General features: G+C 45.4%; 1 protein-coding gene across 1 annotated transcript; it reads right to left on the bottom strand.

Annotated features, from left to right (window-relative positions):
* Positions 1–46,574: 46,574 nt before the first annotated feature.
* On the bottom strand, positions 46,575–60,542 carry LOC141100601 (uncharacterized). The gene is made up of 3 exons (XM_073589179.1): positions 60,410–60,542; positions 59,252–60,301; positions 46,575–46,590 (listed from the first exon to the last, which is right to left on the bottom strand). The coding sequence occupies exons 2-3, from the start codon at positions 60,064–60,066 to the stop codon at positions 46,575–46,577; spliced, it is 831 nt and encodes a 276-aa protein (XP_073445280.1). The 5' UTR covers positions 60,067–60,301; positions 60,410–60,542.
* Between the last annotated feature and the right edge of the window lie 11,547 nt (positions 60,543–72,089).

Raw genomic sequence — 72,089 nt, 5'->3', positions numbered from 1 at the left:
TCATTCAACTTCACAATTGTGTCCCACTTGTTGTTGATTCTTCACCAAAAATTTAGATTTGGTATCTTTATGTTTGAAGCATGATATGTGGGAAAAGGTTGAAAAGTTCAAGGGGGCTGAATACTTTTGCAAGGCACTGTATCTCTATATCTATCTATCTATCTCTATATCTATCTATATATATCTGTCTATCTATTTCTATCTCTATCTCTATATCTATCTATCTATCTATCTATTTATCCATTATCTATCTATCTATCTATCTATCTATCTATCTATCTATCCATCTCTATATCTATCTATTTATCCATTATCATCTATCTATCTATCTGTCTATCCATAGATCTATCTATCTATCTATCTATCTATCTATCTCTAAATCTATCTATCTATCTCTAAATCTATCTATCTATCTATTTATCTCTATCTCTAAATCAATCTATCTAGCTATCTATTTATCTATCTCTAAATCTATCAATCTATCTTTATCTATCTCTAAATCTATCTATCTATCTATCTATCTCTAAATCTATGTGTCTATCTATTTATCCATTATCTATCTTCTATCTATCCCTATATCTATCTATTTATCCATTATCTATCTTTATATCTATCTACCATATAGCTATCTATTTATCCATTATCTATCTTCTATCTATCTATTATCTATCTCTAAATCTATCTATCTATCTATCTATCTCTAAATCTATCTATCTCTATCTATCTATCTATCTATCTATCTCTAGCTATCTCTAAATCTATGTGTCTATCTATCTATTTATCAATTATCTATCTTCTATCTATCTCTATATCTATCTATTTATCCATTATCTATCTTTATATCTATCTACCATATAGCTATCTATTTATCCATTATCTATCTTCTATCTATCTATCTATCTATCTATCTCTAAATCTATCTATATCTATCTATCTATCTCTAAATCTATCTATCTATCTATCTCTAAATCTATGTGTCTATCTATCTATTTATCCATTATCTATCTTTATATCTATCTACCATATAGCTATCTATTTATCCATTATCTATCTTCTATCTATCTCTAAATCTATCTATCTATCTATCTATCTATCTATCTCTAAATCTATGTGTCTATCTATCTATTTATCCATTATCTATCTTTATATCTATCTACCATATAGCTATCTATTTATCCATTATCTATCTTCTATCTATCTCTAAATCTATCTATCTATCTATCTATCTATCTATCTATCTATCTATCTATCTCTAAATCTATCTATTCATCTATCTATCTCTAAATCTATCTATCTATCTATCTATCTATCTCTAAATCTGTGTCTATCTATCTATTTATCCATTATCTATCTTCTATCTATCTCTATATCTATCTATTTATCCATTATCTATCTTATATCTATCTACCATATAGCTATCTATTTATCCATTATCTATCTTCTATCTATCTATCTATCTATCTATCTATCTATCTCTAAATCTATCTATCTATGCATCTATCTATCTCTAAATCTATCTATCTATCTCTAAATCTATGTATCTATCTATTTATCCATTATCTATCTTCTATCTATCTCTATATCTATCTATTTATCCATTATCTATCTTATATCTATCTACCATATAGCTATCTATTTATCCATTATCTATCTTCTATCTATCTATCTATCTATCTATCTATCTATCTATCTATCTATCTATCTGTCTCTATATCTATCTCTTTATTCATTACCTTCTATCTATCTATCTATCTATCTATCTATCTATCTATCTATCTATCTATCTATCCATCTATCTATCTATCCATAGATCTATCTATCTATCTATCTATCTATCTATCTTTCTAGCATTATACCCTATGAGGGGGGGCAGCATTATACCTTATGAGGAGGCAGCATTATACCCTCTGAGGGGGCAACATAATACCCTATGAGGGGGGCAGCATTATATGCTATGAGGGGGGCAGCATTATACCCTATAAGGGGGGCAACATTATATTCTATGACGGGGCTATATTCTATGAGATGGCTGCATTATATTCTATGAGGGGGCTGCATTGTATTCTATGGGGGGGGCTACATTATATTCTATGAGGGGGCTGCATTATACTCTATGGAGGGGGCTGCTTTATATTCTATGAGGGAGGCTACCCCAACTCCTGCTACATAATTAAGATTTGTACTACCTTATATTAAACCCGGATATTAGCGTGTTTTAAAGCACAATTGGTGGTCTTGTATTTATTTCTATGTAGCTACATAGTGGGCCCCAAGAATGATTTTTTTCTGGTGGGCCCAAGGTGTTCCAGTCTGACGCTGCATGGAGGCGATCATGGAAGCCCAGGTTGTTTTGCTGGCAGCCTTCAGCTTGTCTGCATTGTTGAGTCTGGTGTCTCTCATCTTCATCTTTGCAATATCCCATAGATTCTCTATGGGGTTAAGGTCAGATGAGTTTGCTGGACAATCAAGCACAGTGATACTGTTGTTTTTAAACCAGGTATTGGTACTTTTGGCAGTGTGGACAGGTGCCAAGTCCTGCTGGAGAATGAAATTTCCATCTCCAATAAGCTTGTCGGCAGAGGGAAGTGGGTCACCCTCCCAGGGCTGTGGGGTACTCGGTACCGGGCCGGTGTCAGGGGGATGTGTCACAGCAATGGTGACCCGGTCCGTGGCCCTGGGCGCCCAAGTAATGGGGGAATGTAGTTAATGGAATGGAATAGTTCATGACACCTCCTATGGTGTTTGGCAAGCAAGATGTTAAGCCAACGCTGCGTGCAGATCCTCTGGGGCTGATGGTGTGTTGCAGCATAGATGGTGTAGCTCCCCACAGGTGAAGCTGTAACGCCAGGGCAGTGTATAGGCGCAAGCGGTTTGAGAAATGTTGGTACCCAGATGTAGCGGTGCTGACGGAGTTGGCGCACAAATGAATGGAAGACACCAGGGCTTGCAGTTCCAAAGCTTTACTCACAGTTCGTGGTACACACTGGTGCCTGCCTCCGTGCCGTGTCCTCCGGGGTAGAGACTCAATCAACCTCCCGGGCAAGTCAGGATTCTCCTCTCCAACACTCCGCCAACATGTACCTTTCCTGAACGATTCCTCTATTGCGCCTTTTAGTGTCAAGAGCTCCAGTACCGTGGTACTCTGAAGTTCCTCCTGTCAGATGTTCCTAACAACTCTACTTGTATGACAGACAGCTGTAGCCTCTGTCGGGGACTCCCTTCTCCAGAGTCCTGGCTCTCTATTCAGTTGCTGTTGTGCCCCAAGTCTTGGATGGGAGTAGTGCATTTACAGCCAACTACTCCACCAGTGTCTGCTGCAGAACCATAAGGCAGGGTTCCTCTTCCAACCCACAACTCCTCTCTGTTCTCCTACTCCTTCGTTCCGCGCTGTTCCTTCTCTCTCTTATGGAAGCTTAGGTTGCAGTTCTACGTCTTTCTCCTTCTGTTCCTTTCCCGTGCCAGCTGGCTCAGGTCACTGAGGCAGCTGCAGCACTCCTTCTTCTCTCCCTCTCTAGGGATCTCCTTCCTCTCGGACCCGTCCTTAGACTCTCCTGACTGACTGTCCAGACTCACTCCCATGCTGACCTCCTGTCAGACTGACCTCGATTTCTAAACTTTCCCACTCTTTTATATCTAACTCCACCCACCTCCCAGCACATCTCGTGTTACGAAGCAAGGACCCACGAAAGGAGCTCTGCTACCCTCTAAGCATGGAGCCGCAATCTGGTCCATTGCTGAAGTATCCTGTGTGTGGGTGCAGGTATTTGAGTGCGGAAAGGAGTTCCCAACTTACCTAGGTGGTGGGGCACTACACCTTAGGAGAAGGTGCAGTACCTCTGTGGCGCCTGAGCCTCAGGGGCGCCACAGAAGCATGAAGTGCTCTAAAATTTACTGGTAGATGGCTGCACTGACTTAGGTCTCGATTAGTGATGAGCGAGTATACTCATTGCTCGGGTTTTCCCGAGCATGCTCTGGTGTCCTCCGAGTATTCTGGCGTGCGCGGAGATTTAGTTTGTGTCAACAAAGCTGCATGATCTGTGGTTGCAGGACAGCCTGAATACATATGAGGAATGCCTGTTTGTTAGGGAACCACACATGTATTCTGGCTGTCTAGCAGCCGTAAATCATACAGCTGCATTGAAAAAAACTAAATCTCCGAGCACGGCAGAATACTAAGAGGACACCAGAGCATGCTCAGGAAAACCCAAGCAACAAGTATACTCGCTCATCACTAGTCTCGATAAAACACAGTGGACCTACACCAGCAGATGACATGACTCTCCAAACAATCACTGATTGTGGAAACTTCACACTAGACCTCAAGCAGCTTGGATTGTCTGTCTGTCCACTATTCCTCCAGACTCTGGGACCTTGATTTCCCCCTTTGCGCATCAACACTGTGTGTCTCCTATGCTGTAGACCGCTAAAGGCATGCAGCTTATGATAAGTTAGAATATAGACACAGAAGGCATTAGTACTTTCTAGGTAGCACAGCGCGGACATTATTTGTTTTAAATGGGGACATTTTGACTGTTGCACTCAGGAGGTATTACTTTTTAGCGAGGCATAGTGTGAGGCAGTGACCGGTGTCACATGAAGGCAGGGCCGGCGTTAGCGGCAGGCAGACCAGGCAGCTGCCTGGGGCCCCTGCTCCCCCAAGGGCCCCCAGCCACCTACCGCCAGCACCGATTCCCCCCCGTTGCATTGAACTATACCGGCGTCATAGACGCCGGTACAGTTCAATGCAATGATGGAAGAGAGAGCATCACATGACGCTCCCTTTCCCATCATTCCCCTCTGCCTCTGACACTGCAGGTGTGTGATGACGTCATATCATCGCGCACCCGCTGTGTGCCGGGCAGACTGCAGCCACTGAGACAGGAACTGGGAGCAGTGCGGTGCTCGAGGAGAGTGTTGTGAATTCGCTTTCTGGCCTCCCTCTGGTTATTACTGAAGGTGGTGGAGCTGGTCAGATTGACAGAGGGGTTGCGAGTTCTCTTTCTGGGCTCCCTCTGGTGGTTGCACCAGCGATCCCGACAACGTTACGACCCGGTCAGGATCGCTGGTGCATCGCTAAGTGGTCGCTAGTGAGCTACCAACAGGCAGATCTCACTAGCGATGTAGCGACGCAGCAGCGGTCATTACTTACCTGTCAGACGTGGCAATGAAGACGTCCTCCCGCCCGCTTCGACGCGTCGCAGGAAGCCCAGCAGGAAGCGGCCAATGAGAAACAGTCCAGGATGTTCTTGCGCGATCAGCGATAACCAGCGGGGGAGCCGGTCGGAGGTAAGTATCACACATAGCAATATATGCCAAGCAATATCGCTGCTGCGCCACAAAATCGGTGACGCTTTAGCGTTATTGCTAGCGATATCGCTTAGTGTGACGGGGCCTTAAGACAGCTGACTCCCTCTATCCCTGCTGGTGATTTTCTTCTTGCCTCCTGAGATCTGATGTTTCCAGCTCAGTCCCTGCATGTTCAGCTAAGTGTTCATTTGCTATTCTGTTTGCATTTGATCTGGTTTTGTCTATCTCTGTTTTGTGTGGGTCAGCCAGGTCCGGCTGGGGATGTGCTGAATCACCGTCCATATGTTACTGCTTGTGCCAGTTTGTTTTTGTCCCTTATTAGATTGGCCTCGTTTTGCTCTGCTTTCAGAATATACCAGAGTGCTGATATGGCGGGCGAAGTCGTGCGACTTCAGTGCTTTTTGCATCAGACGTGTTGGACTTTTTGCAGGGTTTTTTGCGTGATTGCAGACAGCGTCTTTCCTTTCCTGTCCTGTCTAGTCAGTGTGGGCCCCATCATTTTCTCAGTCTATTTTCCTGCCTGCGTTTGTGTTTTCATCTTGCCACGCCGACAATATACAGTATGTTCGGGGGCTATCTATTTCTTTGGGGTCTGCTCTGGGGCAGTTTAGATTTCCCCTTTCTTGCTTTAGGCTTAGTTAGCTCTCCGGCTGTGCCGAGGCATCTAGGATCATCGTAGGTACGCTCCACGGCTACTGCTAGTTGTGTGGATAGGATCAGGGTCTGCAATCCGCTTAGTTACCAACCTCTCTGGTTTTCTGTGGCTTAGCTTGGGCTTGCTCCCCTCCTCGGTGACCCAATCATAACAGAATCACCATCCTAACTGTAGACTCTAGGGTACTCTAAAGTAGGAAAGAATTTAGGAAAAAAAAATAGAAAAAAAAAGTGTCAGAATTTTTTTTTTCTTGTATATTTTTTCTTCTTTTTTGGGGGGGGGGCTGCAGGAGGAGATTTTTATTTTTTTTCTTCTTTTTCTAAATGGAGACTAAGCAATTGTCTGATCGTGTTGAGCAGCTTGCTGCTGAAGTGTGGGGAATTTCGGCCTATCTCGCTCAATCATCTGCTGTTGAACCAAAAATCCATACTCCTGTTGTGTTTTCTGGGGATCGGTCTAAATTTTTGAATTTTTAGAATAATTGTAAACTATTTTTTGCTTTGAAACCTAACTCATCGGGGAGCTCTGTACAACCAGACTTTGGAGTCCTATTTGAGATGTTTCATATCTGCTGATCAGGATGACTGGGTCTCATTTTTGCCCTTGGCCGAATTCGTGCTAAACAATAGAGCTAGTTCTGCCACTTTGATGTCGCCCTTTTTCTGTAACTTTGGGTTTCATCCGCAATTTTCTTCGGGGCAGGTGGAATCTTCGACCTGCCCAAGTGTGGACACTGTGGTAGAGAGAATGCAGCAGATTTGGGACCAAGTGGTGGATAAGTTGTCCCACTCTCAGAAAAAAGCCCAACGGTTTTCCACCGGCATAGGACCATTGGTCCCCGGTTTAAAGTGGGTGATATGGTTTGGTTGTCTTCATAGAATATTCCTATGAAGGTTGCGTCTCCAAAATTCAAGCCAAGATTCATTGGACCTTATAAGATTTTGGAGATCCTTAATCCCGTTTCTTTCCGATTGGCTCTTCCAGTTACGTTTAAGATCCATAGCGTGTTTCATATATCTTTGTTGAAGAGGTTTGTGGAGCCTGTAGTTCCTATGGCGGCGCCTCCTGACCCTGTATTGGTTAAAGGCAATTTGGAATATGAGATAGAGAAAATATTGGATTCTCATTTGGCTAGATGGAGACTCTAGCACTTGGTCAAATGGAAGGTTTATGGCCAGGAGGATAATTCTTGGGTCTCTGCCTCTGACATTCATGCTGAAAGATTGGTTCGTGCTTTCACCGGGCCTATTCTGATCGGTCTGGTGGCGTGGATGAGGGTTCGGTGACCCCTCCGCAAGGGGGGGTACTGTTGTGAATTTGCTTTCTGGCCTCCCTCTGGTTATTACTGAAGGTGGTGGAGCTGGTCAGATTGACAGAGGGGTTGCGAGTTCTCTTTCTGGGCTCCCTCTGGTGGTTACTGGAGGTAATGGAGCTGATCTGATTAACAGAGGTTTGCCACCTGATAATGAGGATAACGATTGGAGATCTGGGGTTTCAGATTGGTATTTAAGACAGCTGACTCCCTCTATCCCTGCTGGTGATTTTCTTCATTTGCTATTCTGTTTGCATTTGATCTGGTTTTGTCTATCTCAGATTTGTGTTGGTCAGCCAGCTCCGGCTGGGGCTGCGCTGAATCACCATCCATATGTCACTGCTTGTGCCAGTTTGTATTTGTCCCTTATTAGATTGGCCTCATTTTGCTCTGCTTTCAGAATATACCAGAGTGCTGATATAGTGGGCGAATTCGTGCGACTTCAGTGTTTTTTGCATCAGACGTGTTGGACTTTTTACAGGGTTTTTTGCGTGATTGCAGACAGCGTCTTTCCTTTCCTGTCCTGTCTAGTCAGTGTGGTCCCCATCATTTGCTCAGTCTATTTTCCTGCCTGCGTTTGTGTTTTCATCTTGTCTCACCAACTATATATGTTCGGGGGGCTATCTATTCCTTTGGGGTCTGCTCTGGGGCAGTTTAGATTTCCCCTTTCTTGCTTTAGGCTTAGTTAGCTCTCCGGCTGTGCCGAGGCATCTCGGATCATCGTAGGTACTCTCCACAGCTACTGCTAGTTGTGTTGATAGGATCAGGGGTCTGCAATCCGCTTAGTTACCAACCTCTCTGGTTTTCTGTGTCTTAGCTTGGGCTTGCTCTCCTCCTCGGTGACCCAATCATAACAGGAGAGGTGCGGATTATGTTTTGTTTTTTTTTTAACATGTATCAGTGACTACTGGGGAAGGGGACGCATATTATATTCTATGGGAAGGTGGGCCATATTATATTTTATGGGGCTACATTATATTCTATGGGGTGCTGGGGGCGCGTATTATATTCTATGGGGAGGTGGGCCATATTATATTTTATGGGGCTACATTATATTCTATGGGGGGCTGGGGGCACGTATTATATTCTATGGGGAGGTGGGCAATATTATATTGTATGGGGCTACATTACAGTATATTCTATGGGGGGTGGGGGCGCGTATTATATTCTATGGGGAGGTGGGCCATATTATATTCTTTGGGGCTACATTATATTCTGTTAGGAATGGCAGAACGCACTAAATAAAAAATATAAATAAAGTGCGTTCGCCGCTCGGGGTCCACCGTGCGGTAGATGGTATAACCGCTGCTAGCTGGTGGCAGAGCAATATGGCGGAGGTGCGCATGGGGTTAACCTTCACCCAGGTGCGCAGAGCAGTCACTGTTTAGTCACAGAGATGCTACAGAACATAAAGTGCTGAGCCTGTTAGGGTCACAGGAACTCAGAGAAATAACACTCACGGTAAATGGTCACAGGAGTAGCCCAAGATGGCGGCACTAAGTCCTTCTAGACCTACCGTGTGTGTCCGTATGTATAGCGTCGCAGCCGCGAATGCTCAAGAGGGCTGCTACTGCAGCGTGGCTTGGATACTGCCGCTCAACGACACCGCTATGGCGCAAGCGCAATGTCGGACGCTAGCAGCTATGGCTATGGAGCAATAGCGCGCTGGTGCTGGTACTGGCAATAACTCAATCCCTCACACAAGCGTATTATCAAAGGGTAGGGGTTTCAAATGAGTCATTCACCAGATCATGCATCATCCTCATTCACACAGCAGCAAGTATGACTATACTAGCGCATGGCAGAACAGCCATGAGCACCTTTTATAGCAGCCGGAACCTTCCGGGAGCTTCCAGACCTCCGAGATGGACCAATGAGATCTGGAGCGGGACCTAAGCACATGACTCCCGATCTCCAATGGGAGATCGTCTCATGAGGATGCTCAGAAGGCAGATGGAAGAACTTAGCCTCTGGAGAGATTTGCTGCAAGGCAATCTCCTCTGCAATCTCTTCTGCAGTAGATAAAGCACAGGAGACTGCAGAATGTGAGGGTCTGGATTCCTGCATAGTAACCACAGAAATCTGACTCCTAACATTACCCCCCCTCCTAGTGCCCCCCTCCCTGAGCCCTCCGATCCACCAACTTGTGCCCATTAGAGGTACAGGCTTCAGACTTGTCCGAAGGCAAGTCTGATGTTCCAGTAGGTGACAGAGAAAACCGGGACACGTGGAAGGCATCAGAGGTGGCAAGATCACCAGGTTTAAGAAGGGACACATGGGAGACAACAGGAGTGGGAGTTAAACTGGAATGCCGCCGTGTGTCGACGGTCGTCGCCACTCTCCGTTTAAGGAGGCTATCCCGTGAACAAAAGGCACAGGCCCGAATATATTTTTTTACATCCCGAGCCTTGTGCGGCCACCAATAAGACCTTGCCAGGAGTTTTGTGGTCTGCATATAGCCGCAGTGACCACCCCTCCTGGAGGCGTGTGCCCACTCAAGAACCCTCGGCCGAAGGTGCTGAGGGACAAAGGTCTTACCCGGCGGCACAGAGTTTGGCCATTGCGGGACGGTTGCCCGGAGCAACAGCATGTTGACAACGGTAGTCGCAAATGGAGTCTTGTGCCGGACACGCCTCGAGAATGGCGCGAGACACCTCCATGGGCTCAGGGGGTGGAATCTCTGGCTCGGGTGGTTCCAGAGGCTCAAAAAAGTTGGGAGCTGAGGTAACCTTCCGCTTGGATTGAGCACGCTCCATACCGCGCTCCGAAAAACGGAGGTCAATGCGGATGGAAATGGCAATCAGCTCCCCCAAAGTTGTGGGTACATCTATGGTAGACAGAGCATCTTTGAAGTGCTCCGCCAAACTTCTCCAAAACACAGGGATAAGGGCTTTGTCACACCACTCCAGCTTGGAAGCCAGTGTCCGAAAACGAACGGCATACTGACTAACCGAGGGGATCCCTGGGTCAAAGCCAGAAGCTGAAGAGAGGTGTCGTGCATGACCCGCGGACCGAGGAAGACCTGCTTAATAGCTGTTAAAAACTGAGCAGCAGTCCGAACCTCTGGGTCACCACGCTCCCATAGTGGTGTAGCCCACTCCAACGCCTTGCCCGACAGAAGGGAGACAATAAACCCCACCTTGGCCCGCTCCGTAGGGAATCGCGCAGCCAGTAGATCCAGCTGGATAGAGCACTGACTGATGAAACCCCTACAGGAGACGCCATCGCCAGAAAATTTATCGGGCAACGGGAGGCGGGTAACTGTCGGCGCGTGGGAGGACGTGGACATACGCGTAATCGCGTCAGTGATTGCTTGTACAGCAGCTTCGGTGGATTGCGCAGCTGAGAGAGCCCTCTCAAGAGTGGCCAACCGGCCCTCAAGCTGCCGAATGCACTGCAAGAGTTGCTGCTGTTCTGCCATCAATAGCCAGACCCTGGCGCTAGTATAATGTTAGAAACTGCGGAACGCACTAAATAAAAATATAAATAAAATGTGTTTGCCGCTCGGGGTCCACCGTGCGGTAGATGGTATAACCGCTGCTAGCTGGTGGCAGAGCAATATGGCGGAGGTGCGCACGGGGTTAACCTTCACCCAGGTGCGCAGAGATGCTACAGAACATAAAGTGCTGAGCCTGTTAGGGTCACAGGAACTCAGAGAAATAACACTCACTGTAAATGGTCACAGGAATAGTCCAAGATGGAGGAGTAGTCCTTCTAGACCTACCGTGTGTGTCTGTATGTATAGCGTCGCAGCCGCGAACACTCAAGAGGGCTGCTACTGCAGCGAGGCATAGATACTGTCGCTCAACGACACCGCTATGGCGCAAGCGCAATGTCGGACGCTAGCAGCTGTGGCTCTGGAGCAATAGCGCGCTGGCGCTGGTACTGGCAATAACTCAATCCCTCACATAAGCGTATTATCAAAGGGTAGGGGCTTCAAATGAGTCATTCACCAGATCATGCATCCATCCTCATTCACACAGCAGCAAGTATGACTATACTAGCGCATGGCAGAACAGCCATGCGCACCTTTTATAGCAGCCGGAACCTTCCGGGAGCTTCCAGACCTCCGAGATGGACCAATGAGATCTGGAGCGGGACCTAAGCACATGACTCCCGATCTCCAATGGGAGATCGTCTCATGAGGATGCTCAGAAGGCAGATGGAAGAACTTAGCCTCTGGAGAGATTTGCTGCAAGGCAATCTCCTCTGCAATCTCTTCTGCAGTAGATAAAGCGCAGGAGACTGCAGAATGTGAGGGTCTGGATTCCTGCATAGTAACCGCAGAAATCTGACTCCTAACAATATTCTATGGGGGGCTGTATTATATTTTATGAGGGAGGATTGTATCATACTCTTACAGGGCTACATTATATTCTATAGGGGCTGTATTAAATTTATTATATTCTATGAGGGGTGATTGCATCATACTCTATGAGGGGACTACATTATACTATATGAGGGGGCTACATTGAATTCTATGGGGGCTACATTAGATTCTATGGAGGCTAGAATATATTGTATGGGGAGCTTCAATATACTCTATGAGGGGGCCGCATTATATTCTATGGGGGCTGCATTATACTATATGAGGAGGGCTACATTATATTCTATGGGGGGCTGTATTATACTGTGAGGAAGCTACCATATATTCTATGGAGGGGCTGCATAATATTATATGGGGGTTACATTATATTGTATGGCGGGGCTGCATTATACTCAGGGGGCTACATTATATTCTGTGGGGTGGCAACATTATACTATATATGGGCTGCATTATACTGTATCGAGGACTGAGCAGTGTATTTTAATCTATGGAGGACTATGAGGAGTGCATTATACTATGTGGAGGACTATAGGGAGTGTATTATATTATATGGTGGACTATAGGGAGTGTATTATACTATATGGAGGTCTATGAGGAGTGTATTATAAAAGATGGAGGACTATGGGGAGTGTATTGTACTATATGGAGGACTACGGGGAGTGTATTATACTATATGGAGGACTGAGCAGTGTATTTTAATATATGGAGGGCTATGAGAAGTGTATTATACGATATGGAGGACTATGAGGAGTGTATTATACTATATGGAGGACTGAGGAGTGTATTATACTATATGGAGGACTATGGGGCACATTATATTATATGGAGGACTATGGGGTGTGCATTATACCATATGGAGGACTGTGGTGCACATTATAATATATGGAAGACTATGGAGTGTATTATACAAGCAAAATGCTGCCTATTCATCAAGTGATTGCATTGTTTATGCCGGAACACAGCAGCACATCTCCCGATGTAAACTGTAGATGTGCTCCTGATAATATGATGCTGTATGGGAACAGATTGATCCATTAGTGATTGTTCTGTCCCCATCATTCATTCTCAGTTGGTGTAAAGAGGTCGGGAAACAAGCGTCGAACGACTTCAATATTGTCGATCACACTCGTTTAGCGGCCTGAACTCAGCACACGTAAATACAATCGAAATGCTTCTGTCTAAAGTGCAATATGTGATGGGACAAGGGGGCATCCTCTACGTCTGGAGGAAAGAAGGTTTAAGCATACTCACAGACGCGGATTCTTTACTGTAAGAGCAATGAGACTATGGAACTCTCTGCCATATGATGTTGTAATGAGTGATTCCCTACTAAAATTTAAGAAGGGCCTGGATGCCTTTCTTGAAAAGTATAATATTACAGGGTATATACACTAGTTTCCTTGATCCAGGGAGCTAGTATGATTGCCGTATGTGGAGTCGGGAAGGAATTTTTTTCCCCAATGTGAAGCTTACTGTTTGCCACATGGGTTTTTTTTGCCTTCCTCTGGATCAACATGTTAGGGCAAGTTAGGGTAGGATATGGGTTGAACTAGATGGACTTAAAGTCTTCCTTCAACCTTAATAACTATGTTACTATGTTATATGTTAAAAAAAGGGGGGAGACAGAAGCGCACAATAGGGTCTTATCCAATGATATAAACGTTTCACAGATATGGATCCACTCACCTGGTTCAGTTGTGTGGAACACAACAACCATAAGCACAAATGGGTAGGATCCGATGAACTGCAGCAATCAGCCGGTCACTAGAATTGCATATATAGGAAGGAGAGAAGTCCAGCTTTCAGCATCGCGCTGTTCCAGTCCAAAGTTCACAAGGAGTTAATCCAAGGACCAAGCAGTGATTATAACTTTCTTTTTATTCCATAAACTCTACGCGTTTCGTGTACACACTGTACACTTCCTCAGGAGCAAAGTTACACTGGCATCACATTCCATTCTCCTTATATACTAACTCCCCCAGGAAGTGAGGTAGGTGCTCATTGCACTTAAAAAAATTCACACATAACTATCAACATAATGTAAAATCACAAAAATCACTAAAATTCATCTATAAAACACACTTCTATAAAAACACACATATGTAAAACTTCACACTAGAAAAAATGTAAAACATTATAATAAAATTATGATTATACTCAATAAAAATCTAAAATTCTTGGTACATCATATCAATTAGCAGAACAACATTCACAAATCTCTTATATAACTGCACTTATATTTTCCTTTCAGTAATAACCCTTCATTCAACATATTATACTTTTACTTTCCTTATATTTCAGGCAGATGATCATATATTAATTAATGTATGTACTCATATGCGGATTCGATCCTGCACAGCAGACCCATGCTCTGCTCTCAAGAAACTTTTCTGTACTCTCAGCCAAAGGCTCCACATCTCCAGGAACTGACAGCTCTGGAGATGTGGAGCCTTTGGCTGAGAGAACAGAAAAGTTTCTTTAGTGCAGAGCATGGGTCTGCTGTGCAGGATCGAATCCGCATAGGAGTACATACATTAATTAATATATGATCATCTGCCTGAAATATAAGGAAAGTAAAAGTATAATATGTTGAATGAAGGGTTAATACTGAAAGGAAAATATAAGTGCAGTTATATAAGAGATTTGTGAATGTTGTTCTGCTAATTGATATGATGTACCAAGAATTTTAGATTTTTATTGAGTATAATCATAATTTTATTATAATGCTTTACATTTTTTCTAGTGTGAAGTTTTACATATGTGTGTTTTTATAGAAGTGTGTTTTATAGATGAATTTTAGTGATTTTTGTGATTTTACATTATGTTGATAGTTATGTGTGAATTTTTTTAAGTGCAATGAGCACCTACCTCACTTCCTGGGGGAGTTAGTATATAAGGAGAATGGAATGTGATGCCAGTGTAACTTTGCTCCTGAGGAAGTGTACAGTGTGTACACGAAACGCGTAGAGTTTATGGAATAAAAAGAAAGTTATAATCACTGCTTGGTCCTTGGATTAACTCCTTGTGAACTTTGGACTGGAACAGCGCGATCCTGAAAGCCGGACTTCTCTCCTTCCTATATATGTTATATGTTAGCATTTGGGGCCCCATTTTAAACTTTTGCATAGGGCCCCACTTTGTCTAAAACCGGCCCTGCATGTAGGGGTCATTGTGTGTTCCTCCCAGGATGCGCACGGAGGCGTATTGAGGCCATGAGAGTGCATTGCAGTCACAGGCGTAGCCGTGGTTGCAATGCAGACTAAAAGTGAGTATAGGTCTTGTGCCTCTATATAATCTGAAGCTTTGAGACAGCTCACCATTTGCTTTGATTTAGCTGTACGGGAGGAGTATAGCAACTGCACCCATGATATAAACGTCGGTCTGAACCCCATTTTCTTCAACACCTCCCAGAGAAAGCTCCACTCTGTGCTATCGAAAGCCTTTGCTGCATCCAACAACAGCACCACTCTGTGTCCAATGTTATCCGCTGGGAGCTGTGCAAAATAGCGACACGGTTGTAGTCATGTCAGCACAATCCATACTCACTGTGCTGGCAGCTGCTTCTTCACTGCTGTGTCCCTCATTCTTCCTTGCATTCAAGACAGGAGGCAGAGTTCAAAGCAACTTTAAACAATACAGGTTTATTATCTTCAGGACACAGAACATCCAGCACATTTGTCACAGTACCAGCAATACATTTCTCCATGCAAAAATTAAAGATGTGTCTGACAGGATATCAGGACTCTTCAGACCTACAGATGACTACCCATTCCTGCTACTACATGTGGGGACAAATGACACCGCAAGAAACGACCTGGAAACCAATTGCAGTGACTTTGAAAACTTAGGCAAGAAAGTGAAAGAACTGGGAGCGCAGGTGGTCTTCTCTTCCATCCTCCCAGTGGATGGTCATGGAACAAGGAGGTGGAGTAAGATTCTGCAGGTGAACAACTGGCTACGTCGATGGTGCTGTCAGCAAGGATTTGGATTTCTGGATCACGGAGTGAATTACCTATACAATGGACTACTTGCTAGAGATGGGGTGCACCTTACGAAGACTGGAAAACATGTATTTGGAAGTCGCCTTGCTACACTCATCAGGAGAGCTTTAAATAGAACAATGTGGGATGGGAAGCAAAAGGTCAGATAAAGCCATACATCTGACAATTGCTATTAAGAACTCTGCTATTAGAAGTGGAAAAGAGCAAAAAAGACAAAAGAATCTAAAAAATAAAAATGGAGAAAGAGAAACCAATCACAAACTAAAATGTTTCTATACTAATGCACAAAGCATGGGCAACAAACAAGGAGAACTGGAACTACTAACACAGGAAAAGAAATATGATGTCATTGGAAGCACTGAAACTTGGTGGGACAATACACATGATTGTAATACAAGGCTAGAAGGATACAACTTATTTGCTAGAAACAGACTTGATAAACGAGGGGGAGGTGTTGCATTGTATGTTAGAAACGCATATATCTGCACAGAGATTGAAGCTTCAGAGACTGGGAGTTCTGTAGAAACTGGTTGGATAAGAATACAAGGACAGAACAAAGGAAAGGACACCATTGTAGACATTTACTACAGGCCGCCTGTGCAAGCTGAAGATATGGATGAACTCTTTATGCATCAAATGGCCAAGTTCTCCAAAACATATGACTTAGTTGTCATGGGAGATTTCAACTATCCAGACATTTGTTGGGAATCTCTCTCAGGCAAAACTAACAGGTCAAGGAAATTCTTAACCTCTCTTGCTGACAACTTTATCTTCCAAAAGGTAAGGGAGAAAACAAGGGGATCTGTTACCTTGGATCTAATCCTTATAAACAGGGAGGAAATGGTTGAGGAGGTAAAAGTGGCTGGGACCCTAGAAGGTAGCGACCATGCTATTTTAGAATTTTGGATAACTAGAGGCGGAAGACCTGTGAAGACTCAGACGTCAAGGTTAGATTTCAGAAAGGCAGATTTTAAGGGATTCAGAAAGAGAATTGGAGGGATCCAATGGCTGGATATCCTTAAGGACAAAAATGTCCAGGAAGGATGGGAAATCTTGAAAAATGAAATTCTCAAAGCACAATTGTTAACAATTCCGAAAAGAGGGAAGAATAGGAAGCATTTAAGGAAACCAGGATGGATGAACACAGAACTTAACAACATGCTAAGAAGGAAGAAATAAATGTTTAGAAAATGGAAAAAGGGAGGTATATCTAAAGAAGAATATAATGCTGTCTGCAGAACTTGCAGAGCACAAATCAGATTACTAAAGTTGACAATGAATTGAGGCTTGCCAGAGATGTCAAAAGCAATAATAAAGGATTTTGGGGATATGTTAAAAGTAAAAGAAAAGTCAAAGATGCTATAGGATATTTACAGGATGAAAATGATGAAATGGTAAGACAGGATGTTGAGAAGGCCAAATGTTATGATTGAGTCACCGTAGGAGGCAAAAACAGAAATGCTAGCTAAGTCCAGAAAACCAGAGAGGTTGGCAGCTATCGGATTGCAGACCCCTGATCCTATCCACAACAACTAACAGTAGCCATGGGGGGTTCCTACGATGCCCTAGACCCCTCGATCATAGCCAGAGAATTAAATAGGCCTAAAGAAAGAAAGGGGAAATCTAAACTGCCCCAGAGCAGACCCCAAAGCAATAGGCAGCCCCCAACATATAATGACGGTGAAGCAAGATGAAAACACTAACACAGACAGAAAGATAGACTGAGCAAAGGCGGGGCCCAAGCTAACTAGATAGGAAAGGACAGGAAGGCTGCTGACTGCAATCCGTGAAAAACCCTATGAAAATAAGAGCCAACAGACTAACAGTGAAAAAAGGCCCTGAAGGCGCTAGGCTTCAAAAAAGCTATGTCAGTACTCAGGAATATTCTGAAGACAGAGCAACAGGCAAAAGGAGATTCAGCTCACCCCAGCAGGGAATGGCAGAATCCAGAAAAGCAAGGAAAACAAAAACAAAGCACAAATGCTAACAGGCAAAGCAGAAAACTTAGCTTTAGAGGAGCAGGAATCAGACTGGTGTCCTAGAAGTCCACAGAGAAATCACCCGCAGGGCAGAAGGGCGTCGGCAGCCTTATATCCAGTCCGTGACTCCACTCAGCCAGTCATCCTCATTAGGCTCAGGTACCTGATAATCAGGCTCATTACCTTCCTTTACCAGAATAGGGAGTTCACCAGACCTCAGTGACGAAGGGGAAAATGAACTCACAACAGTACCTCCCCCTTGAGGAGGGGTCACCGAACCCTCAACCACGTCACCAGGTCGATCAGGGTGAGCCCGATGAAAGGCACGCACCAATCTTTTGGCATGAATATCAGAGGCAGAGACCCAGGAATTATCCTCCTGACCATAACCCTTCCACTTAACCAAATACTGGAGTCTTCGTCTAGCCAGACGGGAATCCAGTATTTTCTCTACCTCATATTCCATGTTACCTTCAACCAATACAGGGTCTGGAGGTGCCATCCCAGGAACAACTGGTTCAACAAACCTCTTCAACAAGGACTTATGGAACACATTATGGATTTTAAATGTGACAGGAACAGCCAAACGAAAAGAGACCGGATTAATAATCTCCAAAATCTTGTAAGGTCCAATAAATCTAGGCTTAAACTTAGGAGAAGCCACCTTCATAGCAATATTTTTTGATGATAACCACACCATATCACCAATCTTAAACTGGGGACCAATGGTCCTATGTCAAATCAAATCAATCAAATCAAATCAAATTTATTATCGCCAAGTACATATTACATATATACAAGGAATTCTTTGTGGCAAAGAGGCAACATAATATATAACAACAGATACAACAAGTAACATCTAACAAGACAAATACAGTATATAGTCTACACATGACGATTTAATTGTTGAACAGAGAGTGGATAGAAGCTGTTCATATGGCGGTTGGTGCTGCATTTGGGGACTCTGAAGCGACGTCCTGAAGGGAGTAGTTGGAATGAGGAGTGTCCCGGGTGAGAGGGATCGGATGAAATTTTCAATGCGTTTGATCGAATACTCTTATCATAAAGATCCTGGATTTTAGGCAGGGGGGAACCTATAATTCTCTCTGCTGTTCTGAAAGTCCTTTGTAAGCGGAGTTTGTCATGCGCAGTGGCTCCCCCATACCAGACTATCAGAGAGGAACAAATCACAGATCTGATGACAGCATTAAAGAATAAGATCAGCAGATTCTTAGACAAACCATATCTTTTCAGCTGACGCAGGAAGAACATCCTCTGTTGTGCTTTTCTTATAACAGCATCCACGTTTTTCCCCCATTTAAGATCATGAGAGATGATAACACCAAGGAATTTGATCTCTGTGACCCTGTCGATTGGAAAACCGCTGGGCCTTTTCCTGGGAGAGAGATAACTTATCCACCACTTGGTCCCAGATCTCGTGCATTCTCTCCACCACAGTGTCAACACCTGGGCAGGCAGAAGGCTCCACCTGCCCTGAAGAAAATCGAGGATGAAACCCAAAGTTACAAAAAAAGGTGACATCAGAGTGGCAGAACTAGCTCTATTATTTAAAGCAAATTCGGCCAAGGGCAAAAATGAAACCCAATCATCCTGATCAGCGGAAATAAAACATCTCAAATACGACTCCAAGGTCTGGTTTGTTCTCTCTGTCTGCCCATTGGTCTGAGGGTGAAAAGCAGAGGAGAAGGACAACTGAATTCCCAGCTTGGAACAGAAAGTCCTCCAAAATCTAGACACAAACTGAACTCCTCTGTCAGATACAATGTTCTCAGGAATCCTGTGTAAGCGAACCACCTGTTGCAAAAACAGGGGCACCAACTCAGAGGAAGATGGCAACTTAGGGAGTGGTACAAGATGAACCATCTTAGAGAACCTATCACAAATCACCCAAATAACAGTCATTCTTTGAGAGACCGGCATATCAGAGATGAAATCCATTGAAATATGGGTCCATGGCCTCCTGGGGACCGGCAAAGGCATCAACAACCCACTAGAGCGAGAACAAGATTTAGACCGGGAGCAAGTCCCACAGGACTGCACAAAATTCCTGACATCATGAGACAAGGTGGGCCACCAAAAAGAGCGACTCACCAGATCTCTAGTACCAAAAATACCTGGATGACCAGCCAATGCAGAGCAATGAACTTCAGACATCACTCTCTTCTTCCACTGGTCAGGAACATACAACTTTCCACTGGGACAACGCTCAGGTTTGTCCTCCTGGAACTCTTGCAGAGCAAGTCTCAAATCGGGCGAGATGGCAGAAAGAACTACCCCTTCGCCTAAGATGGTAGCAGGCTTGGTCACCACAGGAGAATCAGCAAAGAAACTCCTAGAGAGGGCGTCTGCCTTGACATTCTTAGTTCCAGGAAGAAAAGAGACCACAAAATCAAAACGTGTAAAAAACAAGGCCCACCTAGCCTGTCTAGGGTTCAAGCGTTTAGCCGACTCTAGGTAAATCAAATTCTTGTGGTCAGTGAGGACCACAACTTGATGTTTAGCTCCCTCCAACCAATGTCTCCACTCCTCAAATGCCCATTTCATGGCCAACAGTTCCCGATTCCCCACATCATAGTTACGTTCAGATGGAGAGAACTTTCGGGAAAAGAAAGCACAGGGATTCATTTTAGATGTTACAGGATCCTTTTGGGACAAAACAGCTCCTGCACCAATCTCAGAAGCATCCACCTCTACCTGGAACGGGAGTGAGACATCAGGTTTCCACAAAACCGGGGCGGAGGTAAATCTTCGCTTCAGCTCCTGAAAGGAAGCAACAGCCTCCGGAGACCAATTCAACACATCAGCACCCTTCTTAGTCAGATCAGTCAATGGCTTGGCAATAATAGAAAATTTTGCTATAAATTTCCGATAAAAATTAGCAAAACCCAAAAACTTCTGGAGGGCCTTCAAAGAAGTGGGCTGAACCCAATCATAAATGGCCTGTACCTTGGCCGGGTCCATTTCAATAGTTGACGGAGACAAAATAAATCCCAAAAATGAAATCCTCTGTACTCCAAAAAGGCATTTCGATCCTTTGACATACAGGGAATTCTCCCTCAAGATCCGGAACACAGTCCGAATATGTTCCACATGAGAATCCCAATCCTTGGAGAAGATCAAAATATCATCCAGATAGATAATCAAAAATTTATCGACAAAGTCTCGGAAAATATCGTTCATGAAGCACTGGAAGACAGAAGGGGCATTAGTGAGTCCAAAAGGCATCACCAGGTACTCAAAATGTCCCTCCGGAGTATTAAACGCCGTCTTCCATTCATCCCCCTGCTTAATGCGGATAAGATTATACGCCCCCCTGAGGTCAAGCTTGGTAAACCAGCAAGCACCTCTAACTCTAGAGAATAGATTTGAAATCAGGGGTAACGGATACTGATATTTAATAGTAATTTTATTGAGGGCACGATAATCAATACAAGGCCTTAAAGAACCATCCTTTTTGGCCACAAAAAAAAACCCGGCTCCTAAGGGTGAAGAGGATGGTCTAATATGACCATTCTCCATTGCCTCCTTAATATAGGACCGCATAGCCTCGTGCTCGGGTACAGATAAATTGAAGAGCCGACCCTTGGGAAATTTACACCCCGGGCTTAGTTCAATTGCACAGTCATAACTCCTATGAGGAGGCAAGGACGCAGACTCATTCTCACTAAATACATCATAAAAGTCCGCCAAATAGTCAGGAACATCATGTGACTGAGGAGAGGTGGAAAAAACCGGAGCCTCACTAAAGGCACACCGACAACCCCAACTCACCACAGACACAGATTTCCAATCCAAAACTGGATTATGAATTTGCAACCAGGGAAACCCCAGAACAACGGCATCATGCAGACCATGCAACACCAAAAATCTGCAATTTTCTTGATCGTCTGGGGCGACCCGCATGACCACCTGGGTCCAAAACTGAGGTTTATTTTTAGCCAAAGGAGTAGCATCAATCCCCCTCAAAGGGATAGGCTTCTGCAGAGGTGTCATCAGAAATCCACAACGTATAGCAAAATCCAAGTCCATTAGGTTTAGTGCTGCTCCCGAATCCACAAAAGCCTTGGCGGAAAATGTGGACAGGGAGCAGATCAGAGTAATTGCCAGAAGAAACTTAGGTTGAACACCACCAACAGAAAACGTGTGTGCAAAGCGTTTCTCTCGTTTAGGACAAACAGAAATAATATGCGAGGCATCTCCACAGAAAAAACACAGCTTATTACGCCTTCTGAACTCCTGACGTTGCGCCTTAGACAAAACTCTATCACATTGCATAGGTTCAGACGTCTGTTCAACCGGTGGCAACACCTCTCGTGCAATCCTGCGTTCATGTAAACGCCGATCAACCTGAATGGCTAATGACATAGAATCGTCCAGACCAGAGGGAACAGGAAATCCCACCATAGTATCTTTTACGGCTTCTGACAAACCCTTCCGAAAGAGAGCAGCCAAGGCATTATCATTCCAGGTAGTAAGGACCGCCCACTTTCGGAACTTTTGACAGTACAACTCTGCAGAATCTCGACCCTGGTTCAATGCCAACAGGGTCTTTTCAGCCTGATCAATAGCATTAGGTTCGTCATACAACAACCCCAAATCTTGAAAGAATGCGTTCACATTAGTCAGAATAGGATCATCTGGTTTCAAAGAAAACGCCCAATCCTGGGGATCGCCACGCAGCAAAGAGATGACAATTTTAACCTGCTGCGTGGAGCTCCCTGACGAGTTAGGCTTCAAGGCAAAAAATAATTTACAATTATTTTTGAAACTCAAAAATTTAGATCGATCCCCAAAAAATACATCAGGTGTAGGGATCTTTGGTTCAACAGCATGCGAACGAGCAAGGTAGGCGGAAATTCCCCACACTTCCGCAGCGAGCTGCTCCACACGATCAGACAATTGCTTTATCTCCTTTGAGAGAGAAAAAAAAAAAATTCCCCCTACGGCCTCAGAGATATAGAGGAAAGAATATACAAACACCTTTTTTTTTTTTTTTTTTTCTTTCTTTTTAAACACAATTCTTTCCTGCTATTGAGTACCCTAGGATCTGCGGTATGGCGGGTGATTCTGTTATGATTGAGTCACCGTAGGAGGCAAAAACAGAAATCCTAGCTAAATCCAGAAAACCAGAGAGGTTGGCAGCTATCGGATTGCAGACCCCTGATCCTATCCACAACAACTAACAGTAGCCGTGGGGGGTTCCTACGATGCCCTAGACCCCTCGATCACAGCCGGAGAATTAAATAGGCCGAAAGAAAGAAAGGGGAAATCTAAACTGCCCCAGAGCAGACCCCAAAGCAATAGGCATCCCCCAACATATAATGACGGTGAAGCAAGATGAAAACACTAACACAGACAGAAAGATAGACTGAGCAAAGGCGGGGCCCAAGCTAACTGGACAGGAAGGCTGCTGTCTGCAATCCGTGAAAAACCCTATGAAAATAAGAGCCAACAGACTGACAGTGAAAAAAGGCCCTGAAGGCGCTAGGCTTCAAAAAAGCTATGTCAGTACTCAGGAATATTCTGAAGACAGAGCAACAGGCAAAAGGAGATTCAGCTCACCCCAGCAGGGAATGGCAGAATCCAGAAAAGCAAGGAAAACAAAAACAAAACACAAATGCTAACAGGCAAAGCAGAAAACTTAGCTTTAGAGGAGCAGGAATCAGACTGGCGTCCTAGAAGTCCACAGAGAAATCACCCGCAGGGCAGAAGGGCGTCGGCAGCCTTATATCCAGTCCGTGACTCCACTCAGCCAGTCATCCTCATTAGGCTCAGGTACCTGATAATCAGGCTCATTACCTTCCTTTACCAGAATAGGGAGTTCACCAGACCTCAGTGACGAAGGAGAAAATAAACTCACAACAGCCAAACTTTTGAATTCCTATTTTACATCTGTTTTCTCTCAGAAAGGAAATGTAACATCAACTGTTCTTCACTGTCCTATTAAAGGAATAGAAGAATCCAGGATATCTATAAACAGAAATATAGTGAGGAAACACTTAGCTAACCTAAATGAATTCAAGTCTCCAGGTCCAGATGAATTGCACCCCAGAGCACTGAAGGAGATAGCAGAAGAAATTTTTGAACCCCTCTCCATAATCTTTGAAAATTCTTGGAGGACAGGAAAAGTCCCAGAAGACTGGAGAAGAGCAAATGTTGTTCCTATCTTCAAAAAGGTGAAGAAGGTGGACCCAGGAAACTATAGGCCAGTGAGTCTGACTTCTATACCAGGAAAGATCTTTGAACAAATTATTAAACAACATGTATGTAAGTACCTGGATAAGAATGAAGTGATTAAACAGAGTCAGCATGGGTTTGTAACTAAGTCATGTCAGACTAACTTAATTTCCTTCTATGACAGAATCACTGATTGGGTGGATCAGGGAAATGCTGTAGATATAGCATATCTTGACTTCAGCAAAACATTTGACAAAGTATCTCACACAATCCTTATTGAAAAAATGGCTAAGTATGGAATGGACAAGGCAACTGTTAGGTGGATTCATAACTGGCTTAGTGATCGGACCCAAAGAGTGGTCGTAAAATGGCTGCGTATCCAGTTGGAAGAATGTCTCAAATGGGGTACCACAGGGCTCTGTCCTGGGCCCTGTATTGTTTAACATCTTTATCAATGATTTAGATGAAGGAATTGAGGGTAAACTGACTAAATTTGCTGATAATACAAAGCTAGGAGGGTTAGCTAATACTAGAAAAGAGAGAGAGGATTCAAAAAGATATAAATAAACTGGAGCAGTGGGCAGCAACTAACAGAATGGTTTTTAACAGGGAAAAATGCAAAGTACTACATCTGGGCCATAAAAATGAAAAAAGCATATACAGTATGGGAGGAATAGGGCTAAGCAACAGCACATGTGAAAAAGACTTGGGTATACTAATAGATCACAGACTGAATATGAGTCAGTGTGATGCAGCAGCAAAAAAGGCAAATGCAATTCTAGGATGTATTAACAGAAGCATACAGTCTAGATCACGTGAAGTCATTATTGCCCTCTACTCCTCTTTGGTCAGACCTCATCTGGAATACTTTGTCCAGTTTTGGGCACCACATTTTAAAAAAGACATCAACAAACTGGAGCAAGTTCCGAAAAGAGCGACCAGAATGGTGACTGGTCTGCAAACCCTGTCTTATGAGGAAAGGTTGCAGGATTTGGGAATGTCTAGCTTGCAGAAGAGAAGACTGAGAGGAGACTTAATAGCTGTCTACAAATATCTCAAGGGCTGTCACATTGTAGAAGGATCATCTTTATTCTCATTAGCACAAGGAAAGACTAGAGCAATGGGATGAAACTGAATGGGAGGAGATACAGATTAGATATTAGACTTTTTGACAGTTAGAGTGATCAATGATTGGAACAGGCTGCCATGAGAGGTGGTGAGTTCTCCTTCAATAGAAGTCTTCAAACATAGGCTGGACAGACATCTCTCTGGGATGATTTAGCGAATACTGTTTTTGAGCAGGGGGTTGGACCAGATGGCCCAGGAGGTCCCTTCCAACTCTACGATTCTATGATTCTATCTTTCCCTATCTTCTTCTGCTTCAAGGAATAGGCCACAAAGATCTAACAGGATGAGGAGGCCGGTGAAAACACCACTGCAATATATCTCCCTGCAGACTGCTACGTCTCAGATTCGGAAATAATGGCTACAGGGTCGTCCATCCCTTATAGGGTTATCCTGCCCATGCACTTCCACGGTGGCCCACTAACTTCTTCTGAAATCAGCTTCACTCTTCACTACGTTGCTGCATATACTGTACTGTGCTCTTAACTCTTCTCTTCTTTCCTTGTACTCCCACTCATAAAGAATTTTTCTGTTATCTCAAAACCCTTTACTGATCTTACTAAGAAGGGTTCCAATACTGTCCAATGGTCCCCTGAGGCTGTTAAGGATTTTGAGCATCTCAAGGAGAGGTTTAGCTCTGCTCCTGTTTTGATCCAGACAGATGAGACTAAGCCCTTTCTGGTAGAGGTGGATGCCTCATCAGTAGGAGTGGGGGCTGTTCTGTCACAGGAAGGAGAGGATGGGGTGCATCCCTGTGCGTTCTTTTCTAATAAATGTTCATAGGCGGAGCTCAACTACGATGTTGGGAACCGAGAATTGCTGGCTATTAAGCTTGCGTTTGAGCATTGGAGACATTTTTTGGAGGGCGTGAGACATCCTATCCAAGTCTTTACTGATCATAAGAATCTGATCTATCTGGATGCTGCTAAACGTTTGAATGCCTGTCAAGCTAGGTGGGCATTGTTTTTTGCCCGGTTCCATTTCTCTGTGACATATATCCCTGGGACAAAGAATGTTAAAGCTGATGCTTTGTCTCGAAGTTTCTCCCCAGTGGTTAATACTGAAAAGGAGGAATCTATTCTGCTGAGAGGGGTGGTGGTGGCAGCATTAGGTTCTGAGTTGGAAAATAGCATTATTAAAGCCCAGGATGCGTCACCAACCAACACTCCGTATGGGAAATTATTTGTGCTTAAAGTCCTGAGGAGAGTTTTGTTTACGGAATGTCATGAGTCTCATTTGGCAGGTCATCCAGGGATTGCCGAAACTAGAAAGTTGACTGGTTGGAGTTTCTGGTGACCAGGGTGGCTAAGAGAAATCGTCAAGTGGGTGCATCAGTGTACTGTGTGCGCTAGGTCTAAGGCTTCTCATGCTCCGGCGGCAGGGTTGCTTTGCCTTTAGAAGTTCCTAGTTCTCCATGGACACATCTTGCAATGGATTTTATCACCGACCTGCCGGTCTTTGAGGGTATTTTTGTCATCTGGGTTGTAGTAGACCGGTTTAGTAAGATGTATCATCTGGTCCTGTTCAATAAATTACCCTGCACTGAGACACTTGCCAGGGCATTTGAGTCAGAGATTGTCAGATTCCATGGTGTTCCCACGGACATTTTCACCGATAGTGGACCACAGTTTGCGGCTAGATTTTGGCGTGCCTTTTGTGACAGACTTAAGGTTCATTTGTCATTTTCGTCGGGTTATCATCCTGAGTCCAATGGACAGACCGAGAGGAAGAGCCAGAACTTTGAGCAGTTTTTGAGATGTTTTGTAGCAGACAATCAGTAGATTTGGTCGGAATACCTACCATTAGCTGAGTTTGCTCTCAATAATCATACGTCTTCTTCGGCTGGGTATTCTCCTTTTTTTGTTGTACTGGGAAGCATCCATCTTTCGGTCCTCTTTCTAGGATTGGAGTGGCAGTGCCTGAGGAGGAGAGTTTGTCTGGAAATTTGGAAAGGGTTTGGACCAGTGTGCGCCATAATCTGACTCAGGCTAATAGGAGGTCTAAGAAATATTTTGACAAGAGAAGAAGGGAGGTGAGGTTTGTTGTTGGGGGCATGGTTTGGTAGTCCTCTAGGAATCTGTGTTTGAAGGTTTGAAGATCCCTTCTAAAAAGTTGGGGACTAAGTTTGTAGGACCCTTCAAATTGGTTCAGATTGTCAACTCGGCAGCGGTGAGATTAGAAATGTCTTCGTCCTGGAAAATTAATTCAGTTTTTCATGTATCTTTGCTGAAGAAAGTTGACACACCAGATAAAGTGGCTATGCCGTCTGCTCCTCCAATTGATGAGGACTGCAAGCTTGAGATTTCACGCATTCTTGATTCCAGGTGGCACAGAGGAGGGTTACAGTATCTCGAGGCTTGGAAGGGTTTCGGTCCCAAAGACAATTCCTGGGTGAAAGCTGTGAATGTCTCAGCCTCAAGGTTAATTACGGCTTTTCACAGGAGATTTCCGAATAAGGCCCGGCTTAGAGGATCCGGGGGATCCTCGTTAAAGGGGAGGTACTGTTAGAATCTATTTAGTTTGTGACTATCCGCCATTTTCTTGTGGTGTTCTGGCTGTTGGTCTTTTTCCTCTGGTGTTGGGTTTGTCTTGGGTCAGGTGATTGTATCACTCGTTATTAACCAGCACCTGTCTCCCATTCCTTGCTGGACAACAGTGTTAATCCGCTTGAGTTCTGGCTTGGTGCTTTGCTTTGCCTTCTGTGTGCTTTAATTTGTGCAGTGCTGGGACCTCTGGTTCTGCTAGTTTTAGTTTCTGTTTTCAGTTGGTTTCTGCAGCCTTCTCTGTGTTTTCTATTAGGAGGTGACCCGTTTTTGTACCCAGTCCTTAAATCTTTCAGGGACCCCCCTCCCCCTTTCTATAGGTCTTCGCTTGAGATTAACCTAGGTTCATAGGTGGGTCTATTCGCAAGGAATGGGTCGCCCACTCCATCATAGGGTATCAGCCTAGTCTTAGTGCAGGTTCAGTTTTCCCCCTTCTACCCTAGTCCTGTGTTGCAGATCCATAACAGTCTCTGCCAGTCTTATCACTGGGCTGCAGCGGTCTTGTGGCTTTGGGGGTCTCTGCCAGTCTTAGCACTGGGCTTCAGGGGTCATTTTTTAGGTACATGAGGGGGTCTCCAAACGCGACATGGCGCCCGCCATTGATTCCGGCCAATTTTGCGCTCAAAAAACAAACAGTGCTCCCTCCCTTCTGAGCCCTGCCTTGCGCCCAAACAGTGGATTTCCCCCACATATGGAGTATTGGTGTACTCAGGAGAAATTGCACAACAAGTTTCATCATCCACTTTCTCCTAATACCCTTGTGAAAATAAAAAAGCTTGGGTCTAAAGTAACTTTTTTTGGAAAAAAGTAAAATTTTCATTTTTTCCTTCCACATTGCTTTAGTTCTCATGAAGCACCTGAAGGGTTAATGAGATTCTTGAGTGTGGTTTTGAAGCACTTTAGAATGATGTCATGATTAGGTATTTCCAGTGATAGAGCCCCCCCAAAGTCACTTCAAATGTGAGGTGGTCCCTAAAAAGAATGATTTTGTAAATATTGTGGATAAATGAGAAATGGCTGGTCAACTTTTAACCCTCATAACGTCCTAATAAAAAAAAAAATTATATTTCCAAAATTGTGCTGATGTAAAGTAGACATCTGGGAAATGTTATTTATGAACTATTTTGTGCAATATGACTCTGATTTAAGGGCACAATAATTAAAAGTCTGAAAATTGCAAAATTTTTACCAAATTTCCGTTTTATTCATAAATAAATACAAGTCATATTGAACAAATTTTATCACTAACATGAAGTACAATATGTCGCAAATAAACAATTTCAGAATCAGTGGGATCCATTGAAGCGTTCCAGAGTTATTAGCACATAAAGTGACAGTGGTCAGAATTGTAAAAATTGGCTTGGTCACTAAGGGGTTAAAAACACAGCAATGTTTTACCTCACACACAGAATCAGCTGTGATCCCCATGCTGCCCGGTCTGCATACTCTTCTTATTATTTTTTCTCCATGATCCATTGATTAAAATTTACTTTGTTCATGGGAATACCTCTTTAATTTTTGTATGGCAGCTGATGTGGGGTGTGTGTCCAATGTTCTAGGGAGCTTTTTTCCTCCTATCTTGCCCTTCTCTCTTCTTGTATTATATTGGATTTAGCATTTCTTCTTTGTAAAAATTTGTCTTATTCTCATAAACATTAGCATTTTGTCACATCCCCCTGGGAGATCTGGAGGTGGAAGATCACTACACGTTGTGAAGCGCATATCTTCCATTTAGCCTGTGTGTTTGTGTCCCATATTAAATGGATTTCGTTTCCTTTGGTGTTGAAAAGGTTAATGTCAGGACTCTGTCAGCACCGGCGGTCTGCCATGGCTGAGCAGGGTGACTCATCCACAGTGCGAGGGAGCCCGGGGATCAGGTGCTGCGGGGAAGCTCAGGCAGACGGGACCTGAGCACCGCGGTGAGAGGGGACTGTTATGATTCCGTCACCGAGGAGGATTACCGGGAAATTAGCTAAGCAACCAGGAAACCAGAAAGGTTGGCAACTTAGAGGATTGCAGACCCCTAAACCTAACAACACAACTATCATTAGCCGTGAGACGTGCCTACGATGTCCTAGACACCTCGGCACAGCCAAAGAGTTAACTAAGCCTAAAGCAAGAAAGGGGAAAGCTAAACTGCCCAGGTGTAGAGCCCCAAAGGAATGGATAGCCCCCAAACATATCTTGTCAGTGAGACAAGATGAGGCACAAAAGCAGGCAGAAAATAGAGTGAGCAAATGATGGGGCACAAACTGTCTAGATAGGACAGGACAGAAAAGATGCTGTCTGCAATCTCGCAAAAACCCTAAAAAATCCAACATGTTTGATATATAAAAACACTGAGGTCACACGACCTCACCCCCGCTAGATCAGCATTCTAGTGTGAACTGGAAGCAAAAGCAAAAGATACTAATATAACAGGGGATTAGCAATACTGAACAGAATGACATAAGATGTGACATATGAGCGGGGTCCAGCACAAATCCCAGCAGGGAATAATGCTGAACCCACACAGTAAAGAAGAAAGCAGAGGAAGGCAAGAACTATATCAAATGCAAAAGATTCAACAAACAAATAACTTATCTGAATACTGCAAGACCAAGCAGGGGAAAAAGCAGCCTTCACAATGCACAGGAAGACAAACAAATCACCAGTAGCAACTGAAGGAAGCCTGCTCACTTAAATCCTCCCAGTCTGTGACCCCTGACTTCCAATCATCATCTTCAGGTGATAGACTTCTATCAATACGACCAGCTCCACTACCCGCTGTAACCACCAGAGGGAGCCCCGACTCAGAAGTCGGATCAAGAAAGTTCACAACAGGGGACACTGAACTAGCAGGAGGCAGAAGGACCTGCGATCATGTGGCCGCGCGTCACAGGAGGGGCAGGGCTACCGAGGAGCACAGCTGGGAGACAGCAGACCCGGCGGTATGTGGCGGTGACTCAGGTGTGTGACCTCAGGTCAGACAAAAAGGGGTCACACACGGAGAGGGCAGTGTGGTACAGGAGCGACAAGCAGAGAATAGTCAGGATGTAGCCAAGGGGTCAAAACACAGGGATAGCAGTGCATCACAGGAGGGACAGGCAGAACTCTAAACAGGGAACAGAAACAGATCAGAACCAGACAGCAGTAAAGTAGCACAGGCACAACAGGGTCACACACACTCGGCCAAGGGTCAGAGTATAAGCAGCGAGGAGGAGTAATGACCCCACAATGAGGCTATAAATAACCTCCCAGAATCCCAGAGTGAGGCCGTTCAGATTAACCTCTGAACTACCTAATCCCACAAGCTAGGCAAACCATGACAGTTAACGACCCTTTCGATACTGGTCAGAAATGTGCAGATCCATTTTCTGCTGCTTCCGATCTGGTCATTACCTCTCCCTATAAACCTGGCCAGACTCAGTGCCTTGCCAGTGAAAGCTTTGCTTCCTAGCTCAATAGAGATGCTGTGCTGAATAGAGTTCATTGTTGCTACTGGATATTTGTCGTCCTGTGCTGAGTGCTAAAGCTAAGTGGCTGGAGTGTAGTTTGTCAGGGTCCTGACAGCGCCGGCGTACAGCCTCCGCTAGGCAGTGACTCACCGGCACCGTAGGGACTCCCCAGGAAGAACAGCCGAAAAATAAAGATGCACGGGACCTGAATGTAGAAGTTTAGAAAGCAGGCACAGGACCTACGGTCATGTGACTACAAGGGGGCGGGACTTAGCGTCCTGCTTTCAAAGAAGGTAGAAAACTCAAAGTCGGGCAAAACGGGGGTCATGCTCAATACAGGCAAGCAAGGTACAGGATGGATAAACAGACGGGAGGTCAGACAAAGCCAAAGGTCATACACAAGATCTCAGTAAAGTACCAGGGATGAGACAGAACGGATAGTCAGAGCCAAGCAGAGATCAAAACCAAACAGACGTAGAAGGTACCAAGCAGAATCCAAAGCAGAATCCAGAGACCAGACCGAGTCATACACAGAGAATCAAGCAACCAGAACACAGCACTAACACACTCAGGGGTCACCACACAATGCCAAGGGCGAAAGTATAACTGACGGGGGATGGGAGCTTCCTGAGGCTATAAGAAGCCTCCCCAGAACCAATGAGAGGCCACCATAATAGGTCCCAGGAGTGCAGGTAAGAGTCTGCACTAAGGTCAGAACATTAACACCAGCAGTGCCGGTCACCCAGCACTGGTATCATGACAGAGTTATTTTAGTAGTGATCTTTAGTTTGCTGTAGTATGTGTGTGTTTATCTCCTGATCTCTCTTTTCCCATTTGGTTGGTACATTCCTATCCTTCCCTATATACCTCTTTACTTTTGGTAAATGTTTGCATGTTTGTTGCTTTTGGTTATCCCTGTTTTGTCTTTGTGTCTTGTTTGCCTTATATATCTGTCCCAGGCCTCATGACATGGGGGAGAAGACAGATCAGGGGACACCGGGAGCACAGTAAAGTCAGAGACTTGGGCCTCTCTACTTTCAAGAATCCCCACTGGACAGGGATCCTTAGGGTCCCACTTTCAGGGAGAGTTTGAGCCCCCCCTTCCTTACCGAAGACCATCATAGCTTGACATATTTTAATACCTAGTCAGTGTCCAGCATTTTCCTTAGAATTGTTATAGCTTTAAATACAAAAAATGAGAAGACTGTATGAAAAAAACACAGACACTCAATCTTCTGAACAGTCCTAATGAATTATGTTGGTCTGTGTGTTCGATACTCACATGGACAGCGCAGGTCGGTATAATACTCTCGAATGAACAAGCTCTTATACATAGAAGACAGTCAATCAATGCCTGAGCGCACGTGTAGTACATAACATTGATTAACATGTACGTTCTCAAGCACAACTTCATGTTACTTCCTGACCGCTGAAATCAGGATAGTGTAAGAGACTAGACAGGTTAGACTTTATTAGACTGTCCTGCCGTATCGTGAGCCTCTGGTATATAGGCACTGGGGTATCACACTTCCACTCTGAAGCCTTCTGAGATACTGAAATGAAACACAATGCAATAAAACATGAGTAGAGGAAGACCAGTACTGACCTGTGGGTGGTGGATTATAGTTCTTGACGTTTTAAGGGGTGTGTGCTATTGATCTTCCAAAGTTCAGGGTGGCGATGGGAGATGATATGGTCTGTCAACTGACATCAATTTCTGGTGAGATCTTGATAATTTGAGTATCGCGTCAGATTAAATGATCTAAACAGGATGTAACGTGAGACACATTTTAGTCAAAAAACTAGGAAACAATCTAAAAATATTTTACATATTATTTTGAAGAAAACAGAAAAAAAACAATGTATGTCTATAATTATCACAAAGCTGTGAAGACTACAAATTTAAGGTGGTGTCATACTGCCTCCTTGTGGAAAATATATAGACTTTCCTTAAAGGGTTAGTTCCATCTCATGATGGCATATCATACGCCTAGTGTATGCCATAACACGTTTAGTGAAGTCTGACGTCAAGTGAATGGGGCTGTGCCATAGTACCATGCAAGGCAGGTAGCTGGCATGATTGTTGTGCAAAATCATCATGAGTCAGTTTGTACTTAAATTTGTCACCAGGTATATTTAGAGTAACATAGTATGGAGAAAGAGATCCTGATTCAAACAATGTATCATTTAGTTTACTGGGTGCAGTAGTTGTGACACAACCAGATGTAGTATGTAGCAGGGTTTAGAAAGCTAATCTCATTCACACCACAACTTATCAGCTGCTTATCAGAGGAGGCATGGCCAGGCTAGCAGGTGCGTGAGAACTACTCCAGGCAGTGATAGTCTCCTTGTGATAAAACCTACATTGTAAGTGAACAACAGCATAAGCGACACCTCATTGAAATCTGTGTTTCAGACGCTATCTCCTGCTGTCTTCAGATTGTAGCAAAAACCTGCTGATAGATTGCCTTTACATATTGAGTTAAGAAAATTTGTCAAGAGACTTAGTGCACCATTCATTAAGACCAGGGTTTTTTATGCTAGTTTTAAAGAATGCGCTGCTGGGGTAAGATGCGCCTCATTCATTAAAGAATTAGGTGCATCTTACAACTCACATGTGCATGCGCCAATAAGGTTATTCCCAACACGGACTGCAGTAAATTTTTGGTGAATTTGTCATTACAGTGCCATTACGCCCCCTGATGAAGGAGTAACCCTCCGAAACGGTCGTTGGTGTGGGCGGCTAAGGCTAAATGCACACGTACCGGAACTCTCGCGGAAATTACCGCGAGAATTCCGTAATTCCAGTCCACGGGAAAATCGCATTTTAAATTCCCGCGATTTTCCCGCGGAAAAACTAGTATTTTGCAAGCGTATTTAACTTGCAAAATGCTAGCGTTTTTCAAGCGATCTGTAGCATCGCTTGGAGAACTGATTGACAGGTTGGTCACACTCGTCAAACATAGTGTTTGATAAGTGTGACCAACTTTTTACTACTGAGGCCGCCTATGCAGCATCAGTAGTAAAAGATAGAATGTAAAAAAAAATAAAAAATGGCGTTATTCTTACCTTCCAACGTCCCGCGCAGCGGTTCCCAGTAATCCTTTGCGAAAATGCCCGCGATGACGTCCGTTCTCGCGGGATCGCGATGTCTCGCGGTCATTCGCGATGACGTCGCGCGAATGACCGCGAGACTCCGCGATCCCGCGAGAACGGACGTCATCGCGGGCATTTTCGCAATGGATTACTGGGAACGAGAGCGTGAAGAGAAGCGGGAAGACTGCGCGGGACGTCGGAGGGTGAGAATAACAATATTTTTTATTTTTAAATTCTATTTTTTACAGGGATATGGTACCCAAAGCCCGGAGGACAGTCTCCTCTCCTCCGGACCGTGGGTACCATCCACAAATGTTCTGCTTACTTTCTGCATGGTGTGCACAGCCACATGCGGGAAGTAAGCAGAACAATGCATTCCTATGGGTGCGGGATCGCCGCGATTCCGCAAATTAATGAGCATGCTGCGGTTTTTACCGCGAAGCGATTCCGCCGCGGTAAAAACCGCAGCATTAGCACAGCATTGCGGAATCCCATAGGAATGCATGGGATGCTTATTTTTCGCGTTTTCGCGGCAAAATCGCGCGTTTAAAACCGCCGCGGAAATGCGAAAAAACGCCACGTGTGAACTCAGACTAACTGCTGGAACCTTTGCCCACCATTACATTAGGTAATTCTTGCTTCTCTTGCTACTTTGCTTCTTAGGCCGGAGTCACACTGGCGAGGAATACGGGTGCGTGAGAGGCGCAAAAAGCACGCATTAGACACGGACCAATGATTCTCTATGGGGTCACTCGCACCAGGCGTATATTTCTCCTCCGTATCCTCCGCTCCGTGCCACTCGCAGCATGCTGCGATTGTCAGCGTACTACGCCCGTAGCACGCCAATGCAAGTCTATGGGTGCGCAAAAAATACGGATTACACACTGACCACACGTGTGACCTGCGAGCAATACGCAGGTCTTTTGGCTGGTGAACAGGAAATGGGCCAATCCATCATCAGGAAGCGTAGACATGCAAATGAGCTCAAAAAGCGCTCCAGACATCCAGGAAGTACGCCTCCACGGAGTACAGCAGCAGCATGGCGTCCACTTACATAAATGTGGAGATGCTAATTGTGCTGGTGCAGGAGCGTCCAGAAATATGGGACCCACGCGACGCAAACTATGCGAACCGCACAAGAAAGGAGGCGTCATGGAGGCGCATCTGTCGCCAGATGTACCATGACTTCGGTGACAGACCACGTGATGAGCAGCAGAAAATTCGTAAGTGCAACCATAAAAATATAATTAACGTTAGCGCGCGCTATAAAATGACTCTACAATCAGCCCCCCCCTTCCTGGGCATGTAATTTTAGCCTCATGAGGCCGTTACATTAGGATGTGACACGTGGCTTCACACAGCCATAATTAGGGGTTAGGCCACAAGCTCCTCATCCTCCTAGCCACTAAAATTAGTTTCAGGGGAGCTAATGAGACCATGTGTATCGGCCCAATTACATATGCCACCATGGGTAGAACGCACACCCCATAAGGCCCCATGCCTAGACTACTGTTTGAAAATGTGACCTCTCAAATATGTGATTTTGACAATCTTTCCTGTCACATTGCAGTGGAAGATGTGATGAAACGGTGGAGAAGCATCCGGGACCAGTACCGCCGGGAACGCCAGCAGCGGTCCAGGAGTGGGGATGCTGGCCATGTAAAGCGGAAATATATATATTATGACCGGCTGAACTTCCTCGCCCCAATTCTGGCTCTGAGACCGTAAGTAGATACCTCACACCACATGACACAAAAACATTACACAAATACTTTACAGGGACAAAAATATTGATGTATTTTTGCCTCTGTTCTATTTCATAACAGAACTCAATCCAACCTTACGGATCGAGGAACGGCCTCAGAGGCAGAGCCCATTATTGATCCTGTAGGGGATGAGGTGGCTGGCCCATCTTCTCCCCCTACAAGAAGGATGTCTGAAGAGGAGGCATCACAAGACCACACAATGGCTGCCCGAAACAACACACCACCAGGACGGTCTGCAGCTGCAACCTCACCCATCCTGGAAGAGATGGGCAACTTGAGCAGCAGCCCAACTGCCCAGATAAGGTCCTCCCCACAGGCTGTTCTTGCATCACGGTGAATAAGAAGAAGGCGCCAGGTCGCCATTCAAGAGAGCCGGACCCATGTGGACACTGGGGTGCTGAATTACTTGTCCAGAGTCACTACAGATGATGGTGAGGAGGCCTATGCACGTAGCCTCACCCTTTATCTCCGTGCCCTTACCCGTGAGGTCAGGCTCCGTATTAGGGGGTGTATTAAGATCCTGCTTGATGCAAGCACCCCCCCCAATACCCCATATGAGGTGTTTGAATTTCTGGAGAGGTGGCAGCTCTCACCAAGAAATTTAATGCGCATGAGACCATCCACACAGATGCTTGCTCAAGCAGGGTCTGAACAGCCCCTAATACGTGGGCCAACACCTCAACCCCTTCCTCCCCCTACCCATCCTTCTATTCCGCAGCCCCAAATGTCTTCATCATGCCAACCCCACCAATATGGCCACTTGTACCCACCCAGTGTTGGAGGCTGGTCCCAACCTGGTTGGGGACGATCTGGCTATCTTGGTGGGTATGAGCCACGGGCCTACCAGAGCCAACAAGAAGCCCCTCACCATCATCATTATTACTCTGGGCAGTATCACCAACAGGCCCAGGAGGCTGGACAACAACAGCATCATGGGCAACAGTATGGCCCCACACAGGGCGATGTTGGCCACAATGTCCAGCAGCACCCACAGGCTGTTCCTCCCCGTTCCCCTTCCCCTACATATGAGGATTTATGACTCAAAAATTTGGAGATGTCCAGTGACATGTAACTGGTGCTTCTAATCTAGACAAAAAAACAGGTGTTCTCCTTCACCAACATTTAGAACATAATTTAACACTCACATTTTTAAACAATGTTTTCCAAACATATGAAACAATCCATCATAACAGGCAACGCTACCTCACGCCTTTCACACAGATATTGCATGTGTGTATAAAAGAGAATATTTAAATGCGCTATGCTGTTTTACCTGAAAAGATGAAAATACACTAATCACTTGCTAATGCATAGGAAAGGCGTGCTTGCCTTTAGTTAAGTAGTCAACTTTGTTATTAGCATTCTCTAGTAAACCAATTTGAGGCGACCAGCATTCACAATATCACGCTCTCTCAATGTCTTAACAAGTGATTTTTGTATTTTCATCCTTTCCAGTATAGCATGCTTAAATATTGTCTGTTCTACAGACAGGTAATATCTGTGTGAAAGATGTGAGGTAGCCTTGCCTGTCATGGTGGAATCTTTCTATGATTGGAAAACATTATGAGGAAATGTGAGTGTTATCTTATTCACTTTATTTAGGTGATGGAGCTCACCCTTTGTTGCCTAATCAAGGTTAATGTAGGCATGCAGCAATGTTGTAATTGCATAATGTTTGGTGCATTTTTTTTCCGTAATGTTAATGTTACACCAAGTTAAAGAAGGCCCAAAAGGTCATTTTGGCCATTGCCAAATTTGTGTTCTGGCAAAATTATGTTTGCCTTTAAGCAAAACAAACAAAAAAAAGGCAAAACTAAAAATTTGTCTACTCTAGTTAACGTCTCTGTGTGATTTCTCACTATCCATCACAACATACTTACAGACACCAACCAATGCAAAGAAACACTCATAGAATCATAAAAAGGCTTGAGTAATATATATTTAGACACACTTTGAAAAAAAGAAATTATAACATAGACACAGCATTCTCTTGCCAAGACGTTGCCCCCTCAGGTGAGATAAAGTAATTCGTGAATATATCACGCACTTTGAGGCCAGAGAGCGGTCTACGTTGAGGGATGATAGGTGGTCTCACCCTGCGCACATTGTCCGGCCTACGCACAACACCATCAGAGGAGGAACAATCATGGATCCTGGTGAAGTTATGCAGAACAACACAGGCTTTCACAACTTCATTCACATTTTGCTCACTCAACTGAATGGCAGACTGGAGTACCCGCCATTTGGCACAAAGAATCCCAAAGGAACACTCCACCAGTCGCCTAGCACGTGATAGGCGCAAGTTAAAAATTCTGCACCTGTGGTCAAGGTTGCGCCGGGGATATGGCCTCATGACATTACGTGATAACTGAAAGGCCTCATCTGCCACAAGGACATAAGGGACTGATTGTTCGGGGGAGCCTGGTAGCTGGCGTGGTGGTGGTAGATCCAACTGGTTGGTGCGTAGCCGCCGAACCATTATGGAAGTATTGAAGACTCTAGAGTCTCCCGTCCTTCCATAGGCCCCAATGTCAACAATTATAAACTTGTATTGAGGGTCTACCAGAGCCAACAATACAACAGAAAAGTATTGCTTATAATTGAAGAATTGGGACCCTGAGTTCGGCGGCTTACGCACCCTGATATGTTTGCCATCCAGGGCCCCAGTACAATTTGGAAACTGGCAGTCCTCCTCAAAGTCCCTTGAAATCCTTAACCAGTCTTCCATCCTGGGCTCGGGTAGGACCACCTGATGGAGTCTTGTCCAGATTTCTGCACATGTAGACCTCACTATGCCTGAAATGGTGGACTTTCCAATGAGAAACTCATGGTGGAGGGCGGCATAAGACAGGCCAGTGGACAGGAAGCTGTAGAACAACAGAAATAGTACAGGTTAGAATGGCTAAAGTAAAAAAAAATCAGTTACATGCCGACCAAACTTGGTAGGAAATGAGAGATAACAACACACACATATGTGGTGGCACAATGACTAAGTGATATGCAGGACATATTAGATGTAACATTCTGCTGTGTCAGGTGAAACATATTTTGAGTAAGATGAGGGTATTAAACATTGTCCAAGAAGGCCAAAAAACATAAATTAACACACACATTATGAACATAGAGAATGTGGTTGTGGAGTACATACCGTATTGTGAGTAGAAGTCGCTCCTCTGCAGATATGGCTTTGCGCATCCTAGTGTCCTGAAAGGTGATCCCAGGGCGCACTGTCTCCAAGAGGCGATCAAATGTGGAAATGCTCATTCGACAGTACTGGTAAAATTTGTCCGGATGCTCCCGCAGAGACGAATAGAGGCGGTGAAAAAGCCCTCTTGTGAGTCGTTGCCTCAAAAGTGGATGTACCCACATGCATCTCCTCCTCCGCGGATCCACTATCACAGGATATGGTTGCCCAAAGCGCCGTGACAAAAGCCAGGTAAAGAGAACCTGCTCGGTTGTATTGAATGTCAGACCCTCTGCCATGCTGCACAAAGAACACCAACACACCTCGTGAAAGCAAGGTGAGAAATGTACAGAATGTAGGCAGCCACCTGTTTCTGAGTGTCTAAATAGGGTGCAGGCTAATGATTTAAATTGTTTGCAGGCCTCAAAACCGTTAAATGTCCATTTTGCAAGGCTGCGAGAAAATCTCGCCATACTGATTGCATACGGATTACATACGGAGACACACATGCGCAAAATACGCGACCTCACCTTGCTTACGGATGACCTACGGACCACTATTTTGTGGTCATTGATCCGTATTACGCATGTAAAATACTGACCGTATTTTGCGCAGGTTAGTGTGACTCCAGCCTTAGGCGTCATATATCTGTCTAACCATGGTGAATGATCACCTGCTATCTGATAATGACCTGTGTATTTAGTTGTTTACTTGATGGATGGAGCTTGAATAAGACATTTTTTTCGGCGGTGCACTCTTATTTGCCATACATTGCCTTGCACTATATGCACTTTGTGATAATTTAGTAATTTTATGCATGTACTTCTTGTTATTGCATAGGTTCTGATTGTACAGCAACCCTTTGTTATCCATGCGGTGTGCGTTTTCGCACGTTATTGTCCACTTCCCCCCCACTTGTATCTGGATTTGTCTTAATAATAAAAATTATTGATTTTACTTTGGACTTATTTGGAGCTTTGCTCAGTTTGTTCCCTAGTTTTAAAGAATGCGCTGCTGGGGTAAGATGCGCCTCATTCATTAAAGAATTAGGTGCATCTTACAACTCACATGTGCATGCGCCAATAAGGTTATTCTCAACAGAGACTGCAGTAAATTTCTGGTGAATTTGTCATTACAGTGCCTTCACCATGTCAAGTCCAAGCTCCACTCACTAAGGCTACTTTCACACATCAGGTTTTCGGCGTCAGGCGCGATCCGGCGTCGTGCCGGAATGCCGGATCCGGCAAATGTTTTGTAAAACCTGATGTGCCGGATCCGGTTTTCTGCCGGATCCGTCTTGTTCTTGACAGACAAAACCGGATCCGTCTCATCCGGTTCATCCGTTTTTCTATCTGTTTTTCGACGGATTACGCCGGATCTGGTTTTTAAAATTGACCCTTGTGGCCTTCCGAACGGGATTGGCTACTGGAAAACTATATATAGCATGTTCCTACAGCCCTTCTTTGACAGGTTGTAGAGGAGAAAGTGCAGGTTGGAGAGAAGAGCAAGTTACTGGCGAAGATGGATGTTGTCATTGGAAATATTACCACTAGAAGTTCTGTGACGGTTTCAGTAATGAGGGACAATTTTGCACTATACTTATGTCACCTCAAGGCAGAGTACACTGGCAGGATGACAGAGTGTGAAAGATTTGTGCCCTAACCAAACTTGTGTACCTTCTGGACCAACAGTATATACCTTTGCCAACCAAAGTTGGCTATCTTGTCATGGTCTTACTATTTTTAGCTTTAGGCCACAGGTGTGTACCTGGTTGTGTTTTATGCAAAGTATTTCACCTTTTAACAAAAGTTGTGTACATTGTTAGGAAATCACCAACAATAAACACAACTTTTCAGGTGAAATACTTTGCTTCAAACACAACCAGGAACACAACTGTGGCAAAAAGCTAAAATTTACCCACAGTTATATACCTGGTTTTGAATACCTTTTTACCTTTTAAATACCCTGTATTTAACCTTTTTTTTAAACATATTTCGCCGCAGAAAGAAATGAAAGACAACTAGTGTAAACAATAATTTAACTTTTATTTAAAATATTTTTTTTTGTGTAAACTGTTTTTAAAGTTAAAAAAACTTTTTTAATAAAGGTTTGAAACCAACCAAATGGGCATTTTTATTACAAAAAAAACATTATAACTCGGTGTAGTGTGGGGTGGAAATACTGCTGGAGGGGCTGCGGGACACTTCGACAATGGGAGTGTGGAGAGAGGACTGGGATCGTGGTGGGGAAGGAACAGTTAGAGGTGATGGTGTGGAAAAAGCTACAGAATGGGTGGACATGTGGGAGGCAGAAGAGGTGGTGGGCGGTGGAGTGGAGGGTTGGGCAGGGACTGTAGGAGCAGATGATGTTGATGGAAAGTTGTATGGGGAAGGAGTTTGGTACGGGGAAGGAGTTTGGTACGGGGAAGGAGTTTGGTACGGGGCAGGTTGCTGGAAGTGGGGAGATGTCTGGTACTGGGGAGGTTGCTGGTACTGGGAAGGTTGCTGGTACTGGTGAGGTTGCTGGTATGTAATAGGAGGGGGAGGATGGAAAGTGGCTGGAGGGGGTGCAGATGTAATAGGAGGGGGAGGATGGAAAGTGGCTGGAGGGGGTGCAGATGTAATAGGAGGGGGAGGATGGAAAGTGGCTGGAGGGGGTGCAGGTGGAGGAACTACAGTGGTGGGAGGTGGAGGTTGGGAGGTAACCTGCTGTAGAGCACCGTGGCACGAATGCATTACATGCATCTGCTGGGTAGGAGATAGTGTTGCCATGCGCTCCACAACAGACCTGAAAAAGGTGTGGTTTGGCGAAGATCTTGCTTCTGAATGCATGGTTTGCAGAAGTGTCTTCACCTCCAGAATGCTGGAGTTGATCTGCTGAAAGCCTGCGGAGATTTGCTCTGACAAGACTTTTAGACAGTTCTGGAAAGATGCATTCAGATGCAAGAACTGTGGCGCATAACTCTTTTCCTGACCCCTCTGCCGCTGCCGCCCAGTACCCGCAGGTGTACTAGAGGTGGCAGGGGCAGAAGGGTGGGGTAAAGGGAAAGCGATCTCCTCACCAGCAGCTTCATGTAATGTAGGCGGCCACGATGCTCCTGTGCTGGTGGATGGGACAGATGGGTCGAATGTGTGGGAAGGCTGGGAAGGTGCAGATGTACCGGGGCGGTCGAAGTGTCCCTCGGTGCCGGTCTCCTCAGGGATCGCCTCAGAAGGGTCCAATCGTGCAGGCTCCCGAGTGCTGCTCACCGTGCTGTGGAATAAAGAGAAAAAAAAACAATTAAAATACTGACATGGTATGGCCCTGGCTGAAAAAAAAAAGTTACATCTAACATTTTTTTTCACATGTGGTGTGTAATATTTACCTTCTAGTGACCATTGTTTCCCGGAGGAACGACAGGGCTTCTGCGTACTTGTACTTGCTCCTGCGTCCTCCAGATCCACTCGGGGCCCGCATCTCTTTATTGAACTCCTTCTTGAAACGATCCCTCACAGACCGCCACCGATTCACAATTCTGTTCCCTGAAACGAGAAAGGACAAAGTGGTTAGTATAAAACATCAGTGTTTCCCAAACTCCAGTCCTCATGGTCCCCAGGGGTCATGTTTTCAGGATTTCCATAGTAAATAGAAATCCTGAACACATGTTCCGTGGGGACCACGAGGACTGGAGTTCGGGAAACACTGGTTTACATCAGGCAACCGGTACTGTATATACTTACGCTCTTTAATCTGGGCCCGAACATCGAGGTCCTCCCAGCGGCCCACAAGGAGCGAACAGATTTCCTCCCAGAGTCGTCGGGTAACGATAAGGTCAGCGTGGCGGCGGTCAGCCATATTCCAGAGCGGCTCCCTTTCTCTGACGAGATTGATGAGGTGGTCCACATCGAGTCCTCCATCCTCACCGTCAGAGTCGGGAGCACGCTGTGAAGGCTGTTAAAGAAAAAGACAAAAATAACATAATTAGCCTCCACAAAAGAAATGAAATAAAAAGTGCAAAAAAACAAAGCAAAAATATTTATACTTACACGCTGGTGACCGCCGCGTTGCTGTCGCCGACGACCCTGGGAGGCACTGCGAGGACCTCTTGGCCGAGCACCAGATTTGGAAGACTAGAGAAGAAAACAAAAAATGTTATGTCTTTGGATGTAGGCATTTGTTTGCTGTGTGTGGTCTGCAGAACATTGTTTTCTATGTGTTGTGTGTAGTGTGATGCTGTGTTTCTGCGTTTGATGCAAAAAACTTACCAATTGTGAGCCCACTCCAAGTGTCTGTCCACCCCTTCCTTCTTCTTCTGGGAGCTCCTCTTCATCTTGTGAATCCTGTTTTGAAATAAAAGGCAATGAATAGACATATATTACAGAGATGATGGATTTTGGAAATAAAAACTTACCGTCAAACGCTGACGATGCGTGGGAGGGCTCCCAGAAAATGATGTGCTGTCTTCCTGGTGGCCACACTCCATGCCTGTGGGTGGTGTTCCACCTGCTGCCATTGCTGCTGCTGCTGCTGCATCTATTGGGCGGCTGTTGAATAAAGAGAAACAAAGGGCCAATGAATGGGGGATTTGATAATTACCGTCTCTCATCTGCTGCTGGCCTCCCCTCCTCAGCATGTTCTATTTGCTGCTCCATTTGGGGTGGTGGTGGTGCTGATGGTGCTGCAGTGGTCTCCTGCCTTCTCCTGCTGCGCTTGGTTGCTTTCTTTGGTGGCATGTTGGGTGTGGCTGTGGGTCCCACTGTCTTGCTTTTATATATGTCTTGTGGGCAGAGCTACTGAGCATGCTCAGACCCAAAAAACCGGATCCGGCGCATTGCGGCGCTCATAGGCTTTCATTGTGTGAAAAAGCCGGACGCGCCGGATCCAGCGTGTCCGGCTTTTTCGCCGGAGACAAAAAACGTTACAGTCTCCGTTTTTCCCAGACGCCGGATCGCGACACATTGCCGGATCCGGCGAAAACCGGATGAAACGCATGGCCATCCGGCGCGATCCGGCGCAAATGCAAGTCAATGGGGGGGAAACCGGATCCGGCATTGCATTTCGCCGGATCCGGTTTCTGTCAAAAGCGCCGGATCGCGCCTGACGGCGAAAACCTGATGTGTGAAAGAGGCCTAAGGCAGAGCTGGCCAGGACTGGCAAAAAAAAACAACAAAAGTTGCAAAAAATATTTCAAAACTCTAAGTTGCACAAAAATTTAGCAAGTTATCAAGGTATTTTATGCCATAAAACTCCAAGAATGTAATAAAATGTCTTTTTTCACATAATTCAAACTGTAGTCCTTCCTAGTCATTTGTCAGGAAAGGGTGCAGTCTGAAGAAACACAACTCCTGAGACCTTTTTCTCAATGACAGAGGAGCTGTATCGTAAGCACACGTACTAGTGAGCTGAGGAAAAAGGCTGTTGCATCAGAAGAAAAGGAAAGTAGAATAAATCGCACTCTCTTGATGCTCAGAATAGAGATACCATTTCACATTTGTCAGAGTAAAGTAACGGTTAATAGAGCCTTATTGTGTTAATGAATGTATAGAGACGACTGACATCTAGTGTCACTAAGATGCTGTCAGAACTCTGTTGTCGGGTGTTCGGGGACCAGGAGCTCCTTCCCTGTCCCTAACGCTAAGGGCACCCTAGCTTGCCATGTGTCCGGCTTACTTCGGATGGTGAATACGCCAGGGCTAAATACCTTGCCTCAGCTCCTGAATCCTCCCTCAGTCGTACCCTTCCCCACCCAGGGAAGAGTGGAGTAGTAGTGTACCGTAATATACCAACCTGACTAAAAAGGTAATACGAACAGAGATAACGACAATTACCAATCATACAGGAAGGAGTTCTGTGAATCTCTGAAACGCGTTAAATAAAGACCACTTTAATGATAATCCTTGACTACAGTGATTCGCAGCACGGATTTTCTGACCACATATTCATAGTCTATATCTCCAACGCCGGTCCCTTGTGGATCTGTGGATCTGCAGCAGCGAATCCTCCATTACTTGTCATAAGCTCCATCTGGTGAGTGTATTGCTTGCAATGGCTTCATGTATCTCGGATAATACACTATTGCTCTATTTCTCTTCAACAGCATTTTAATCCAACACAAGCAGTTACACGGTCCTCCGCATACCAACAATGCACATAGCGCCTTTTTCACCTTTTCTCCACGTTGGGCACAAGTAATTAATTGATCTGTGAATTCATTTTACCAAGCGTCATTATTTTGTTATTGATATACTACGTCTTAATATACTGACCTCATTCTATGCCACTATGCTTGTCATATCCTGAGCTCTACAATATTGCCCATAGTTATATGCAAAATAATAGCAGTGTGTTTAAAACAACTGAGAAAAAAATTCAATTCTCATAATAGCATTTATTTCAATATACATAAAGGCACTGGGAGTGCTGCAAATTCAATTCCAAATGAAATCAGGAACAAAATATCAATTTTTAAACTGAAATTGAAGAAAAAGGAATTTTTATGCACGCCTAAAAAGATGGTCACCGCCAGCTCATAAGCCAGACAACGTCCACAGTGCCTCCATCTGCCTCATTATAGGGAATCTTCCGTCGGGGGTTCCATCATGTATTTCATAGATTTACATGGAAACCCCAATGTAAGTGCTCAGCTCAGAATAAATATGAGCTGAGCCATACTGAAATCTTTGGGAGGCAGAACGTTACGATTCTGTTGTCGAGTGACCCAGGACAAAAGGCTTCTTCCCTGTCCCTAACGCTAGGGAGCGACCTAGCTCGCCATGTTCCCTGCAGTACCTCTTGTCATGATCCAGGACGGGGTTTCGCTTTGGCCCCTCCTGGTCAGACTGGGGGTTAATTGTTCTGCCTCTCTCTGGCAGAGGGCGGCTATTTAATGTTCACTGGACCTAGGTCCGGTGTCAGTTATACTCCTGCCCTCGGCTGAGTTAGTTGACCTCTTGTATACGTGTGCCTTGTGCCTGATAACTTGTTGCTTGTTTGGTTGTGATCCGGTTCTGTCCCTGTTATGAGTTCTGCCTGCCCCTCTTGTACCGCACTGCTCTCTCGTGTATGACTCTCTGCTTGTGACTCGACTGCTCTCTGCTCGTCCCTTTGGTACCGCACCGCCCTCTTGTGTATGACCTTTGGCTTTGTCTGACCTCCCGTCTGTTACCCCTCCTGTACCTCGTTTGCCCGGACTGTGTATGACCTCCGTTTTGCCCCACTCTGAGTTTTCTACCTTCTCTGGAAGCAGGACACTAAGCCCAGCCCCCTTGCAGTCACATGACCGTAGGTCCTGTGCTGGCTTGCTAAACTTCAGCGTTCAGGTCCTGTGCATCTGTACTCTCTAGCTGTTCTTGTCCCCAGAGGTTCCTACAGTGCGGGTGAGTCCCTGCTCAGCGGAGGCTGTACGCCGGCGCTGTCAGAATCCTGATATTATAACTGACCAATACTATTTTTTTTTCCTCTGTTCCCCTTCCCCTAGGTGTGTGATGGATCTTATGCACGCTCTTTCTGAGCAGGTAAAGCACCTGACTCAGATGTCTCAGAAACTCCTTGGAGAACAACAAGTCCTGGCTCAATCTCAGCAGCTGATCGCTGACACTGTGCAGGGGGCTTTTTTTATCAGGGGCTCGGGATGTTACATTAGTTTCCCCTGAGTCTCTGGTTAAATTACCGGATATCTTTTCTGGAGATAAAAAAGAATTCAGAGTTTTCAAGGAGGGCTGTAAGCTTTTTTTTCATTAAGACCACACTCTTCTGGGGATGAAAGTCAGAGAGTGGGGGTCATTATGTCTCTGTTAAGGGGAGCCCCCAAGCTTGGGCTTTCTCCCTTCCGACCACGGCCCCTGAGCGTATGACTGTGGATGCATTTTTTGAGGCCCTGGGGCATATTTATGATGAGCCTGATCGGATGCGTATGGCTGAGGACATGGTAATGAGTGTGTGCCAGGGGAAGCACTCAGCCGAGTGGTTTTGCTCGGAGTTCAGACGCTGGGCTGCTGAGGTCTGCTGGAATGATGCCGCCCTCTGGGGTTTGTTCCGTAGAGGCCTGTCTGAACATCTGAAAGATGCCTTGGCTCTCCACCCTCTGCCTGATTCCCTGGAGGAGGCTATGATACAGGCCGTCCGAATGGATCGCAGGCTACGGGCGAGGGGAGTGATGCAAATTGAGACACCGTTATTCTCCCAAGGAAGGGGAGCCAGTCCTATGTTGGAAATCACGGAGATGGGAACCATCGACCTCAAAGAGAATGAAGGGAGACAATGGCACGTAGGAAAATGCTGTTTTCATTGTTGCGATTCTGGACATTGGAAAAAGGATTGCCCCTCCCGTCCACTAACCAACAAGCGACTGAGCCCAGGTGATTGTCGTGGAGATCACCCAGGCTCTCAGGTACCCTTTTCTGCCTTCTCTAAAATGTTGTTGCAAGTGGAACTTTGTTGTGGGAGTGTTTCCATATCCGCTTCTGCCTTCGTGGATTGCGGATCGTCATTGAACTTTATTGACTCTGACTTAGTGTCCAGGTGTAAGTTAGGGACAGTTAGGTTGGAGACTCCTATTCACATTGTTGCCATTGACAAAACACCACTGGTTAATAATGACGTTATGTTTCGTACTGAAGAGATTCTCCTTAAAGTGAGTTCCTTGCACCAGGAACATATTTCATGTTTTGTGATGGACAATCTGACCTGCAGGACTGGTGTTGGGGTTCCCCTGGTTACAATTGCATAATCCTGTGATTAATTGGGAATCTCGGGACATTGTTAAATGGGGTCCCTATTGTTCTGAAAAATGTCTTGTTACTGTGTCTGTGTCGTCCGTGGGTCTGGAAGGTATTCCGGAGTGCCTGAAAGACTATATGGACGTTTTCTCCGAAAAAGGGGCTGAGGTTTTACCGCCACACCGCCCATTTGATTGTGCCATTGACCTAGTTCCAGATGCTAAATTGCCCAAAGCCCGCTTGTATAACCTTTCGGGTCCAGAACGGGCTGCGATGAAGGAATATATTTCCGAGAGTCTCCGTAAGAGACACATTCGTCCTTCTGTTTCTCCCGTGGTGGCGGGGTTCTTTTTTGTAAAGAAAAAAGACGGTGGTTTACGCCCATGCCTCGATTTTCATGAGTTAAATAAGATAACTGTGAGGAATACGTATCCCCTTCCACTTATTCCTGATTTATACAACCAGTTGTCCGGAGCTAAGTGGTTTTCGAAATTAGATCTACGGGGAGCGTATAACCTTATCCGTGTCACAGTCACGTGTGTCTGGACGCAGCGAGTATCGCAAGGCGAACCCATATGACACACGTGACCCTGGATACACCGCCACCAGTGGAGCGAATTTAAATAATAAGACGTGCAGCTGGATACACCGCCTCCAACAGGCAAATTTAGGTAATACACGTAAGTCTGGAAACCCCGCCTCCAGTAAGGCGAATTTAAACAATAAAGGGGAAACCTGGGTAACAATAACAATGGAGGGCCCTGCGATAGGGAAACGGGGAAGTGGAGACCTCCTGCACTCCCCTGAGTCAGTGTCTCTACACTCCTATCGTTCCCTATGCCGGTTCCGCACCGGGCGACGCACAGGAACCTCAAAACCCTGACTCGCCCTGCACCTAAACCCTCACTAGGGAATTGGTCGGTGCGGAAACTAATCCCACCACTGCACTAAACACACATAAGGGAAAATGACAAAACAGGGGGACACCACTTAGCTTTGCTCTGTTGCTTATGCTCCCCGCAACAGAGCCCACCACCTGCGTGCATCTTCTCCTTCAACCGGATCCATCACCATAACCGGATCCATCACCATAGTGCAGCCTTGGAGCAGAGTCCACCACAGTTGCAGCTGCCCAGTAAACAGAGTCCCAAAGATGAGTCCAGCTTCTGCCAAAAAGTCCAGCATGCTTGAGTCCAACTTTTCTGCCAAAAAGTCCAGCATAAAAAACACATGTGACATGCACAAGTGTGAACAGGTCGGTAAGACAACGTTCACACCACCCACAAGGTAACCCGTATTGAAGCAGTCCCTATCTAATGTATTTAAAACCTGAACATCTGAACAGTGTCTAAAATGAACAGGATTCGGACAGGCGCTTCTTAGTATGGGCTTGTGGTGCAAGACAGCTCTTTTGTGCATGCCACACAAGAGAGGGGTGGGGTCTCTCAAACCATGCTAGGCAAGGAAAAAACGGATTAAAAACACATGTGACATGCACAAGTGTGAACAAGTCGGTAAGACAAAGTTCACACCACCCACTAACTGAGACTCAACAAGAAAACAGATTTGCAAAAATACTCTGCAATAAAATATATGACAGTAATCAGCAAGTGCTGGATAATAAATACAGGGTATTTAGTCGATACTTTTTTTGCAAAAAAATGTATACCAAGCTGCTTCACCGCGTCAAGAGACCCCACCCCTCTCTTGTGTGGCATGCACAAAAGAGCTGTCTTCCACCACAAGCTTCAATACGGGTTACCTTGACGCGGTGAAGCAGCTTGGTATACATTTTTTTGCAAAAAAACGTATCGACTAAATACCCTGTATTTATTATCCAGCACTTGCTGATTACTGTCATATATTTTACTGCAGAGTATTTTTGCAAATCTGTTTTCTTGTTGTGTCTCAAAAAGTCCAGCATGCTTGAGTCCAGCTTTCAGCAACCAAGTCCAGCATGCTGAGTGCAACTCTCACCATAGTCGCCACTCCACCACGCCATGCCAGCCCTTCTTGCAGACCCCATCATTGGACTCCACCAATCCATGCCAGCAGTCTTTGCAGTCTCCATAGCTGCCACTCGTCCCCTCGGGCTGGGCTGCCCAGGACTCACGTTCAGCTCCATCCTTCACCCAGGCTTGCTTGTAACTGAAGACCTATCACCAAAGTGATTGATACACCTGACACTCTTTTATAGAGCATTCACACCTGCATTATAATTACGTGCACTTAACCAAAGAAACTAAAGTGCACTACCGATCACCACCACCGGGGCAACATAGAACAAACGACACCACAGTGCAATAATTCTAATGGCCACCGGGGGCAATCACACCACTTTGGCACACAGCCAAAGGAAAAACAATTCAATTTGTCCATTTAAACTGTCAGATCCAGCATGTATCATGACAGTACCCTCCCCTTAATGAGGGGCCTCTGGACCCTCATGACCACTACTCATCAGGGAAACACATACAGCGGGGACGCCCAGATCCAGAGTCCACCCCACCACTACCTGACACTTAAGGTTTATGAGAAACGCACCGCTGGTATTGGCAATGTATATTTTGGAGGCACCACTCATCTCCACAGCGCCGACCTGGGGAGCGAGTTATGTATGTGTATGTTTGTTATGAGCTGGTAAGACTCTACAACACACTTCCACAGGATGTTTTTTGGTGGCCACCCATACATGCTCGTTCACATACAGGTCTGGACCTGAACGTTTATTGCCACGCATTCGTTTGTCATTATTCGGTGAACTCACTCTTGGATCGACAACAGAGGCGTCCCCCTGTGTCACCACACTCACACCCCCGCTATTCACCACGGGAACACCACCCTCCAACCCCTTTCACCACGAGGTCTGCACCTCTCTGAGTTGGCTAATGGCGAGGGTTGAGACATGCCCATACTCTCCTGCAGCACACCTGCTGCTCACACCTGGAGGAGAAAGGAACCGGGATATGGAGGGAATATACACTTGCTGGTCGCCTTCCTCCACACGACCAGGAGGGGGTGGCTTCTTCGGTGGTATTGAAGATTTGGCGTAAACCCCGTGGACTATCACACCAGTCTGCTCACCACAGGGACGTACCCCTTCACCTCGGGGAATACCAGGCAGCTCTGTGGGGCACCAACTCCTCCCACCTGCCTGGGTACCTCCGCGTGCATGAGCAAGTCCCGCTCACCAGCAGCGACTCTAGGGGGCTTCATTGCCAGAGCCGCAATTTTGATTTTTCCGGTTGAGCCAGAGGGAAGACCCCAGGCCCTGATAATTGCTGCCGCAGCTGCTTCAACACCATGCAGCTCCTCACACACCTCAGTGAGGCCCAGCGGCAATTGCTCACAAGTCTCCACATGGCCAGGGCTAACCAGAAAAAAAAAGTAAGGTTGGTGATAATGTCACGGTCATGTGTGTCTGGACGCAGCGAGTACCGCAAGGCAAACCCATATGACACACGTGACCCTGGATACACCGCCTCCAACAGGCGAATTTAGGTAATACACGTAAGTCTGGAAACCCCGCCACCAGTAAGGCGAATTTAAACAATAAAGGGGAAACCTGGGTAACAATGACAATGGAGGGCCCTGCGATAGGGAAACGGGGAAGTGGAGACCTCCTGCACTCCCCTGAGTCAGTATCTCTACACTCCTATCGTTCCCTATGCCGGTTCCGCACTGGGCGACGCATAGGAACCTCAAAACCCTGACTCGCCCTGCACCTAAACCCTCACTAGGGAATTGGTCGGTGCGGAAACTAATCCCACCACTGCACTAAACACACATAAGGGAAAATGACAATACAGGGGGACACCACTTAGCTTTGCTCTGTTGCTTATGCTCCCCGCAACAGAGCCCACCACCTGTGTGCATCTTCTCCTTCAACTGGATCCATCACCATAACCGGATCCATCACCATAGTGCAGCCTTGGAGCAGAGTCCACCACCAGTTGCAGCTGCCCAGTAAACAGAGTCCCAAAGATGAGTCCAGCTTCTGCCAAAAAGTCCAGCATGCTTGAGTCCATCTTTTCTGCCAAAAAGTCCAGCATGCTTGAGTCCAGCTTTCAGCAACCAAGTCCAGCATGCTGAGTGCAACTCTCACCATAGTCGTCACTCCACCAAGCCATGCAAGCACTTCCTGCTGACACCATAAACTGCGACTCCACCACGCCATGCCAGCCCTTCTTGCAGACCCCATCATTGGACTCCACCAATCCATGGCAGCACTCCTTGCAGACTCCATAGCTGCCACTCGTCCCCTCGGGCTGGGCTGCCCAGGACTCACGTTCAGCTCCATCATTCACCCAGGCTTGCTTGTAACTGAAGACCTATCATCACCAAAGTGATTGATACACCTGACACTCTTTTATAGAGCATTCACACCTGCATTATAATTACGTGCACTTAACCAAAGAAACTAAAGTGCACTACCGATCACCACCACTGGGGCAACTTAGAACAAATGACACCACAGTGCAATAATTCTAATGGCCACCGGGGCAATCACACCACTTTGGCACACAGCCAAAGGAAAAAAAGTTTAATTTGTCCATTTAAACTATCAGATCCAGCATGGATCATGACAATCCGAGTCCGGGACGGAGATGAGTGGAAAACCGCTTTTCTCACTACTGAAGGGTTGTTTGAAAATTTAGTCATGCCTTTCGGCCTGACCAATGCTCCAGCGGTCTTCCAAAATTTCATAAATTACGTGTTCTCTGATTTTATTGGACGTTTTTTGGTGGTATATTTGGATTACATATTGATCTACTCTCCTGATAAACAGGCTCACATTGGTCATGTTCGGGCAGCTCTCCAAAGGCTCTGGGAGAACTGCCTCTTTGCTAAACTAGAAAAATGTTTATTTTTTGTTCAGGAACTGTCTTTTCTGGGGTTCATCGTGTCTGCTGAAGGGTATCGCATGGATCCTAATAAGGTGCAGGCCATTGTTGAGTGGGTTCAACCTTGTGATTTGAAGGCTCTGCAGCGTTTCCTAGGATTCGCCAATTGCTATCGTAAATTTATAAAGGGGTTTTCACAGGTGGTTAAACCCCTCATAGACATGACTCAAAAGGGGGCCGATATCAAGAAGTGGTCAACCGCAGCGGTAACGGCATTTCAGTTTTTGAAAAAATGTCTCATGTCTGCCCCGGTTCTTATTCAATCGGAGCCGTCTGAACCATTTATTGTTGAGGTAGATGCCTCAGAGGTGGGGGTGGGGGCGGTATTGTCCCAGGGACCCGCCACTTTGACCAATTTAAGACCTTGCGCCTTTTTCTCAAAGAAATTCTCCCCTGTGGAGAGAAACTATGATGTGGGGAATCGAGAACTTCTGGTCGTAAAGTTGGCCTTTGAAGAATGGAGGCATTTTTTGGAGGGGGCTGTCCATCCTATAACTGTAATTACGGACCACAAAAACCTAGCTTACATTGAGTCAGCTAAAAGGTTGACTCCCAGACAGGGTAGATGGTCACTTTTTTTTTTCTCCATTCAACTTCTCGATCACTTTTCGGCCAGGATCCAAAAATTTCAGAGCGGCTGCCTTGTCACGCAGTCTAGATCCAGTGTCCCCCCCGGAACCTCTATCCTCCATTCTTCAGCCTGGGGTGGTGGTGGCAGGTATTTCTAATAGGTCAGAACGGGAGATTCGGGAAGCCCAGTCTCTTGCACCTCCGGCTAAGCCGGTGGATAAACTTTTTGTGCCAGCTCAGTTTCGTCTCAAGGTCTTCCAGGAGTTCCATGACTCAGTTCTGGGTGGACTTCCAGAGATCTCGGCCACCCGGAAGGCCATTGCTAGAATATTCTGGTGGTCTTCTTTAGCCTCTGATGTTGGGGAATATGTGTCTGCATGTGATGTTGGTGCCCGTGCAAAAACCCCCCATAACCGGCCGGCTGGGGAATTGGTACCACTGCCAATTCCTGAGAGACCATGGACTCATCTGTCCATGGATTTCATCACCAACCTTCCCCCCTCCAAGGGTAATACCGTCGTCTGGGTTGTGGTGGACAGGTTTAGTAAGCAGGCACATTTTGTACCTTTGGCAGCTCTACCTAATGCGGAAACGTCCAGATTGTTTGTTGAGCATGTGGTGCGTTTGCATGGGGTACCCTTGAATGTGGTGTCTGATAGGGGAGTGCAATTTGTTTCCAAATTTTGGAGAGCTTTTTGTAAGAGGTTAGGTATTGGTCTGTCCTTTTCATCCGCTTACCATCCAGAGACTAATGGGCAGACCGAGCGGACCAATCAGTGTCTGGAGCAAATTCTGCGTTGCTTGACCTCAGCCCGACAGGATGATTGGTGCTCTGTATTACCGTTGGCCGAGTTTGCATTTAACAACCGCATTAACCAGTCTACGGGTACATCTCCCTTTTTCTGCAATTATGGGTTTCATCCTCATTTTGGAGAATTTTCCCATTTGAATTCTGGATGTCCTGGGGCGGATGACACGATCCAGCGGTTGGGGGAGGTATGGCGGGAGGTCCAGAGTAACATTACGAAGGCCCAGGACAAATTTAAATTTTTGGCGGACAAAAAACGATCCGCGGGACCGGTGTTTCAGATTGGGGATAAGGTATGGTTGTCCACCAAGAATATAAGGCTCAAGGTCCCCTCTGCTAAGCTTGGACCCAAGTTTATAGGTCCCTATAAAATTACCGAAGCAGTTAACCCGGTGGCTTTTCGGTTGCGTCTCTCGCCATCTCTGCGGATCCCAAATGTTTTCCATAAGGCCCTTTTGAACCCTGTGAGGTCCGGTGGGGAGGGATCATCAGCTTCCCCGCCACCGGTTTTGGTAGACGGGCAGTCGGAGTACGAGGTGGAACGAATTGTCGACTCCAGGTTGGTCCATCGTGCCCTTCAATATCTGGTACATTGGAAAGGCTATGGTCCTGAAGAACGCTCGTGGGTTCCTGCTCGATCGGTTCATGCGGATCGGTTGGTCCGAGCCTTTCACGCCAAGTACCCTGAGAGACCTGGGGGTCCGGTGGCCCCCCATTGAGAGGAGGGTACTGTCATGATCCAGGACGGGGTTTCGCTTTGGCCCGTCCTGGTCAGACTGGGGGTTAATTGTTCTGCCTCTCTCTGGCAGAGGGCGGCTATTTAATGTTCACTGGACCTAGGTCCGGTGTCAGTTATACTCCTGCCCTCAGCTGAGTTAGTTGACCTCTTGTATACGTGTGCCTTGTGCCTGATAACTTGTTGCTTGTTTGGTTATGATCCGGTTCTGTCCCTGTTATGAGTTCTGCCTGCCCCTCTTGTACCGCACCGCTCTTTTGTGTATGACTCTCTGCTTGTGACTCGACTGCTCTCTGCTCGTCCCTTTGGTACCGCACCGCCCTCTTGTGTATGACCTTTGGCTTTGTCTGACCTCCCGTCTGTTGCCCCTCCTGTACCTTGTTTGCCCGGACTGTGTATGACCTCCGTTTTGCCCGACTCTGAGTTTTCTACCTTCTCTGGAAGCAGGACGCTAAGCCCCGCCCCCTTGCAGTCGGTCATGTGCCGGCTTGCTAAACTTCAGCGTTCAGGTCCTGTGCATCTGTACTCTCTGGCTGTTCTTGTCCCCAGGGGTCCCTACAGTGCGGGTGAATCCCTGCTCAGTGGAGGCTGTACGTCGGCACTGTCAGGATCCTGAAACTTCTTAAGGTGAAGATGCCGGTGCCATGTACCTTGCCTTATCTCCTGAATCCGCCCTCCGTCTGTACCCTTCCCTCACCCAGGGAAGAGGGGAGTGGTAGTGTCTATGGAAAATCCAAGCTTTTTTGCCGCGACCTCCCCAGAGGGGACTCTATGGGCACAGTGCACAAACATGGGAAAATCATGGGGATCGCCCAGGGATGCATTTCTTACTCCTAGGTCACTGCTGTGACAAATGTTGTCAGAGTGTGACACCACTTTTACAGGCGCACACAAAAATATACAAAAACAAAACCAAAACGGATTTTAGGCTAGTTTCACACTTGCTTTTTTTTGCAGCGCGTTTTTCCCGCAAAAAAACGCATTGAAAAAACGCATACAAATGCATACAAACGCTGCGTTTTTTTCAAGCATTTTTATGCGCATGCAGGAAAAAAACGCAGCGTTTTTGTGCGTTTGTATGCGTTTTTTGTGCGTTTGCGTTTTTTTACAGATTTTGGAAAAACCCCACAAAAAAGAAAAAAACAACCATTCAACAACACACAAGACCAATGGGACTTCATTGTGGGTGTGGTATGTTAATATATAGACCCTGTTTACAGTATTCTTCACAGTTGCTTGATTCTTCTCGTGACCATGGATCTGCGCTGGAAGAGTTTTCACTTCAACTTGGATTTGGACATCGCGATGGCTCAGGCGTATGCAGTTTCTCTTCCTTTGTTCATGGCAAGCGAGAGGCAGCGAAGACGGCGGCGTATGTGGATACATCCGATTGTTGAACTCCGGGAGAGCCGTGGGGCATACCACACCCTCTACAGCGAGCTCCAGTCAAACCCGGAGAAATTTACAGATTATATCCGGATGTCCCACGAAAGTTTCATGGATTTGCTTGCTCGTGTCCAACAATCCATCCGGAGACAGGACACACAGCTCCGTCGTGCGATTCCTCCTGAGGAACGGCTACTGGTGACATTACGGTATGTGTTAAAAACCAAGGGGTGCGGTCTGATGTTTTTTTTTTAAAATTTAGTATTCAAAACCTTGGGTAATTAGTTTTCGTGAATGTACTAATATTTTATTTTATAGTTTTTTAAAATAATATACATAAATATTAATTTTACTTCTTTGTCTGTTCACAGATTCCTGGCGACTGGAGAAACCCTATCTTCACTACACTTCCAGTACCGTATTGGAATCTCTACCTTGTCTGGAATTGTTGCTGACACCTGCCGGGCTCTCTGGAATGTTCTTTGTCCAGAATTTATGCCCCTGCCCACCGCTGAAAAGTGGATGGAAATTGCTGACAAATTCTGGACAGTATGCAATTTTCCCAACTGTTTGGGAGCTGTTGATGGTAAACACATACGGATCATCAAACCCCAAAGAACGGGATCTGAGTACTATAATTACAAAAAGTACTTTTCAATAGTACTCATGGCCATTGCGGATGCCGGATGTATGTTTGTAGCAGTGGACATTGGAGCATTTGGCCGTGGTAATGACTCACAGGCTTTTAAAAACTCAGACATGGGCCGGAGGTTGTATGGCAACCAATTTAATTTCCCTATGCCACGGCCTCTTCCTCACACCGAAGCTCCACCACTGCCCTTTGTAATGGTTGGCGATGAGGCTTTTCAAATGTGCGGAAACTTACTGAAACCCTACTCCAGCCGGGACTTGGACCACACCAAAAAAATATTTAATTACAGGCTGACCAGGGCCAGAAGAACTGTCGAGTGTGCTTTTGGGATTCTTGTCTCCAGATGGCGAATTCTGGGCACGGCCATTAATCTTAAACTTGAAACAGTCGATGAGGTGGTGAAGGCCTGTGTGGTTCTACATAACTTTGTGATGGCTAAAGAGCACCCGACCTTTGAACTGGACGATGATGCTCCTAACCCATTGCCTGAATTCACTCAGCACACTCTCAGGTCATCCGTTGAAGTTGGCCAAATGAGGGACCAATTTGCGGCCTACTTTATTTCTGATGTAGGACGGGTGCACTGGCAAGATGAAATGGTGTAATGTTTTTGTTTGTTTATGGTAATAAAAAACCTTATTTGATACCATTACTGAGTGCACTATATTTTTTAAACTCCAATTAAATAAAAAACTTCCCATGTATAACTGAATTTTTTGATGTTCACACACCTGGGCAGGTAAATACACATATGAGTTAAAATGCAGCATTGCTAGTCTGCGTGAAATATATTGGAACGAGCAAAGCTGCAGGCCATGAATCAGGAAAACAATTTTTTTCAAGAGAAAATTGTCCAACTAGTTGAAAAAAAAGTATGTGATTTTCTCAAAACACAACCCTCAAAACCCAACCCCAATGAAAGTCCATGGGGAATACAAGTCAGCATTGAGTGGATGAATGTAATCTGCTCAATTCCAACTTACAAGTTATTACACTAGGCCTTGGAATGACTATACTAGGCCGTGGTATTTCAAATATGAGTATAGTAGGCCTTGGGCCTACTAGTATAGTCATATGTGAAATACCACGGCCTAGTATAGTCATACCAAGGCCTACTCGATTTTTACCAACTAGGATCTTGTTTCACGAAAAACAAACTGGTGAAACTTGACAAGTTTCAACAGTTTGTTTTTCATGAAACCAGATTCTAGTTGGTAAAACTAGAGTTATTACACTAGGCCTTGGAATGACTACACTAGGCCGTGGTATTTCAAATATGAGTATAGTAGGCCTTGGGCCTACTAGTATAGTCATATGTGAAATACCACGGCCTAGTATAGTCATACCAAGGCCTACTCGATTTTTACCAACTAGGATCTTGTTTCACGAAAAACAAACTGGTGAAACTTGACAAGTTTCAACAGTTTGTTTTTCATGAAACCAGATTCTAGTTGGTAAAACTAGAGTTATTACACTAGGCCTTGGAATGACTACACTAGGCCGTGGTATTTCAAATATGAGTATAGTAGGCCTTGGGCCTACTAGTATAGTCATATGTGAAATACCACGGCCTAGTATAGTCATACCAAGGCCTACTCGATTTTTACCAACTAGGATCTTGTTTCACGAAAAACAAACTGGTGAAACTTGACAAGTTTCAACAGTTTGTTTTTCATGAAACCAGATTCTAGTTGGTAAAACTAGAGTTATTACACTAGGCCTTGGAATGACTACACTAGGCCGTGGTATTTCAAATATGAGTATAGTAGGCCTTGGGGCTAGTAGTATAGTAATATGTGAAATACCACGGCCTAGTATAGTCATACCAAGGCCTACTGTAATAACTCGATTTTTAGCAACTGGCATCTTGTTTCACAAAAAACAAACTGGTGAAACTTTTTAAGAAAGAAACTTATTTTTTAGACAAGTTTCAACAGTTTGTTTTTCATGAAACCAGATCCAAGTTGGTAAAACTCGAGTTATTACACTAGGCCTTGGTATGACTATACTAGTCCGTGTTATTTCACATATGACTATACTAGGCCTTGGGTTGGTTTTTAACATGTATTTACCCATCAGTGTGTGTGAGCGGCGCAAACAACATTAATGAAACTTTGTAATGGTGAACCACAAATGTAAATTTATTTTTAATCACAAAAATAAACCAAAAAATTATTTTTTCCGGCGTTTGGGGGCAGATGGTTTCAATTTGGGGGTGTGCAGGGAATATGCAACACTTGCAGTTGAAGACGGTGTTTGAGGGGAAGGGGCAACAAAACTTGTGGGGGAAGGTAGTCCAGTTAAGGGAATTAAACTAGGAACACTTGGAGGAGAGGAAATCTGTTCAGGTACATTAGTTGTAATGGCATGTCGCCGTAGGCTTGTGTGCCTGGACCGACTTTGGCCCAATGTCCGCCTTGATAGATTTCGCCTTGAACTAGGGGCAAATATTGAGTGTAGGTCCCCCGTCTGCTGGTGTGGCTGCTGCTGCTGCTGAGGTGGCTGCTGCTGCTGAGGTGGCGGCTGCTGCTGCTGAGGTGGCGGCTGCTGCTGCTGAGGTGGCGGCTGCTGCTGCTGAGGTGGCTGCTGCTGCTGCTGAGGTGGCTGCTGCTGCTGCTGCTGAGGTGGCTGCTGCTGCTGCTGAGGTGGCTGCTGCTGCTGCTGAGGTGGCTGCTGCTGCTGCTGAGGTGGCTGCTGCTGCTGCTGAGGTGGCTGCTGCTGCTGCTGAGGTGGCTGCTGCTCTTCGTTGGCAGTGCTCGTCCTTGCAGGAGGACTGGTGGCGGCAGTGATGGTCCAGGTTTGCGGAGTGGTGGTGGCAGGGCTACTACATGTTGTTGTAGCGGCAGGGCTGTTCCATGTTTGCCTAGTGGTGGCTGAGCTCCACGCATGCATGGGAGTGGCGGTGGTGCTCCAGACAGGAGCAGCGCTTGCCATGGTGGTGTCGGTGAAGAGACCAGCTGCACTCAGACTTGTGGTGGTGTAACGGTGGGTGTCCTGGCTTTGAATAGAGGTGTCCGTGCAGTGGTATGCAGCACAAGTCGGTAGTGAGGTGAAGCGAGTCAATGGTGGCACAGGTGGAAATGACACCACTGACTGCTGACCGTACCGATTATGCTGCATAGCCTGCAAGAAAGCATTGTTGCAGGCCTGCAGCACATTCAGCTGTTGCTCAGGACTAAGGTGTTCCGCCATGCCCTTTTCAATCTTACTAAAAAAATGGTGTGCTGGTCTGTTGAGGTCGGCCTCCAGACGGTCAAGGCGCTGTTCTACAGAATTGAAGCGGTGTTCAAAGTGGTTAAAACCACGTTCCATGAGTGCAAAACCGCTTTCAACTCTGTCGGACAGTGACTTGAGGCTGGAATTAAAGGCCTCGCTCAAATGCATAAACTCGGGCAAGACATTCCTGTCCAAGGCCCTCTGCCGCTGGCGGGTAGTGCCCGCATAACCAGTGGCAGAGACCTGGGACAGGGGAACACCTGATGGCCCAGCTTCCTGGTCACCAGCTGTGTGTGTGGCTGACCTGCAAGGTGCTTCCTGGCTGTCGGATGGCTGGGACGGGTCAGAGGACGTCCGAGGAAGGACCGCTCCAGGGCCAGGTTGCAGGGTGCTGCTCCAGGTGCTGTGGAAGAAAGGAAAATCATTACTACCATGCCTTTACAAGAAGCATCAGCTGTGGATTAGAAAAACAGATTAATAAAAATAAAAACCCAAAATTTATAATACTTACGATCTCGTGGCAAGGACCGGTCTTAGGAACTGCAATGCGTGATAGTGACGGTATCTAGTTCTGGTCCTTGACGCAGATCCACTGCGAACCTGGCCCTCAGCACGAACATCACTGTTGAAGCGGTCCTTGATCGAACGCCAACGTGTTCAGACTTTGTCCACTGTTGGTAAAAAAAAAACAGTGCCGTCAAGGACAACAGTCACTGCGGCACAATATAGCAATACAATACTCAAAGCAGTCACTGTAGAGCCCGATGACACTGTTGGGTTTCCTGCTAGAATATACCTAGCACGAAACCCAACAGTGCCGTCAAGGACAACAGTCACTGCGGCACAATGTAGCAATACAATACTCAAAGCAGTCACTGTAGACCCCGATGACACTGTTGGGTTTCCTGCTAGAATATGCCTAGCACGAAACCCAACAGTGCCGTCAAGGACAACAGTCACTGCGGCACAATACAGAGCAGGGAAATACTCACTAAACGCCTTTTTGGAGGATGCTGTGGCGCTGTCCCAGCCATCCATCAACGCTGCGGCCACCTCATTCCATAGCCGCCGGGTCACCACAATGTCCTTGTACAGCCGGTCACGGCTGTCCCACAACGGCGAACGCTCCTGGACCAGGCTGATGAGCTGCTCATTATCCAGGTAGACGTCTTCATCCCGTTGTGGAACCTAGACAAAACACATTCATTAGAATAATCAAATTTAAATTGAATAAAAAGTTACAAAAAAAAGAAACATAAAAAAGAGTAAAAATAGAAGATAAAAAATAAAGAACATTACAAATCATTTGATACATACATTCCGTATCACCACCGGGACTTGGCTTCGCTGCTCCTGCTCTTCGCCCTCACTAGTCCCGTCCGCAGAAGATGATGATGACGATGTCTTAAAAAAGTTGAAAAAAACGTAAGAGATTTGGAGAAGCAGCAGATATACTTACCAGATGCACGAAAATAATCACCTCACGGTCTGCTTGCGCCAATTCCTGCCGCGATGGGGAATACTCGGATTCTGAAGACATACTGCATGTAAAAATAATAAAAATCATTAGTACATACATAATTTAAAAGGACAGGCATATAATGTAATATACTCACATTCTTCGCTGATAGAAGATGGGTTCCTTGTTGACTGTCTGCTCTCCAATCTGTCAGTGTAGTAGTGGCAGAGTTTTGGCAGGCACCTCCTTTATATAGACTTTTTTTTTTTTACTTTAGAAGATTATAACTAGTACAACAAGTGGACACCACCAAAAAAATGCAGCGCTAAAAAAACGCATACATGCGCATGCCAGTGCGCACGTATGCGCATCCATAGGCTATAATGGCCATTTTTAGCGCAAAACGTGCGCATACGTGCGCATGCGCTTTTTTGCAGGACCAAAAAATGCAACATGCTGCGTCTGTAAAATACAAACGCACACCCCAAAAAAACGCAGCGCATGAAAATCGCATACGTGCGCATGCCAGTGCGCAGGTATGCGCACCCATGTTAAATATAGGGGAAAAAACGCATGCGCACGTATGCGTTTTTTTCCAGCGCAAAAAAACGCAAATGTGAAACCAGCCTTACAGGCAAATATGTTAAGGAACATCCTTTCCAGGGTAATAATTTGTATGTAAGGTAAAAGACATAACCCCCCAAAAAATGCTCCTCCACCACTTTGGCTATGTTCACATGTAGCGTTTTTGATGCGTTTTTCAACGTTACCATTGCTCTCAACCAATACTAATGCATTTACTGGAAAATGTCATTGTAGCATTTAACAATTTTAGCTGCCCATGTGGTGTGTGACACATCATCAGACATATCTTGTACCATTTATGAAGGAGTGACTCTTAAAGTCACAAAGCCTATTTTTATAGGGGCATCAGTCGGCATTACCATTCTTAAAAGGCCATTATAAAACAGTGTGTCTCTTATACTGTTATTGACTATGCATTGAGTGGGTGGGCTGCCAAAAATTAGGAAGCACCCCAATACCTCTTTCACGAGACGTACAGGAGGGCCTCCTGAAAAAATGTTCCCATTATAAGAAAGTGGGTCTCCCAGAGTGTTTGCCTATGCCTTGAGTGCAAGGTCTGCATTGCTCCAAAGTTACGCGCACCCCAATAACCCTTGGAACAGGCGTCCTAGATGGCCACACGAAACAAAATTTCACATTATTTTTCATTTGCTACTGCTATACTGTTAGCCTATGCATCGAATGCAAGGCCTGCCCTGCCACAAAGTTACATGCACCCCAATAAGCCTTTGAATCCAAGTACTAGATGGCCACAGGAAAACCAAGTTAACGTTATTGTTTTGGTCCTGCCATACTGTTAGCCTATGCATTGAATGCAAGGCCCGGCCTGCCCCAAAGTTACATGCACCCCAATAAGCCATTGAAACCACGTACTGAATGTCCACAGGAAAACCAAGTTCACATTATTCATTTTGTACTCCCATTCTGTTTGCTTATGCATTGAATGCAAGGCCTGCCCTGCCCCAAAGTTACACACACCCTAAAAAGCCTTTGAAACCGCATACTGGATGGCCACAGGAAAACCATGTTCACATTAGTCTTTTGGTCCTGCCATACTGTTAGCTTGTGCACTGAATGCAAGGCCCAGCCTGCCCCAAAGTTACATGCACCCCAAAAAGTCTTTGAAGCCACATACTGGATGTCCACAGGAAAACCAAGTTCACATTATTCATTTTGTACTCCCATACTGTTTGCTTATGCGTTGAATGAAAGATCTGCCCTTCCCCAAAGTTACATGCACCCCAAAACCCCAAAAAGCCTTTGAAACCACGTACTGGATGGCCACAGAAAAACCATGTTCACATTATTCTTTTGGTCCTGCCATACTGTTAGCCTCTGCACTGAATGCAAGGCTCGGCCTGCCCCAAAGTTACACGCACCCCAAAAAGTCTTTGAAACCACGTACTGGATGGCCACAGAAAAACCATGTTCACATTATTCCTTTTGTACTCCTATACTGTTTGCTTATGCATTGAATGCAAGGTCTGGCCTTTATCAAAAATCCCTTTTGATAAAGCTAAGGGCGAAACGCGCGTCAAGGGTGACACGTGGCTCCAGAGCAACCAGGCACCATACTATATGGGTAAGCGTTAAGAAGCTGTGATTTTACTTGGCTCTTTTTGGTACTTTTATTGGCAGTGTTTTGTGGGTTGGCTTTTATATACTGTACATGTAGTGCTATTGGTTTCTATGGTTAGTACAATATTTGGTGTAAAATGACTTCATTATGTGCCATTAAAGCTTTTTGCCTATATATATGTAATAGTACTGCCTCTTTATGGTCATTATAACACTTCTGTGTGAAATAATTTTATTATGTGCCATTAAAGAGTCTTGCTGTTTTGGTTTGCACTGGGTACATATACTAATTAGGGTTGTATGATATGCTTAATTTTAACAAAAAAATTTTTTTGTACACACTTATTTGTAATTAATAAATATTATTTTCACTTTATCATATTGTCGTGTACTTCATTGTATGTATTGCACTCCTTTTTCTTCTTTTGGCACATTTTGTTCGGAGTTTACATTTACTTTATCCGTTAGGACTATTTTTGGGCACATATTTTTGTTCACTAGGTTTATTATTGACTGAAAATAGGTGTTATTTTGCCCATAGTTGCATTTGGAAATTTGTTGAATAGATAACTAGATGGACAACCTATGAAATGCAATCTTCCTTTGAAAGGTAGTGTGATAACATCAGACCAACCCATACAGTGGGGAAAAAAAGTATTTAGTCAGCCCCCAATTATGCACGTTCTCCCACTCATAGGTATCATAGGTAGACCACTACTATGAGAGTCAAAATGAGAAATCTATGCCCACATTCCCATACACAAGTGCTAACCCTCCTGCCATCCACAGACCAAGAGTCAAATAAAGTGCCTTTTATAGTGCCATAGTATGCATAACCTTACCCATGTGAGATCCTGATACGCCTCACTATTGCCCGACGCGTTTCTCCCTACAGGGCTTCGTCGGGGGGCTGTGTGGCCTTCGGGGGGCCTTTCCGCTCTAGCCACTGTGGGAGTTTTTTGGATACTTTGATAAACTTCCAAAATTGGGAATTGATGTACATATGATCTTTTTGTGGTCCCCAGTATGGACATGAGGGAAGGTGTTCTTAGATGAGAAAATATAAAAAACCAGCTCTAAATCCCTATACCTTTTGTGCATCTAACTATGACCAACCATTCAGGATAGTTTTATATTTATGTGTGCTATATATGCATCTAATCTATATCTGATATACTTCTCTTATGTGTTTCCACCTCGGATATATACTCATTCTGTCTGATTTTGTATTATGTATTTGTGTAAATTTTCAATAAAATAATTGATTTTATGAAGAGAAAAGTGAGACTTTCTTTCACAAACTAGTCTCCCTTTGGGGTATGATGACTCCGGTATTCTATGTAGGCTCCATTTTAGGATATTGCGGTATTAGATTGTATTTAAGATCTTTTGCAATTGTACCATCAAAAAAAGGCCTCATCTAAAATATTCTGCAGTTCGTCCTGGAATTTTGATGTTGGATTGTAAGTAAATTTTTTATAACAGGCTGCATCTCTCAACTGCCTAAACACTTCCCTTTCATACATTTTAACTGGCCAAATGACTACGTTGCCCCTTTGTCTGCAGGCTTAATTATGACTCCCCTAAGTTATTTAAGCTCTTTCAATGCTGCTCTTTGAGTTTTTGTAAGATTATCTTCTGTTATTTTTGGGGGGATTGATTCAAATTCCTGGGTCACAAGTCTTACAAACATTTCAGTGTTGGAATATAAATGTAGAGGGTGGGGGAATTTTTTAGGCGTCGGTGGAGCAAATTTACCTGTTATGGTGTTTTCTTCTGATTCATCTCTAAGTCCCTCTAGAGTTGAGATTGCCTGTAATTCCTTTTCAGTCCAGTTTTCTTCTGTATTAGATCTGTCATGCAGTTTTTTCAAAATTAGCTTACGAGCAAATAACTGCAGATCTTTTATGGCTGAAAATGAATCAAAAGAAGAGGTGGGTGAAAAAGATAAGCCAAGACTTAAAACTTCCAATTGAGGTGGAGTTAATTGGATCTCAGAGAGGTTAATCACTTGTAATTTGGAAGGCATAGGGGTTCCCAAGCATTTGTCACGCCTTCTAGGAGTATCATTTCTTTTCCTGTAATTAATTGAACGTAGATTGTAAGAATGTCCACTTGTATCACTTTCATCTTACAACAACCATGTTGGTGAGTCTTCTACTCTCCATACTTTGTTGTTTATGGGTGCCACCCAAGGACTCCTACCTGTCATGATCACGTGTGTCAGGACGCAGATGTTTCCGCAAGGCGAACCCATAACACACGTGACCCTGGATACACCGCCTCCAGTGGGGCGAATTTAAATAGTACGTGCAGGTGGATACGCCGCCTCCACCTGGCGAATTTAGGTATTACACGTTAACATATACATTTCTGGAAACACCGCCTCCAGTACGGCGAATTTAAATAATAAGGGGGGAACCTGGGAAACTTTAACAATGGTGGGCCCTGCGATAGGGAATGGGGACATGGAGACCTCCTAAGCTCCCCTGAGCCAGTGTCCCTGCACTCCTAACATTCCCTAAACAGGCTCCGCACCTGTCGCCGCACGCGTACCTTAGCGCCCTTGCTCGCCCTGAGCCTAAACCCTCACTAGGGAATAGGTCGGTGCGGAGACTAATCCCACCACTGCACTAACAACACACATGAGGAAAGAGACAATACAGGGGAAACACCACTTAGCTTTACTCTGTTGCGTGCGCTCCCAGCAACAGAGCCCTCCACCTGAGTGCATCTTCTCCTCCACCTGGATCCATCACCATAACAGGATCCTTCACCTTAGTGCAGCCTGGGAGCAGAGTCCATCACCACTTGTAGCAGTCCAGTACACAGAGTCCCAAGATGAGTCCAGCCTCTGCCAAGAATCCAAGCATGCTCGAGTCCAGTTCTCAGCAACCAAGTCGAACATGCTGAGTGCAACTCTCTTCCTAGTCGCCACTCCTCTAAGCCATGCCCGCACTTCCCGCCGACACCATAAACTGCGACTCCACCAAGCCATGCCAGTCCTTCCTGCAGACACCAGTAGCTGGCACTCATCCTCTCTGGCTGACTGCGCAGGACTCCTATCCCGCTCCACCCTTCCACCAGGCTCTCCAACAACTCAGCAAGAAATATCACCAGCGGTGAGTGAACCCCCTAAGCACACCTTTATAGGGAGTCACACCTGATCCCTAATTAAGTGAACATTAACCTAAACCTATGGTGCGATACCGCTAACCACCACCGGGGACAGTCAAAACACCTTTGAACTCAACCAAAGTAAAAAAAGTTCACTTTGTGCTTTTAATACCGCCAGATCCAACACTGGATCATGACAGTACCCCCTCCTTAATGAGGGGCCTCTGGACCCTCAAGACCACCCCTCATTAGTTAAACACCTACAGCGGGGACGCCCAGACCCTGAGTTCACCCCACCATTCCCTGACACTTCAGGTTTATGACAAACACCGCTGATATTGGCAATATATGTTCCTTTTGGAGGCACCACTCATCTCCACAGCGCCGACCTGGGGAACGAGTTAATGTATGTGTAGGTTTGCTCAGAGCTGATCAGACTCCACAACACATTTCCACAAGATGTTTTTTGGTGGCACCCATACATGCTCGTTCACACACAGGTCCGGACCTGAACGTTTATTGCACACATACATTAGTCATTTTTTTTTTTGGTGAACTCACTCAGGACTCAACAGAGGCATCCCCCTGTGTCACCGCACTCACACCCCCGCTATTCACCAAGGGACACCACCCTCCAACCCTTTCACCATGAGGACTGCGCCTCTTAGGGTTGGTTAATGGCGAGGGTAGAGATTTGTCCCTACTCCCCCGCAGAACCTGCTGCACACACCAGGAGGAGAAGGGGACCGGAAATAGAGGAAATATACTCTCGCTGGTCGCCTCCACACGACCAGGAGGGGCGGCTTCTTCGATGGTATGAAGATTTGGCGTAAAACCCCGCGGACTCACACACCAGTCAGTTCACCACAGGGGCGTACCCCTTCACCTCGGGGAATACCAGGCAGCTCCGTGGGGCACCATTCCTCCCACCTGCCTGGGTGCGCCCGCCTGCATGAACCAGTCCTGCTCCCAGCAGCGACTCTAGGGGGTTTTAGTACCATAGCCGCAGGAATATGGAGGAAAATATATATACTCGCTGGTCGCCTCCACACGACCAGGAGGGGCGGCATCGAAGATTTGGCATGAGCCCCGCGGACTATTCACCAATCTGCTCACTACAGGGACGTACCCCTTCACCTCGGGGAATACCAGGCAGCTCCGTGGGGCACCATTCCTCCCACCTGCCTGGGTGCGTCCCCTGTAAGAGCAAGTCCCGCTCCCCAGCAGCGACTCTAGGGGGCTTTTGCCAGACCGCAGCCGCCATTTTTGTTTCTCTGGTTATATGAGCAGAGGCCCCAGACCCTGATAACTGCTGCTGCAGCGGCTTAAACACACCTTGCCGCTCCCCACTGCACCTCAGTGAGGCCCGGCAGCAATTACCACAGGTCTCCACATGGCCAAAGCTCACCAGAAAAAAAAAAGAGTAAGGGCTGGTGATAATGTCATGATCACGTGTGTCAGGACGCAGATGTTTCCGCAAGGCGAACCCATAACACACGTGACCCTGGATACACCGCCTCCAGTGGGGCGCATTTCAATAATAATGCGTGCAGGTGGATACGCCGCCTCCACCTGGCGAATTTAGGTATTACACGTTAACATATACATTTCTGGAAACACCGCCTCCAGTACGGCGAATTTAAATAATAAGGGGGGAACCTGGGAAACTTTAACAATGGTGGGCCCTGCGATAGGGAATGGGGACATGGAGACCTCCTAAGCTCCCCTGAGCCAGTGTCCCTGCACTCCTAACATTCCCTAAACAGGCTCCGCACCTGTCGCCGCACGCGTACCTTAGCGCCCTTGCTCGCCCTGAGCCTAAACCCTCACTAGGGAATAGGTCGGTGCGGAGACTAATCCCACCACTGCACTAACAACACACATGAGGAAAGAGACAATACAGGGGAAACACCACTTAGCTTTACTCTGTTGCGTGCGCTCCCAGCAACAGAGCCCTCCACCTGAGTGCATCTTCTCCTCCACCTGGATCCATCACCATAACAGGATCCTTCACCTTAGTGCAGCCTGGGAGCAGAGTCCATCACCACTTGTAGCAGTCCAGTACACAGAGTCCCAAGATGAGTCCAGCCTCTGCCAAGAATCCAAGCATGCTCGAGTCCAGTTCTCAGCAACCAAGTCGAACATGCTGAGTGCAACTCTCTTCCTAGTCGCCACTCCTCTAAGCCATGCCCGCACTTCCCGCCGACACCATAAACTGCGACTCCACCAAGCCATGCCAGTCCTTCCTGCAGACACCAGTAGCTGGCACTCATCCTCTCTGGCTGACTGCGCAGGACTCCTATCCCGCTCCACCCTTCCACCAGGCTCTCCAACAACTCAGCAAGAAATATCACCAGCGGTGAGTGAACCCCCTAAGCACACCTTTATAGGGAGTCACACCTGATCCCTAATTAAGTGAACATTAACCTAAACCTATGGTGCGATACCGCTAACCACCACCGGGGACAGTCAAAACACCTTTGAACTCAACCAAAGTAAAAAAAGTTCACTTTGTGCTTTTAATACCGCCAGATCCAACACTGGATCATGACACTACCCTCTTGAACACCACTTCAGTAATCCCGCAGCCGAGAATCTGGCTAGAGACTTTTCCAAGATCTGGTCCAAGACCAAGGCTTCTTTGGAACGGGTATCTGATGTGAACTCATTTTCTTGTCTGCCTCTGGTTTCTGGTGAGGGAGCTGGTTGTGCTGACAGAGGAGCCAGGGCTGGCTGACTACACAAAAATCTGAATAGACCAAACCAAATCAAATGTGAACATTAGCAGAGAAGGCAGGAACTGAACTGGAAACTAAGACCTCAGGAGGCAGGAAAAAATCACCAGCATGGGAATAGGGAGTCGGCTGTCTTAAATCCAGTCTGAGACTCCAGATGTCCAATCCTCATCCTCATTATCAGGTGGCAGGTCTCTGTTAATTAGATCAGCTTCATTACTTCCTGCCACCACCAGAGGGAGCCTAGAAAGAGAACTCACAACTACTCTGTCAGCAAAACCAGCTCGCTCACCAGAAACCAGAGGCAGACCAGAAAATGAGTTCACAACAGTTAGGGGTGTGCTGGGGTTAGGGTTGAGATTAGGGTTAGGGATGTGTTGGGGTTAGGGTTGTGATTAGGGGTGTGTTGGAGTTAGAATTGAGGGTTTTCCACTGTTTAGGCACATCAAGGGGTCTCCAAACGCGACTTGGTGCCATTATTGATTCCAGCCAATTTTGCGTTCAAAAAGTCAAATGGAGCTCCCTCCCTTCCAAGCCTCGATGTGTGCCCAAACAGTGGTTTACCCCCACATATGGGGTACCAGCATACTCAGGACAAACTGGACAACAACTTTTGGGGTCCAATTTATCCTGTTACCCTTGTGAAAAAAAATTACGGGCTAAAAATCATTTTTTTGAGGAAAAAAATGATTTTTTATTTTCATGGCTCTGCGTTATAAACTTCTGTGAAGCACTTGGGGATTCAAGCTGCTCACCACACATCTAGATAAGTTCCTTGGGGGGTCTAGTTTCCAAAATTGGGTCACTTGTGGGGGGTTTCCACTGTTTAGGTACATCAGGGGCTCTGCAAATGTATCATGATGCCCGCAGACCATTCCATCAAATTCAGCATTTCAAAATGTCACTACTTCCCTTCCGAGCCCCGATGTGTGCCCAAACAGTGGTCCCCCCCACATATGGGCTACCAGCGGACTCAGGACAAACTGGACAACAACTTTTGTGGTCCGATTTCTCCTGTTAGCCATGTGAAAATAATAAATAGCGTGCTAAAAAATCATTTTTGAGGAAAAAAAATGATTTTTTATTTTCACTTTTGTGAAGCACTTGGGGGTTCAAAGTGCTCACTACACATCTAGATAAGTTCCTTAAGGGGTCTAGCTTCCAAAATGGTGTCAATTGTGGGGGTTTTCACTGTTTAGGCACACAGGGGCTCTCCAAATGCGACATGGTGTCCAATAACGATTGGAGCTAATTTTCCATTCAAAAAGTCAAATGATGCTCTTTCCCTTCCGGACCCTGCCATGCGCCCAAACAGTGGTTTATGACCACATATGAGGGATCGGTGTAATCAGGAGAAATTGCCCAACAAATTTTAGGATCCATTTTATCCTGTTACCCATGCGAAAATGAAAAAATTGATGCTAAAATAAAATTTTTGTTGGAAAAATTAAAATGTCCATTTTTTCCTTCCACATTGCTTTAGTTCCTGTGAAACAGCTGAAAGGCTAATAATCTTCTTGAATGTAGTTTTGAGTAGCTTGAGGGGTGCAGTTTTTAGAATGGTGTCACTTTTGGGTATTTTCTGCCAAATAGACCCCTCAAAGTGCCTTCAAATGTGAGGTGGTCCCTAAAAAAAATGGTTTTGTAAACTTTTAACCCTTATAACTTCCTAACAAAAAAAATTTTGTTTCCAAAATTGTGCTGATATAAAGTAGATATGTGGGAAATGTTACTTAGTAACTACTTTGAGTCACATAACTTTCTGGTTTAACAATAAAAATTCAAAATTTGAAAATTGCAAAATGTTCAAAATTTTCGCCAAATTTCTGAGTTTTTCACAAATAAGCACAAAAATTATCGACCTAAATTTACCACTAACATGAAGCCCAATATGTCACAAAAAACATTCTCAGAATCGCTAGGATCCGTTCAAGCGTTCCAGAGTTATTACCTCATAAAGGGACACTGGTCAGAATTGCAAAAAATGTCCAGGTCATTAAGGTCAAAATAGGCTGGGTCATGAAGGGGTTAATGTTTAAATTTTCTTAAAAATACTATTATTTGTTTGTATTTTAGTAAAATATGATAAATAATTTCAAAAGTTTTGGCATTTCCTCTTTCAAACACTAGGGGGAGCAGCTACTGAAATTTGACAAAAACCTAGTGTTCAGCCCAGGAGGGCGTGCCCAGGTCACAGCTGAGAGGCAGGAGATGCGGCCTCAATGTAACAGATGCGGTCGGAGTCCGACTGCAGTTTCTTATGCCCATGGCTGCCGTAAGTGAGGAGTGAAAGTGTCGTGCCCAGTCACTTACACCCACACTAACTAAAATGGCAGCCTCCAGTAGAAAAAGTAAAAGTTAATAAATAAAAAAAACTATGAAAGTAGTTCATTTAATTTTGTATTAAAAATAATTGATTATATAATCAATAATTATTAATACAAAAATTAAAATCACGGCACCTTCCCTTTAACACTCTGTTTGGTCACTGTGGGCTGCAGTAAGCAGCAGACATGTAAGCAATAAAGGGAATCTGTCAGCAACTATTTGCTATGTAATCTGATGACACCATGAGGTAGTGGTTAAAACACTGAACTCAATGCTTGTGTCACATGTCCAGCTGTGTGCAGTTGTTTACTTAGACTGGAGCTTCTATCACCTTGTAATTAACATTGCTGTGACTAGCTGGTCTTGTGAGCTCTGGTCTGACTCCGCCC

The sequence above is a fragment of the Dendrobates tinctorius genome, unplaced genomic scaffold (assembly GCF_039654945.1).
Source record: "Dendrobates tinctorius isolate UK_male_01 unplaced genomic scaffold, ASM3965494v1 ptg000011l, whole genome shotgun sequence".
Lineage (NCBI taxonomy): Eukaryota > Metazoa > Chordata > Amphibia > Anura > Dendrobatidae > Dendrobates > Dendrobates tinctorius.
Note: the sequence above shows the minus strand (reverse complement) of the source record. Positions and strands in the feature narration are given on the sequence as shown.

Bases quoted from the DNA above. Each gene is read 5' to 3' on its own strand.
- LOC141100601 (XM_073589179.1), bottom strand. From the start codon at position 60,066: ATGCATTTGAGCGAGGCCTTTAATTCCAGCCTCAAGTCACTGTCCGAC.